Source organism: Tauraco erythrolophus, chromosome Z, assembly GCF_009769465.1.
Source record: "Tauraco erythrolophus isolate bTauEry1 chromosome Z, bTauEry1.pri, whole genome shotgun sequence".
NCBI lineage: Eukaryota > Metazoa > Chordata > Aves > Musophagiformes > Musophagidae > Tauraco > Tauraco erythrolophus.
The window spans coordinates 37,904,209-37,976,297 of NC_141496.1; the positions used below are offsets into that span (position 1 = coordinate 37,904,209).

General features: G+C 39.3%; 1 protein-coding gene across 2 annotated transcripts; it reads left to right on the top strand.

Moving 5' to 3' along the window:
* The first annotated feature begins 12,552 nt into the window (after positions 1-12,552).
* On the top strand, positions 12,553-59,075 carry TMEM161B (transmembrane protein 161B). Of its 2 annotated transcripts, XM_086629339.1 has the most exons (12): positions 12,553-12,561; positions 23,079-23,182; positions 29,750-29,830; positions 37,289-37,386; positions 39,112-39,268; positions 47,773-47,924; positions 48,466-48,526; positions 50,229-50,369; positions 53,626-53,739; positions 54,846-55,020; positions 57,187-57,283; positions 58,180-59,075. In XM_086629339.1, the coding sequence occupies exons 1-12, from the start codon at positions 12,559-12,561 to the stop codon at positions 58,455-58,457; spliced, it is 1,461 nt and encodes a 486-aa protein (XP_086485465.1). In that variant the 5' UTR covers positions 12,553-12,558; the 3' UTR covers positions 58,458-59,075. The 2 variants fall into 2 exon arrangements, with proteins under 2 accessions (XP_086485465.1, XP_086485466.1); XM_086629340.1 differs by lacking the exon at positions 50,229-50,369.
* The last annotated feature ends 13,014 nt before the right edge of the window (positions 59,076-72,089 follow it).

The window sequence follows — 72,089 nt, forward strand, 5'->3', positions numbered from 1 at the left end:
TGCTGTTTTCTCTGTTCTTCACAGGTGAGGGCATCGGATTTGAATCAAATGTTTCTTGACTTTCCAGTAACCTTCTTACAAACTTTTCAGAACTTAGTGAAAATAACAGTAAAAATTATTTTAAAAGATCTTTCCAACATAACCCGAGAGGTGTTTGGCTAACAGCTTTTCAGGACTAGTCAAAAGATTGCAAATTAGATAAATTCCTCTTCACTTAGGAAGACTAAAAGCTACCTTACACTCATTTGTACAAGCCTCTTGGTGGGCTTGATAAGCTTGTTGTAGCTTGAGCTAGCTTCCCATCTTTTTCCTGACCAGAGCAGGCGTAGAGATGCTAAACTGTTCCCACTTGTTTTGTATTGTCAGCTAAGGGTTTCTGACTTGTCCCACTGTAAGGGCCACATATTTCTTCCTCACTGAGGGAAAAATTGTGAGAGCGGTTCATACCCATTATAAACACATAAAAAAACTTCAAGAGCCTGCTGCTGATCAGTGACTGTCCTTGAAGAGGTTATTTAAGTACCTACTGTTAACTAAACCTATTTTAATGCAGCTCAGCCTTTGCTCACACTCTTAGAGCCACCCCTTGTAGGTGATTTTGCAGGAAAACACTCACTACGTTTTTTCTTATACTCCATGAGTTACCACAGCCATTACATTTTTCGTGTCAGGATGTCCATTCAAAACAGGTCAAACAAATAAACCAGGTAGGCGAATAAAAAAAGCAATGTAGCTCAAAAAAAGCTAATAATACAAGAAGATGATCTAATCTCGAAATGGCTCAGTGATACACACTAAACACACAACTTATAGATAACAATAGCATATTCCGTGGTAAGAGCCACAGTTTTGGTCAACGCAGGCTATTGAACTGACAGCACCTGGAGTGAAACTTTAGTCCGAAAGTTAAATCTAAGAACTCAGTCGCCATAGACAGAAATCGTACCAAACTCAGTTTTCCTTGTGGGTCAAGTGCAGAGAGGGATATATGCCAGGGCGCACACAAGAAAAGCTAAGCAAGACACAAGTTGCAAGATGGCAGGGAAGAGACAGAATGACTTGGGCTAGCAAACAAGTGAGGAACCTCCCAGCAGAGCTCGTGGGCATGAGTGTGTAAGAGGGGATGTAATGCCTGGTGCAAATTACTGCCTAAAAGTCCATGTGCATCAGTCCATCTCTCACCTTGTCACAGAAAATTCAGCCCTGTACAAAGCAAGAGGGAAAAAAAGAGATGCCAGAACATAACGTCATTTTAGGTACATGCCATAATCTTCAGCGCTTATAATTCCATCTTTATTCTGGATACCAACCTTAGTTTGAAAGCACAGCCATGACCCTTACACACTCACACAACTATTGCATGGTTCCAGGACAGGTTCTCTAGCATCTTGAATTTATCCCATGTGTACACCAAAATGCCTGAGCCAAAGTTCATATAAAACCAGGAAAATGATGATATAATTTTTTAAATGCCAACCCTGACCACTAAGGCAATACCAAAGATACTCTGCTGGCAAACAAAGAGGAATAATTTTTGCTGTGAGGGAGCAATGTGTCAAACCAGAGGTATCAAATCAGTTTAATTTTCCATTATTTCCCAATTTTCTGCTCTTTTATTGCACAGACAGCTAGCTAGTATTTAAATGAACACGGGAGGGTGGGGCTGGTTGTAACGTATTTACTCGAGTAAGTACTTGGGTGTAGTAATGAGTTTGTTTTAAAATATTCATATTATATAAATGTTAGTTGAAGTTGACAGTAAATATTGAACAGACATATCAAAAGGGCAGCATGTCATCTTCACTTCTCCTATTTTATCTAACATTCAGGCAGCTGTTTGCTTTGTTTGTATCCATTTTCTTACAGAAAATTAATTTTTAAAAATTCTACCAAAACGATGATTGAGTATGACAGCAGAAGAAAGAAGTAGGGAGTTTAAAGATTGTGCTGCCCATAAGAGATCATGACCAAATTCCCAGGTCTATTGATTTGTATCAATAATGAGTACTTGCTTACTAGTTCTCTTTTTCAGGACATTAGAATGAAAGACACACGGAAGAGTAAGTCTAAAGCTATTGTAATCTTTCAGCGCAAGGGAAGCATCAGAAAAGTGCTGTTACTAAAAACCACCAAACTTCCACCAGTTTTTTCTAACCGACGCACGACAAATAAGTGTTTCGTAAGTGTTCGCACAGATATGGCAAAGATCAAAAACACTCTTGAGACAGGGGCAGAAAGAAGAAAATAGGACTAAAACTGGTGTGAGAGAACGTCTCAGCTACGTGTTCCCTGTCGTGTCTAAAAGCAAAATGCTCCAATTCCCTCCCGTCTTTTACAATATGCTTTCTAAATATGAGAGCTGATACTGTTTACATCACTTTTAAGCGAAAAAGATTCTCCTACACCCAAAAAGCCTTAGCGTAAATGTCTCTGCAATGCGTATGCTCCTAAAGATGCCACATACGAGAGTCTGAAATGGAGGATGCGTCTACTGGACTCCGAATACTGCTTGTGTGACGCAAACAGAGACTTGAAGAGGGAAGACACAGTGCCATCTAACTTCTTGCTAATTTAATACTGGTATAATTCTGCCTGCTTACTTGGGGTTACTGGAGGCGAAGTTCACATTGCTCGTGTCCTCTACAACCCTTCAGAATTTATACGGGTAGATCATGTTAAGCATGTGTAAATGCAAACGTATTCACAATTACGTTTGTTTACTTTTACAACTAAAATACTTTTTGTTTGTCATTTGGGCTTGTTTGCACTTGTGTATAACTGATGTTACTATTTGCAAAGCACTTCTGAACTAATATCCCACTATGAATGCTTCCTTGTTCAGCAGCCAGGCTGAGTTCAAGCATTTTAGTAGGGAACTTAGTTTTTGTGGGTTTTTTTCTTTCTTTTTTCTCCATAGACAACCGAACCAAAATGCTTTGAAATATTTATAAAATGCTCACAAAGGGGGAAAAAAAGCCTGAAATGGTTGCAGTGAATAGAGAAGCATTTTGAAAGCCAAGGGGCTATTTAAGCATTGTCTTAGCTCTTCTTTTTCCCCTCTTAGTTAGCAAAGTCTTTCTACAGAGAAAAACCTAACAGAATCCTTCCCTGTTAAGCTGCCATGTGCAGTTTTGGCTACAGATTTGCTATTAACCTATTGTTTTCCAACAGTCTTACACCAACAGAGAATGTAGATGCCTATGAACATCGGGAAATGGAGACGCATGAAGCAAAAAATATTCTTCTTGGGAATTTCATGATTTTGAAGTCTCAGATTTAACTTATTTCTCATTTCACATAGTCTTTGGGCTCCAATTGAGAAAATACACTTTCTTTTGCAAGCCCTCTCATCCCACAGGCATGCTGGACTCATTTCTCCCAACTTATGTAAAGGTCCACTCCTCTGCTCACCTGGAACAGAGGGAAGGGGAGAGAAGGGAAGAACTTGCCTGATGCGGTCCTTCTGCCTGAAGACCAGTATTTGCACACAAGGTACACAGACTCATTTTGATAAATCCATTTTTGGTCACCTAAGTGGCTCTCTTTTCAAAGATTCAACTTAGCAGTGTTCACTGGAGTGTGCAAAGTGCAAAGTCCTAAATTGAGACATTCATTCTCAAAATTTTAACTAAGAAGGTGGTGAAGGCATTTTGTCTAGTTTTCTGTAAATACAAACATATAGAGCATATAGATGCACACATATGTGTGCATAAATACACATATGGGCATGTATCAGAGCTTTTCATCCATCCATCCATCCATACATACATATATACACGTATATACAGATAGTACTTCTCTCTCTATATATACATGTACTTCTGAGTATCTGCAAGGCCAGGTGCAGATATACCTTCAAGATTTGTGAGGAACACTTGACAGATCATTGCATAAAAGACAGTGCATAAATTCTAAAAAAAGACTTTCAAACAGGCAACTTTCCTTCCCAGGGTGCTATTAAAAATCAGACTCAAATTTGGCAGAGTACAAATATCACATTAGCAGCGGAGCTAATGAAGCCTGCTCTCCTTTGTATTTGTGTCTTGTGCTTGGATTTGTTAATGTCTGAATAAGATATGAGGGCCAGCTGATGCTCTGCCTGCATTTAGCGTGCTCTTCCATGTAGATTTTAACAAGGGGTGAGTTCACACCATAGTGCTCCCCTTGCTGGTACCAATAATGAGGGTCTCCTCTTCACTCCGGCTTCACCTTTTCATCAGACTTGTAAGAATTCAGTGTCTTTCAGGCAGTCTTGGTAGGAATTGGCCAACAAGTGTTCAAGTATACAGGTGAAATGATGATGAAACCGTCAAGCACATACTCCCACACAAACACAGAGCAATGAGAAACAGTTTAATTGCTTAGGAAACAGGGTGAAACGTTTGAGAATGAAAAACATGCTTAATTCCAGTATGTTTGAGTTTTCCTGTGCTCCATAGTATTGCAGGCTGTTAGATTAGAGGAGGTACCTCTATAGCAGAGAGTTTGCCAGCAGAACTATTTTTATCTTTTGTACATCTTTCTCAATTTTTATTTTACCATTCCCTTTTAATCTCAGAGAACTAAAAGGGCATGACTGAAAACATTCAGCTTCTTCAAACATCTCCCAAAACTCAAGGGTCCTGGCACTCAGAACCGTGTATTCCCGGTTAATACTGAAACACTGACTGTTGCAGCATCATTTACCTGAAGCCAGTTTATAAAACTCATTGATCTCTCCTCGGCATACTGGAAAACTAATGCTGGCTCTGCCTCTGTGACACTTCACATTACAGAAGTATGGCAGAGTTCTTCACATTTTTACCTCAAGGCTATGTTGGAATCACAATACGGCACACGAGGGCACAGTCGAAAGCACTCAACAGATGTGTTGCTCTGTTCCACTTTTTAATTTGAGCTTTACATCTCGACTACATTTAGTTTAGGCATTTTTGACCCAGATTCATCCCTAGCGTAGCTGCGGTGAAATAAATGGATTTACATCGGGGATTAATTTGGCCCGTTACACTAACATCTCAATTTCTTCATCATCGGCCTGTTTTTCAAGGTTTCCTTTATTTCAAACTGAGGGAGGAATTGCTCCTATAAATAACATCCTGATAGACTTAAGGGGAGAGAGAGGAAAGAGAGAAAAAAAATAAAGGGGTAAGTAAGTACAGACAACGAAACTCCTCCATGGCTTTTATTCTGTGATCACAGGGCATCATTTCCAGCCTATGCAACTGAAACAACACCAGACTTTACTATTGGGCATAAACAACACATCACAAGCATCTGTGGGACACTGGATAACTCCCATTAGCGAGGGAAGATCTTCGTAACTCACATGTTGGTTTACCACTCCATTTTATTAACTCTCACTCATCAGACGGCAGCAGTGCTTTCAGTCGTGACGACAGCCAACCTCTTCAGGGCCCACTATGTGACAGGTTTCCTGACCTTGGCCTTTTGGGGCTTTTTCCGAAGAGAGGACCGCACACGGGTGTTGTCGGAAAGGTAGCCGGAGCCGACAAATAAAAACAAAGGGCTGCTTGGTTTTCTGTGCACGCAGCCCTTGCCGCTCTGTACGCAGCTGACTGAGGCAGCCCTGTCTCCTCTGCGGACAGCACGGGGAAGCAGAAAATTCACCAGTGACCTTGATCTCCTTTTCTAGCAGAGGGACTGGGACGGGGGAAAACTTGTCTCCTGACCCTCATCTCCCCTTTGACAGCATGGGACTAGAACAAGAAAAAGTCACTGCTTGATCCCCACCCACGCACGGTCATTCATCGTGGGGCCCCTTTCACGGTTTGGAGCTCTACAGATCATCATTCTTGTAAGGAACGCAGAGGCATGTGCTCGGAGTATCAATAGGGGGTGGAGGAGGACTCCTGGTCCTGAGCCTTACAAACACTGCTTATTTAACCCGATTCACAGAAGTAAAGGAAAAGAATATTCTTGGAGTGTCAAGTTTTTGTTCACTTTTGGTTTTTTCTTTTTTTTTTTTTATTTTACAAAGAGAATCAGCGGAAGGTTTGTAATAACACTTGCAAGTGATTGGAATACATTTCTGGATGCCTGAGGAATTGAGACTCTGAGCAGAGGCCTGTGGCACTTTTGCCAAGCGTTTGAAGAATGCTCCTGTCAGGTTGTTAACTTGCTCCCAAGCCTCCAAACATACTGGAGTTGCTTTGCTCCTTACACTGCTTCGCCATGAAGTGGAGGATTGATTTTAGAATTCTCCTTCTGACCCGTAAGAGCTTCAGTGGTCCAGTTCCTGCAAACCGGCACGAGCTGCCTTCCCCACTTGCGCTGCAGATTTGAGTGTGCTGTTTATCATCTGCCGCTAGCTCTAGTACCAAAATACCAAAGAAATTCACCCTTTTTTTGCATTACGCATCTGCAATACCTTGCCAATTTGCAGTCCGCTCACTCTGGGTAAGATTTTCCGCACACGAATGCTACTCCGGGAAACTGTAGCATGTACTGGCCCGTAGCTGACATAATTACATTCCGATTGCTGCTGTTATGGCTTCATTTTCCGAACACTTTAGGGTGTATTAAAACAATCTAGATGAAGCTTTAAGGTACAACACAAAGAAGAAAACATCAAAACCACTCAGTACTTTTTAAAATTAAATACCACTAGCAGAGAAATCTGTTTTTAAATTCTTTTAACATGCGGTGGTTAAGTGAAGTCACAACACACCACAGGCCTTCCCAGCTCAGCTCTTCCAGCACTGCTCAGCAGGAAGGCACTTGCAGCTCAGCAACTTGATTTTTTAGGAAAAAAGGAAATGCGTGCTAACTATCACAATGTACATTTCAAGTTAGCTTAGTTGAACAGAACAGTGACCACTTCAGAAGTGACACAGAGTAAACAACACGGGAACTATCTTGTGGCAAATGTGGAGCCTACCGTTCCATTAGTCTGTCATGTTTTCATTTGTAAGAGTACGTGTTTTAGGTAATACAAGTTTTACATTTATACAAATATATATAAAAATTACATATATAGGTATGTGTGCGTGCGTATGTGGCATAGCTGTAGGAATCAATATATAGAAAGATGTACTTTCAAACATAGCTAAAATAATTTGCTCGTAATTTAAAGATATGATGCAGAGGTTGGGGATTAATATCCAGAAAGCTCAGGCCAGACCTAGGTCCTGTAAGGCTGCTTACTACACACACACACACACACAAAAAAAAAAACCAAAACCCCCTAGCCTATGTAGTCATAACATTCTGTCTTTCGGCATGAGGTGAAATAAACACATTGGTGGCACAAATACAAGTATTTTCTTTCCGGTCTGATTTTCTACGGAAATAGTGATATATGGTTTTGCAGTGCGGCTGTATGTCAATTCACATGTATGTGTGAATCTGCTTGTAGGCTGCTAAGTGATTTTCCATTCAGTTCGGAACCCATCAGCCTGAATCAAACACATTTGTAAAGTAAAATTCTCAATTATAATTATAGTGCCCGTGTGTAGGCCAGAGACATCATAAACGCCCCAAACAGAGATGCACTTTAAAAAGAAACTTGCATTTCTAATATATCAATTACAAGATACAAATCCAGAGGAAACCTAGCTTCATTAGCCCCACTGTTCACAGAACTAGCTTAAATAAGCTGAGCAGCCACCTGCCTAAGTCAAAAGAACAACAAGGTAAACCTCCTCTCATGTTGTATGCTAAGTGCCTAGGCTTTTATTTTAAAATGCTGGGAAATATTTTTATTTCACTCAGAAGATGTAGAATTATTCATCTAAATGGAAACTTTCCAGTCTGACACGTTGTCTTTCAAAAAAGAAACTAATGAGCCCTCTGTGGAACAGATTTTGATAGATTTGCCACCACTTTTCTCAATATCCTCCCGTGTTGAATTACCTTTTAAGTGAGCCTTTTAACAGTCTTCACCTCACAAAAATGGAAATTATCCCCAAAACCGGCAAGTTAAGAACAAACAGAACATATTGCAGTGACACGGGTTCTTGTTGTTCCTTTCCTAAATAACTCTGTACTGATACAGGGCTGTACATTTTCATAGGTTTACAGGTATCTATTCCCCCATCAAGAAACCCAGTGGTTTTAAAAGAACTTGACATAAAGGCCAGCCCTGGCATTATCTCAATTTCTGTTCAAAAAACAACAACTTCCCTTACCTGGTAGGTAAATTCTTAATGCCAAATATATGAGAGATCCCCACGCTATGGTAGTAGTAAGGGAGAGTAACACCTATTGGTGCATTCAGGGTCTTGACAGGGCCAGGGAAAATAAGGAAAAATTTTCAGGGGGCCAAAATCGCCCCCAAGTTTCAGTGGGTAAGTAGGGGGCAGACTGTCCGGTATCTGATTCAGATCTCTGAATGACTGCCAGAGACAGTTAAACCTCTTCAATAATCAGTCAGAGAGACTCAGGAGCTATTTAGGCCACCCAAATGTGAACCATAAAACTTACAGATGTACTGTAAGTGATAAACCTGTTCTTACATTTCATATCAACTTTTAGTTGATATGTCTTATAGATAGAAGTCTTATGATAGAAGTCTTAAAGCTGACTCTGCTTCACAACATGGAACAAATTATCCAGAGCAAGCAAAGATGCTCTTTAATTTTTCTCACAGATACAATGAGAGGCAGAACTTCCACAAATCTAGTAAAATGGACGGGAACACTGATTTCTTCAAGCAGTTCTTGTTCATCCTTTGTGGAATAACAATGATGCAGCTGGAGGAAGAGGTTCCTTAAATACGTCTTGCTACTTGATTCAGAAGAACACAGGTAATTTCTAGTACGTTTTATGTTTTGGCTTACGCTAGACAACTCAAATCCCAGCATATTGTAGGAAGTGGAACTCTTATTCTTTCCTGCAACTTCCTCTAAAATGTTGTTAAGTAACCGCATTCTGTTTGGTTTTTTTTTTTTTTTTTTAAATTTATTAGGTGAGTTGGCCTTTGTTGATCTAAGCTTACCTTCTGCTTACTATCCTGTCATCTAGGGACTGTAGATGGTAGTATAATAAAATAAATATTCTAATTTTTGTTTCAGGAGCTCTGTTGCTTGCTTTAACATTGCATTGCAGACTTCTCAAATGTCTGTAAGCATTTCTACTCCTTGCAGGCTCATTTTCCAGACGAAGATTTCTTGGGCTTTTTGCCATGTGGCAAGCTGTGAGATAAAATGCATCCTGAAAAACGTTTGTAACATTTTGTCACTTTCAAATGGTGAGGATCAGATGGAAGTCATTGAAACTCCCCAACTCCTGACAGCAAAGTACTGTCCAACAGATAACCATGAGATTACATCTCCTTAGCATTTGACGTGAAAAAACAGAATCTCCTTGACAGGAGTTTTCCTCCTGTCTGCTTCCTTGAGACTCTGCCTTTGCCTGGAACAAGACTGCTGCTGTATTAGAGACCGCAAAGGTATTTCATAACGTAGTTGTGTTGGAGAAACAATTGTGCCACAGACTTGTTAGGCTTCCTTTATAGCCCCAATGATGCAAAGATCTGCTGGATGCAAAAGTGAGGATGATCCTTGACAACACATTAACTGTGACATCACGAGAAGCTTTGAAGGCTGAGGACCCTGTTTAGATATTTTCTCACTAAATGCGATTAAGATGATGTTGTTTCTCTTGTCTTTTTGCTAGAAGTTATTACTCATGTGGCCATGGCAGCAGAATGAGACCATGGCACAGCCTCACTACAGTCACACACACTTCAATTGCTGATTAAACAGCTTGTCTCAAATCACAGCAGTGAAAAAAGCTCTTCACAAAGAAGGCGGGACAGTGATCAGCTCTGATACCAAGCTCAAGGAAGGAGCCCACAGAGATTGCAATGAAAACGTTCTCAGACCTCATCAGTGTTGCAAGTCCTGCTACTTCCTGCAGGCAGAAAATTTTTCTCAACTCCTAATGATGTGATGTCAGCATACATTCAGCAAAACTGGCATGCTTACATACACTTAGACCTGAAGTAGAGATTTAAGTCATGCCAGTTGCCATATAACATGTTGCATGTTACACAAAAAATTTATTTTTTTCCCATGGAGGTTAAAGAATACTTGGTATTGGGAGGAAATAGTAATTTGGAACAAAAAAGTTTAGTGACATGGAATAAAGAGAATGGACAGGCTACTGAGGCCATACTTGACAGTCTAGAAATGGCTAAGTATTTTTGGGGAGCCTTGCCTGTTTCCTGAAGCATACATGTTCCCCAGACTCCTATCCAGGTGGCACAGGCAGCAAGGCCGTGTCTGCTCTAATGAGTTTCTTAAAATTTGCCTGCTGTGCAAGACGAGAGGGTCTAGGAGAAAACTAGCAGAGGTGAGATGGTGTTTTTATTGGCGGCACTTAATAATGCATGGGACAATTTTCTTTACCTTGCTTGCTGCAAAGGTCCTACTCAGCTCATATAAATATTTTCAAAAAAACCCACATTTTTGCATAGTGATTACAACAACTATGGCCTCATTTTTGTGTGAATATAGATTTTGTTAAACACCCTTTAAGCAGTACTAGAATTAAAACACTAGGGCTGTAAACTCATGTTGGTCAGAGTTCAAGCCAACCAATACGTAATTCTTGTTCAGTTAATGAAATAGCTTTGCTTGTCATCGATTCCAATTGCATGTTTTTCATAAAATACCACCAAATTCTTGGCGACGAAATCTCATGCCAAAGAGCTCCATGAATAAGTTATACATTTCCTCCAAAAAGACACACACTTTTGAGACTTTTACATTCAGAAGTATTAAACGTGTCTCAAATCAGCTCCTCTCCAAATGCATCTGATCTCTTATTATTCCTACTCTAAGAAAAAGATTAATGTTTTTCAGTTGTAACTTTGCTTTTTAAAGAACTTACTCATTTTCTCTAGTATTCTCTGTATGCCAGGAACACACGATTAATGGTGTATGAGAATGGTGTATGAGAGAATGCCTTTAGAATTTACTTTCTTAAACTGACAGTGCTTTTCTCTACCATGCTACATTTGCTACAGATGTCATCAAAGTAACATTAGTAAATCGGGAAGCCCAAGATTTGTTGACTAAAATAACATCAACAGGTGGAAACCATCTTGTCTTTGTCCCTGATACTATAACCGCTGGTATCTGAGAGGATTTCTTTTGAAGTCTGTTTCTCTACTGTTTTATTATTGTGCAGTGGGTTTTGTTGGGTTTTCCTTTCAGCTGCCACGTATTTCAAAGGAGCAATTAAAAATGTCAGAAAGTCTGAGTTTGTAAGTCTTCATGACAGCTGTTAATTACCTTTTCCTATACATTTGTGTGTGGAGCAAGATCTAGATCCACTGTGAATCGCCCTCTTGGGATTCTCTGAAAGGCAAGTAAAGTTTGTCGAAACACCACCAGATGCAGATAAGTGTCTCCTATTAAAATACTATTTATCCATTCAGGCAGCATGCTTGCGCTTCAGATTCCAGCTCAGGCACGAGAGACCGCGGCGGTACATCTAACGCAGCAGCATTTACAAGAAAGCTGTTTTCTTATTTCAGTCAGAGATACAACAATTCGCCATCGCGGTTTTTTTTTTTTTTTTTTTTTTTGGACAGGCGGAGGGGGCTATCAAGCCGCGCCCTTGTATGAGAGGAACTACGCGGTAAGCAGACCAGAAACCCAAGGGCGAGTGCTGTTTTGTCCTGGAGGAGCTGCGGGAAGGCAGACACACAGCACGTTTTCCTCAGGTCAAACGACTCCGCGTCGTTTCTCACATCTGCAACACGCAGCCTGGCCCGTATGGGGGCCCACCCTGCGGGTGGGGAGAGCTTTTCAGAAGGCCTCGCTACGCCCTCATATCCCTCAGGGATGACCGTTTACCGCCGCTCCCGCCTCCAGTACCACGGCCACTACCAGAGAAAGCGCAGCCGCTCCCGCCCCAGCAGCACTTCCGGTTTCACCTTCCAGCTTTGCGCATGCGCTTTGGCGCCGCCAGCTCGGGGACGGGGCAGCGACCAAGGCGCATGCGCAGGTGCGCCACCGTACACCCCTTCCCCGTTGTCCCCCCCCCCCGTCCCCCAGTCCCCTCCCTTCGCACTGCGGCTGAGTCGCCCCCTGCTCCTCCGCCCCCGCTTCTCTCCCGGTGGACACCGACTCCGCCGCCGCCCCGCGAGACTCCCGTTTGCGGGGTCGAGCAGCGAAGTCAGCTCTCGGGGGCAACCTCCCGCGTCACGTGGCAGGGGTTGCGCCGGTGCCGGCTGCCCACGCGGCGCCTGACGGCCCTCGCGCAAGGAGACCGGCGGGTGGTGTGTCCCGCCGGGTGTCTCTCCTCTCCGCCTTTCTCTCCGCCTGCAGGGGCGGAATGGCTGCCGCGGGAGTGGCCAACGAGGCGCGATCTCGGCTCGCCGCTGCCCCGTCCGCGCAGGCGGTTGGTTAGACAGCTCAGGCGGGCCTCGGGTTGTCGGGGTCCTGGCGTGACCTCCGCCGGGCGGGAGCCGGCGCGGCGGGGCCTGAGGAGGCGGCGGGAGCGGCGCGGCGGATTTATGTGCTGGGAGCGGGGCCGGGCCGGGCGGCTGGAGCGGCGGCGGCGGCGGGTGGGGCCGGCTTGAGCACCATGGTGAGCGGCGCGGGGGGCTCGCGGTGGTGCGGGGCCAGACCGCGCTGAGCGTGGGGCGAGGGCTCCGCCGAGGTCCCGCCGCCCCCGGCCTGTGCGGGCTGCGCGAACGTCCGGGGGAACGTCTGGAGCAGGGGGCAGGCGCGGGGGGGGGGGGGGGGGCGGAGAGGGGCGGAAAGGCCACTGATCTCCGCTGTTCGTACTCGTTAGGGAAATACCGTGCCGTTCGCTTCCTCGCTGTGACTTTGCACCCGAACGGTTTTGCTTCCCAGTGGTTATTTCGCTATTTGCTGCTTTTCCGCTGAGAAGCAGCGTGAGCCCCTGCGTTTTATGATCGGTGTCACGTTTAAGGCATATTTTTATACATATTTGGAACCGTCTGTTCGCGTGTCCCGTAGGCCCCCTGTAAATATATCGTTAGGTCTTGCATGTCTCTAGAAACCTTCGCTAAACTCTTTGCTTTTCATTACTATTAGCTCATTTTCAGTGGTCTGCGCTACGTTGCAGCTGTAGCATATGCTGTGGCAGCACATAAATGCGTTGGCTTTATGAAAAATCCTGCCTCAGATTACTTTTCTTGACAGGTCTTTTAGCACAAACGAACCTATTGCACTATTACACAGTATATGAACTTGTAATATAGATAGTAGCAGAAAAGCAAAGTTTGGTTGGTGTAATTGCTGCTAACGGCATAAGCTTTTTGGATATATGTGGCTTAGGTAGTGGAGGCTGAGTATGTCATGAATGGACCTCTTTTGCTATAAGGATGTGCTGAATTTTGTATTTAGGTCTTAGTTACCATTTAAAATACTGGAGTTGATCAGTTCTGCTTTTAAAATACTTGTTTTACAAAAAAGAGTTATATGGAGCACTGTAGGGGTACATGAGTGCAGGTATAAAACCATACTTTGTGTGTGCCATTAATACATATATTTCTCTTCCATATGCATATAAATGTTGATGCGTCGTTTTAGCTATGATGAGAGCGTTTGTTGAAATGATGGAAGCCTTGCTTAGAGAATACACTTCAGAGCTAAACTTGGAGTAAAATCTGACCTTTAACTGCTCTAATACTTGAGCATTTAATCACCTCATTCTACTAAGGTATTTTTTTAAATTGTGTATATTTTGAGATCCAAAAAGAACTCTGTAGGGTTTTTTTTCTCATTATGTCTTTTCCTCCTTTCTCCATTTTTTTTTTTTTCTTTTCTGTAGGGATTACAATGTTTAATCAAAAGATCTTTAGAGACTCGTGTCCCTTGTTGAAGTGCATAGGTGCTGTCGTCTAGCTCTGTATTTGAAGCTACTTTTGGAAAGTTGCAAGAAAATACAGCTTTTCCTTTCAGTGTAGGTCCTTATTTAAATAAACCAAGTGCTTGCTTCTGTTGCCTGGTGGGGTTGAAAAATCAGGTCCAATGTTCTTTGCTAGTTGCTGGCAGTGTGGACAAATAATCTTTGTGCTTGATTCTGTGACGCAAGCAAAGTGAAAAGATGATAGTCCACTTTCATGCTGTTTGAAAGCTGTATTCTCCAGTTCCAAAGCAACAGGAGAATGAGACGTTCATCAGTTTCTTTTGCATTAAGAGGCTTATAAATCAAGTAATCAAAACAATTTACTGGCAGCACTCTGCCAACTTGGGACCGCCAGGACTCCTCGATGTAGTTGCAATGCCAGTTACACTCACAGCTTTAAACTCAGCACAAGTATCACAATACTACGTAAGGTCACGGTGTTTTAGACTGTTCAGCAGAGGCATTGAAGACTTTTCATTTTTTATACTTGGAGTGATTCCTGTAATGGCAAAGCCTGCTATTTAAAAAGCAAACGTTAGGAGAGTGAGAGCTTCTGTAGCTCCTACTTGTGTTAATTGGCGAAGTATGGGTAAACTAGATTTTTGAAATCTTCAAGCATTAGTAATAGACTATAACCTTTTTGTTTTCCTTTGTAGTTGATCAGTTCTCTGAACCAGTTTTACTTGTAGTTTAATAACATGTTGGATACGTATTGGTGTTCTGCACAACAGGTGCTCTGTATTGGCTTCTTCAGTGATAATGATAATTTTGCTATTTCATAAATGCCCTTGTTCCAGCCATGAGATTTCTATAGCAATAACTTGATTTGCCTAATGATCACTAGTTCTGCAATCTTTGTGCTTAAAGAGCCTCAGTGGAAAAAGAAGCAAGACTGTCCAGTAAAATACAGTTGTCTGACTGGAATGTAGTTTTAGTTTTAAACAAAACTCCTTGTTTCGAAGGGAGTCATGCTGCTGGTGGCTGCTTCCATCTAGCAGTTTATGGCTCTCCTTTGAATATGTGGAAAGACACAGATAAAGAGAGAAGTGACCTTTGAGTGGGAAAGACCTGCGAAGGTGAGCAGTTTGGTGGTAGTCCCGAATTCTTTGCCTGTTCTTCATGCTACTTCATGCATCTTTTATTCATCTCTACCGTGTTATCGATGGTGGTAGGTTTAGGAAAATACAAATTCAGGCCAAACTTGGCTGAAAGAAAAAACATCCAAATTTTGAAGAGGTTTCTTGGCATAGACTTCTTCTCTAAAATTAGCTTTTATGGATGTCTGATTTTTACAAGTCATGAGATTTGAACTGTCTCAGATTGCTGACTATACAAGATACCATTCTGACTATAGGTATTTTGTGGAAGTAGGTTTTTTCACAGGAAACTTTCATTTTAAGACGTTGCACAGTGAGCTCGCTTTTCTTTGGCCATCCCATATAACATTTTCTGCTGTTTAGCAAACAATTTTGAATTGCATTTATGTTTCAGAAGATAACTGTCTTGCTTTTGCAAGCTGCAGCTTGAGCATGGACGTATGCATATAGAGAAAATTTTGCATATGGAAAAGTCTTGTCTAATACCAAGAGCAATAATGTCTCATTGATTAAATGGCATTTCAAATAGGTTGTATTGATGTAACTTCTGGGCTTCACAAATACCATTGCACTTTCAGAATTGTGGAAGGTAAGGCTATTTGTTATGTTCTTCTAGAGATCTTGCTGGTTGCTACTAATATAAAAGCTTTTCCGTTTCTTACTTGAAAATGAACAACCTTGTTAGTATGTTTTATGTGCTGCCATTGAAAGATATTTATATGCCCTGAGTTAACATCTATAGGATACTCCAGTGCACCTGTGTAAAAAAATCTTGTTTTGACAAGACTTGCCAGTTCAGAAAGTAAGTAGGTGGTATTGCATTTCTGAAGGTGAAGTTGTAAATTGAGTTCTACGAGCTGCTTTTTCAGACATGGAGTTGTATTGCTGCTGCAGTCCTGCTGCATATGGCAGTTGGATTCAGCTCAAGGCTGTCGTCTTGCAATGGAGGAGATGGTTGTTGCTAGAGAACAAGTAGTCTCAAAGTCCCCTGTAAAGCTAGGTGTTTGAATTACTTGTAATATCTAGGTATGCAGTAAGGGGAAAAAAGAGGGAAAACCCTGACCTATTACTACAGGTGTGGGAGAATAACCTTTGCCAAGGTCAAAATGGAGTCAAGACTGGAGTGGTGTCTTGGCATAAAGCTATTAACCTTGGTTATCTTTGCTATGTGTGTTCTGTAAATCAATTCATGATGAAAAGAAAAATGTCCTTTAGGCAGGAGTCCTTTTTAAAGTTTGTTTTTCTTTGGTAACTGTTTTGAGATAGCTGTCCATGTATTATAAGTACACTTAATTTGCAGATAAGAGTATTGTATTTTATCTTAATTAGTTATTCTTACTTTTTTGTTCCCTGAATTATCAGGAATAGTATCTCCAGATATGTAGTATAAAAGGTAGAGACTGTGAAAAACAAAGTCAAGGTTATACTTTATTGAACCTTACACGGTTGCCTTTTGGACTTGTCATCTTTTTTTCACAATTTTAAGAAATCTAGCAATCTTCCTTTTAATGTAGCTGCTAACACTTTTCTTGTAGAGCACTTATGCATTCCCTGCTATGTTTTATTAAAAGCTTTCTTGTAAAACATGTGCTGTGTTGCAGAAGCAAGAGTAGGAATGCCACGCTTACTGAAGGACCTGGAACTGAACACAGCACTCAAGGCTTTTAAGATGCCTCTAACCAAAGACCCTCCTCTGTCACAGAAACACAGCCAGGCTGCATTGTACCAGACAGTGTAGTCCATACGTGGTTGTACTACTTCAACCTTGTCTTTGACCATGAGGTTGCCTGCCAGCCTCTATTTCGCAGAGAAACTGACTTGACTGTTTTAGATAGTTGTCTTTTCTTTGGGCCGATTGCTTCTTGGCATTACACGGTTTGACAGAAATGTCTCTGGCCAGCGAGATACTAATTTCTCTTGAATTTGGATTTCAAATTCTAAGCTGCAAAACTGGAGCATGATAGGGACATGAATATGTGTGAAAATCAGAGAATGATGAAGGTCTTATGAAATGGACTCAAATAAGGTCATTTTCCACAAACTGTTCTGAAACTGCAGACACTTTATTTAATCTGCACAGCAGTTCCTGATTTCTAAGAGGTGACTAATGCTTCTTTTACTTTTGAGTCAAGCCTGCTAATGATTGTGTTCTCAATTACTTTATCACAGATGACCTGGGTTGATGGGTTCCAGGTTTAGTTCACCAGAGGCCCTCAAAAACTCCGTGTTTGTGGACTTTGCCCTTGAGCATCTTCTTCCTCAAACACATATTCTACTCTTCTAAGCAGGGCTGGACTTTTTGTTTAAGTTGTGGATTTCTGGCTAAATTCTGAACTCTGTGTCCTCTAATTTAGGGCACGGTAAGTAGACAACATAAGATACTGGTGGGAACCAACACCTAATCTTCATTCATGTTCCTGAAATGAGTGGTTTTAAGTTTAAACTGGTATTAGTGGTAATGGAAAGACTTAGAACTGTGCGGGAGGCTTGCTCTGGACAGAGCCTGAACTGGAGCGAAGACTGTTTTGTGGTGTGGCGAGGGGCGGGATGGGGCAAGATGTGTTCTAATGTAGTCATGTGAGAGAGTTTGGGATGTTACAGATTTTTCCAGAGTGTATGAATAAACATGTAAGTAGTGTGTAACCATGTACAGGCAGAAGAGTAGAGTTGGCAAAATGTTGTGCTTTGCACATAGCGTGTTATTTTGAGTGAGTGTGTCACCTACTGTATTCCTGTGCCATGTATTCTTGGCTGATTGCAAGAAGATTAATGCATTGGAATTTTTTAATTTCCTGGGACAACTTTAATCTGTTAACATATTGCTCGTGGTTGGTTACTAACCTTCAGAAATCAAGAGAAAAATGCCCTAATCAAGTGAGTGGGTATAGACACATTTTAATTTTCTTGAAGTGTGGAAAAATACCAGAAGGATATTTCCACCACAAAATCAGATTTAGAATTAAGATTAGAAATACCATAGTTGTTTTTTTAGTATTTATTTTTTATGGCTTAAAACTTGTTGTTTTCAGTTGTATCTGAAATATTTTTGTGGGTATTTCTGTTTTTAAGAAACACAGCAGTAACCTTCATGGAAGTGTGTACAGTGAATTTCTACTGAAAGGGAGCGGGAAGGATGCAGAGAGACAGTTAGTGGCGTAAGGTAAAATAATCTTAAAGGGTTCAGTTACAACTTACAGCTTTGGTTTAGGTAAGGAAATGGGTTTCTGTAGGTGCACTTTTAAATAGTCTGTTAAATTTTAAGTATTTTAGCTCAGCTAGTGGACCTGCTACCCAGTGTAAAAAATAACTGCCTTGGTTTGCATCGTTTTCCCTCCTGTTATCTAGAGTTGAAAAGGCGTTTTCTTTCCCTTACACATAGGAAGCCCTAGGAGTAATTGAAGAGACACATTGGCACCTGATTAGGCAGTCCTCCTAGTAAAAACATTATTCTAGAGAAATACTAATGTAACTTTACATGGAGGTAGTGAATTCTGAAGGTCATGGCTTAGTAGGCAGGCTAGATGGGGGGACAGTGGTTTCTCACGTTGTGTGGAAGTGATTAGGCTTATTGTGAGGTGGTCAGAATAAACATTCAGTTTTAAAACGCATGATTTGTTTTGTCAAATTAGAGTACATACTTCCTGAGCAATTTAGTAATTTAAATATATCAAATCTATTATAAAGGCAGCATGTTTTAATAACGCGTCCTTTCATTTTAAGTACACTTCCCCTTAGCTAGGGAATTGGTTTGAGTGATCTTATGTGCAGGACTCCAAGATGGGAAGAATCCCTAATAAAGGTAGAGTGTTTAAAATCACATGTAGAGCTTTCAATCCTGATCTTGATCCCTGGTCTTGGTGAAGTGGAGCGTAAGCAAGAATGAGGTCTTACTTTTTGAGGTACTTCAAAGAATTGATGGCACAAACATAGAGGAGCAGTAGAAATTTCAAGGAGGGAGGAGAGATTAGCAAAGAGAGGCTTGAGTACTAGAGAAATTTAATGATACCTGGAAAAAAGCCCCAAAGGTATTATTTCAAGTTATTAAAAAGTAGCAAGTACTTCTAAATGATATTTCACACTTTGTTACAAGATGTGTAGTAACATGTTGAAAGTGTTTACAAAGGCTGAAAGGTAATTTATGCCATCTTAATCTCCCTCAATCGTGTTTTATTAAAGATGATACTGGGCATCACCTATAACATTTAATCTGCAGTATTGACACAATTTCTGATTTATTTAAATGGAAAAAAAAAAGCATTGAAGGGAGAAAAGAGAAGAATTTTCCTTAGTACAGTATTTAAGATCAATGAAGATACTGCTGGTGAGGAGGGGAAAGGTCGACAGAGTGGTGGACGCTGTAGGTTAACAGCTGGTTGCATTGCAGATGTTGACAGCAGGGACTTGGCTTGTAGACCATAGGACCCCGTCTGAGATTTAAGGACTGCTAGGAAGGGAGAGCATCTACCTGACCAAGTAGGGCAAAAGCCCTGTCTTTGCCAATAGGCTGACCAAACTGGTATGGAGAGCTTTAGACTAGAACTGAGAGAGGAGGGAGGTCATGACTCACAAACTGAGAGGAAAAAATGGTGGACTGGGCTGGGCAGCAAAGGGTGCAGGGTGATGTGGAGAGGACTCCTTGAAAACAACTGAACAGGGCAGAAAGGGGCCCACACAAGAATAAAACCACAAACAATTAAATACCTGTATACAGATAATAAGGCCAGCATTATAGGGGAGAAGCTCTCACATCTCTTCTGGGAAATTGGTACATTTGGGTGCATCTCTGACCTGCTTGTGCACTAGTGCATGCAGCACGAGGACAAAATGCGAAAATAGGGGGCTGTATGAAGTTGCCAAGCTACGATTTCATTGGAATAACAAAGCTGTGATGGGATAGCTCACATGACTGGAGTGCTGCCATGGATGGATGCAGGCCCTTTAGAAGGACTGGCTGGGACAGTGAGGAGGGGGACTTGCTCTTAAGTGAGAGAGTAGTGGGGATGCATGGAGGTCTGCCATGGGGTGGATATTGAACCATCTGAGAGCTTGTGGATAAGGAGTAGAGGGCAGAACAACATGAGCGATGTTGTTATAGATGTCTATTGTAGATAGCCTTAATCATGCAGAGGTAGAAGATCAGGCCTTCTTCAGGCAATGGGAAGAATCCTAAGGTTTCCAGGTGCTCTTCCTATAGCGTATTCAGCTACCCCAGTATCTTCTGAAGAGACAACACAGTAGGGCACAAACAACCCGGGAGATTTTTTTTGTGTGCTTTGATGCCAGTTTCCTTACACAGGTGATTGAGGAGCTGATGAAGAGAGGTGCTCTTGTGGACCTCAGGCTTGCAAACAAGGAAGAGCTGGTCAGTGATATGAAGGTTGTGCAGCCTTTGCTTCAGTGACCATCAGGTAGTAGAGTTCAGGATGCTGAGAGAAGGAAACGAGGCAAGTAGCAGGTTCACAATCCTAGACTTCAGGAGAGCAGACTTTGGCCTGATCAGGCCTTGCTGGGAAGAATCCTATGGAGAGAAGAGGGGTCTGGGAAAGCTGGTTGACTTTCAAAGATGACCTCCTCCAAGCTGAAGAATGATCCATCCTGATGTACCTGAATGAACACAGAGCTCATTACAAAGCTCAAACATAGAAAGGAAATATGCAAGAGGTGGAAGCAGGGTCAAGTTGCTGCAGAGGAATATGGAGAAACTGTCTGAGCATGCAGGGGTGGGATTAGGAAAGCTAAGGCCCACCTGGAATTGAGTTTGGCACGGAACATGCATGGCAACAGGGAGACCTTCTACAAGTCTATCAAAAACAAATGTATTATGAGGGAAAACACGGGCCTCACGCTGACTGGGGTAGGAGGCCCAATGGCAAACGATGTGAGTAAGACCAAGATACTAACACTGTCTTTGCCTTGGTCTTCACTGATAAAGTTTGTCTTCAGAAATCCCAGGCTCCTGAGACTGGTAGGAGAGTCTGGAGCAATGAAGGCTTATCCTCCATGGAAGACTATCATGCTAGGGAACATTTAAACAAATTGTAGATACACAAGTCCGTGGGTCCTGGTGGGATGCACCCACCAGTGCTGAGGGCCAGTGTTGTGAGGTCACTCTCTTTGGCCACCTTCACTCTATCTTTGAAAGGTCATGGCAATCAGGGGAGGGTGCTGAGGACCTTAGAAGTCAGGTGTTACTCCTGTCTTCAAGAAGTAAAAATATGGGAACTAAAGGCTGGCAGCCTCTCCTCCATCCCTGAGAAGGTAATAAAGCAAATAACCCTGGAAACTAAATCCAAATGTATTAAAGAAAAGATGGTTTCGGAGTAGTCAGCTTGAATTTATGAAGGGAGAGTTGTGCTTGACCAACTTGATAGCATTCTATGATGAAATGACTAGCTTGGAGGACAAGGGGAAGAGTGGATAATGTTTATCTTCACTTTAGCAAGGCTTTCAGCACTGTCTGCTGTAACATCCTCATAAACAAACTGATGAAGTATGGACTAGGACTTATGCTAGTAAGTGAGCAGCAAGGTGGACTGAAAACTGGCTGAGGTGCTGAGCTCAAAGTGGTACTGAGTCCGTCTGGAGGCTGGTCACTAGTGATGCGCCCCAGGAGTTGATACTGGTGCCAGTGTTATTTGGTGTCTTCATTAACGACGTTGAGGATGGCAGAGGGTGCACCCTCAGCAGGTTTGCGGATGGTGCAAAACTTGGAGTATCTGCTATGTCAGGTAGTTGTGTTGCCATTCAGAGGAACCTCTGCAGGCTGGAGGAACCTCCTGCAGCTCAGCAAAGAGAAATGCCGATATTCCTGAGGAGCAATAAGCCTATACGCTCGTACGTGCTGGGGGCTCTCCCCTGGAAAACAGTTTGGCAGAAAAGGACTTCCAGGTCCTGGAGATCCTTAAGTTGACCATAAGCCAGCAGTGAGCCCTGGGGGCAAAGAGGGCCGCCAGCAGCCTGGTCTGTGTTTTGCTGAGAATCAGTAGCAAGCTGACAAAGTTGCTTGTATCTGCTCAGCACTGCTGAGATACTGGAGTGCTGCATCTGGTGTTGGGTTCTCCAGTAGAAGAGAGACATGGGCTGCCTAGAGAGAGTCCAGTGCAGGGCTGAAAAGATGGTGAAGAGACTGGACCATCTGTCATACAAGGAGAGGCTGAGAGAGCTGGGGCTGTTGAGCCTGAGGAAGGTTCAGGAGGCATCTTATCTGTGCGTATAAATACCTGATGGGGAGCAATAAAGAAGGTGTAGCAAGACACTTCTCCGTGGTTTCTGGTGAAAGAGCAAGAGGCAATGAGTACAATACAGAATATTCCATTTAAGTGTGAGAAAGAAAGAAACTATTTAAGGTGAGGATGGTCAAACACTGGCACAGTTTGCCCAGAGAAGTGGAATCTCTGTCCTTGCAGATGTTCAAAACCTGACTGACCACACGGCTCTGAGCAACCTGTTCTTATCAGGGCAGGCTGAACTAGCTGATCTCCAGAGGTCCCTTCCAATCTCAACTGTTTCACCCTTCTGTAAGAATTGCACTTTTCCTTTCCCACATTACGTTTACATTGAGAGAAACTTCTGGTGAAAAAGTGTCGTTAAATTCACTCCACGTGAAGCTGTGCTGATTCCTGTATGCCCTCCCCTGCCTTCCCTACCTGTGCCTGGAGTTAAGTGAGGAGTAAATGGTCTGCACTAATCAAAGGCTGAAATTTCACCATGTGGATATTGTAAATTATTGTTCATTCCAAGGGGTTTGCGCAGTGTTAGCTGTTAAATTGTGTCAGAACTGAAGAGACCGCAGAAAGACTGTAGTGTAATCAGAGATGTAATTTTAAGGCATGATGTCTTGTGAAATTCCACATCCATGTGTGGCCTTACAGTCTGTGAAACAGGGGACGTATGTTACCTGCCTTGTGACCTGGCAATGCCTTTTCCCTTCAGCGAAGTGTGTAACTGGTTATAGCAAGTTCTGAGGGATTTTGTGAAAACTGATATGTTATGGTTTTTCCCCCTCTAGTTTAAAAAGAACCAAAAAAATGTTATCCCTACCATACAAGGTGTTTTTAATTTATTTTTTAAAGGTATTTTAGCACTTTTCTAAATCACATATTGACTTGTTATTAACTTATTCCTCTACAGGGTGTGATAGGTGTACAGTTGGTGGTTACCATGGTAATGGCTAGTGTCATACAGAAGATCATACCTCACTATTCTCTTGCTCGTTGGCTTCTCTGTAGTGGCAGGTAAGATAAGAAACAGTTGCTACACTGTGTGTGAATATGATAATGCAATTGTGCATTAGAGTAGTAACAGTACAACATACTAATTTAGGTCGTTTTATTGAAAAATAATTAATCTGCTGTTCTTAAATTTATTACCATAGCATTGTGACACCTGATTTACAAGCTCAAGGTGTAAAGACAATGTTGCTGTGAAAGAACGGACTTGTTTGTTGCAATTAATTGTATCAGTCGTAAAGTTAGCCATTGTCTGACTCTTGTATTATTAAAGGCACAAGCTACATACCTTAGTATTAGAAAGCTAAAGTGAATACAAGACATTGAAGAATGGAAGGATTTTTTTTCTCTGCTCTGCCTCAGTGTTCTTGATAATCCACTTGCTGGTTATCCTTGCATATAAAAAGTGCTTAGGTATTTATTAAAAATTCTATTTTTTTAATGCTTCATAGGTCAGGATTAGTATAAATTTCAGTACACTATTTCCTCGTAACAGTAGATCAAACAGACATGAAGAGTTGCAAGGGGAGCATTCCCTATGTGGCTGTATCTGTAATAACAATGAAAACCAGCAGCTGTTTTGAATATAAATCGGTATTTTAAATAGTAAAAGAATCATAGACAGTGTTTTTTCATTTGGGGAGAAAAACACTTTGTATGATTAGAAGGTAGTGTGCTATCTCTTGTAATTGTTAAAATTTTGAGAATGCCAAATCTCTACTCCTTGATTTCTGAAGGAGTATCCTTGAATAATAATGCACTCCATAGGAGTCTTAACCGGTCTCGTATAATTTTCCATTGCCTTTTTCCCCTCTGCATCTCAGAATTACCAGCTTTTTAATTTCAATTTTCCCTATTTCATCACCCGAAGAGTTGCTAGTGAAAAATGACTGTAGATGTTGCTTAGATGCGTGTTAGGTATCGCTGGTTAGGTATAATGGAAAACAGTAATTGCTAGATGAATAATATGAATAGGATCATACTTTTAATTGTTGTGTGGAGTTTCATTGTTGACCACTGTGCAGGATATTGATCACCTTTCTTGGGCTCTAAAAAGAATATTACGTTAATGAATATGAAACTGCATACCATTTATTTTTAAGGTGTGTTACTACCATAGAGTTTTTAATCAGCGATTCTTCACATGACATTTTCTACTTTTTGTGTCCTATTTAAAAGATTTATTTAAACTTTTATTTCAAAATGTAAGTATTTAATTGCTCTTTTTAAAGAATTACTCGATACTATGTCTGTGTTCTTCACTCTTGTGAAGTTTTCACTTTCTGTATCCTTGTGCTAAGGCATGCCTTGTGCCAATGATAGGGAGAGGTTTGCTGTTTAAATATTTTTTTATTATCCTTTTCTCCTTTTATCTTTCCACACTTGCAGATTGATAAATATATAAAGCAGGATTTCTTCACTTGTGCTTATGGAATTCTGCTCCCACTGAAATCGATGGGAGTCCTATTATTGCCTTTCATGTTAATAGCCTTGAAAATCTCATTGCTGCTTTTCACTATTCTCCTATTTCTCTGGTAACTATTTTAGTTCATTGTAATTTCAGTCATTGTGAATAACCTCCTTAATACAAGAATTATGTAAAGAGCCAGAAATAATTCTGTGTTCCAGAAATAAAAACAAGTCAGAGGCTTTACTGCAACAACAATCTGAATTTTAATGGCAGGAAGAAAACCAGTTGTCTTCTTAGTTTAGCTGACAAACTATCTTTTATGTTAACCCTTTTTCTTTAGTGCTGACTTTTTGCCAACAGTGTTTTCTTTGACAGACCTGTGTGGGTGGATTGTGCAGGGTTTTATACACACATAAATATACAGGCAGACACACTCTTAAGCAGTCCAGCTTTCAGAGGAAAAGTTACTGCCTACTCCTCCTTTTCTTTCTCAATATGTTTAAACTAGTCTTTGGTTCCCAAAACTAGTTTTTAGGTTATTTGGCTTAAGTGTCTTTCTTCCAAAGGATTGGGAGGCCTTTCTAAGCCAGATAGTCTGAAATGTCTACATAGTCCTTGTCAAATGAGACGGAGGATAAACACATTACTGGACAAGACAGGAACTCTAAAGTGACCAGCTGGTTTCAAGATGCCTCTATGTGTGCATTCAAAGTCCATTAAAAGGAAACATTGATGCTTCAAAATTTAAAAGAATTGTTAGGATAAATAGACACAAGAGAATTATTCATTGACGGTTGAAAATCAAATTTGTAAAGAAATACAAGTGTTTTCAATCATTGCTATTTTTGGAGCTTGAACAGAATTTGAATATTCATATTTATTGAAGTCAATGAATTGGCAGCCCAAGTACCTGCATAGGCATTTTTAACTAGTCCAAAATGTTGCTCAGCTATGTTTTATTTTCAGGCCACTTCAGGAAGACAGGAGAAAACGGATGTTTTGTTGTGCATTCATTAATGACCTTCATTCAAATTAACTGGGGCATATCTGTGCTGCTGTTGCTAGTCAGACTAACTTGGATATGTCAAAGCTACGGAGTAGTCAGTTGTGGGATCTCATATTTTAAACATATATGAGCTAAAGCAGATAAGAACTGCTTTTTTTTAGTTCTACTGTTATGAAAATCTTTGTTCAGATTATTTGGTTTTGAGATTTTAAATGCTAGATGTGCAGAGTTTTATTAACTTAAAAATCCCCACACTCTTTTATCCTATTAGTGGTAATAATGAATCACTTGCAACATAATTCTATAGTGTAATTAAGAGTAAATTCTGGTTTAAGTGTTTGATTTGTGTTAGTATGTTACACAGAACAAGAATTTTGTCTGTTCTGCTATATTAGGTACTATTTCATAGAATCATAGAATCATAGAATGGTTAGGGTTGGAAGGGACCTTAAAGATCATAGAATCATAGAATGGTTAGGGCTGGAAGGGACCTTCAAAGGTCATCTAGTCCAACCCCCCTGCAAGGAACAGGGACATCTCCAACTAGATCAGGTTGCTCAGGGCCTTGTCCAACCTGGCCTTGAACGTCTCCAGGGATGGAGCATCCACCACCTCTCTGGGCAACCTGTTCCAGTGTTCTACAACTCTCATGGTAAAAAATTTTTTCCTAATATCCAATCTGAATCTACCTCCCTCTATTTTAAAACCATTACCCCTTGTCCTATCACAACAGGCCCTCCTGAACAGCCTCTCCCCATCTTTCTTGTAGGCCCCCTTGAGGTACTGGAAGACCGCTATAAGGTCACCCCGGAGCCTCCTCTTCTCCAGGTTGAACAGCCCCAACTCTTTCAGCCTGTCCTCATAAGAAAGGTGCTCCAGCCCTCTTTATCATCTTCGTGGCCCTCCTCTGGACCCTCTCCAACTGGTCCATGTCCTTCTTATGTTGGGGGCTCCAGAACTGGACGCAATACTCCAGGTGAGGTCTCACGAGGGCAGAGTAGAGGGGGAGAATCACCTCCCTCGACCTGCTGGCCACGCTCCTCTTGATGCAGCCCAGGATGCGGTTGGCCTTCTGGGCCGCAAGAGCACATTGCTGGCTCATATTGAGCTTCTCGTCCACCAGCACTCCCAAGTCCTTCTCCTCAGGGCTGCTCTCGATCCATTCTCCACCCAGTCTGTATTTGTGCCTGGGATTGCCACGACCCAGATGTAGGACCTTGCATTTGGCCTGGTTGAACTTCATGAGGTTGACACGGGCCCACCTCTCCAGCCTGTCGAGGTCCCTCTGGATGGCGTCCCTCCCTTCCAGCGTGTCGACAGCACCACACAGCTTGGTGTCATAAGACAGATCGTCTAGATCATCTAGTTCCAACCTCCCTGCCATGGGCAGGGAAACCCTCCACTACACCTGGTTGCCCAAAGCCTCGTCCAACCTGGCCTTGAACACTGCCAGGGATGGGGCACCCACAACTTCTCTGGGCAACCTGTTCCAGTGCCTCACCACTCTCAGAGTGAAAAATGTCTTTCTTATATCTAACCTAAATCTGCCCCCTTTCAGTTTAAATCCATTGCCCATTGTCCTATCACTACACACCCTTGTAAAAAGTCCCTCTCCAGCTTTCCTGTAGGCCCCCTTTAGGTACTGGAAAGCTGCAATAAGATCACCCTGGAGCCTTCTCTTCTCCAGGCTGAACAGCCCCAACTCTCTCAGCCTGTCTTCATAGCAGAGGTGCTCCAGCCCTTGGATCATCTTCGTAAATTTTGAAGAAGATTTTGAAAAATTAGCTTTCCAACACAGGTAATTTTCATCATTATAGAACTACTTGTGGTTCTCTCAGTATGCCAGCTTCATATCTGGGAGATGGTGAGTGGCAAAGCAGAAGATTTCCTCTTCTCTGCTTTCTCCTACTTTCTCCACGTCATGTAAAAGATAGGAAGAAGTTAGTATCTCCAGTGTAGTTTGTCTTCTTGGATGAAAAGGTAGACCCTCTGGTTTCTGTGTGATTCTCAATCTTAACAAAGTTTCTTTTCCAGCAAAGTTTGCCAACAGCAAGTCTTTCGTCTGGGACCACATGTGATAAAAATAAATTAATGAAATAACTTTCACTCTTGCTGATGCCTTATAAAAAAACCCCACACAAACAGAATTCAGACCCTCTTCTTCCCCCAGAAAAGGTGTTGTTCTTTAAAAGTCTGTAGTAGTTGCCATTTTCAGTTTTTGAACTGACAGTGAATTTCATCAAGGGAAATTTGCAGCATGCAATAGTTTGGATCTCTGTGATGTATTATTGGCTGGTACTGAAGTTCTTGTCTCTTGAAGAAATCCCAGCATCAGCTGATGCTTTGGCCCAGCATTACCTGCTGACACAGGCTCGTGGAATCCCCTGTTAACTAGATTGTATTCTTTGTAACACTGCTGGCTTGAACTCTTATCCATCATACCAGCTTTTAAGTTATTTTAAGATGATGTCTGTGAGCTCTGTGCAGCTGCCTGTTTGATACTTCATTATACCAGCAATTAAAGTGCCAAAATTGGGAGCTCTTCCTGATATGTATTGTATTTTTGCCGTACCATTTTAATTCATTCCCACTTCCCTGTTGTCAGCCAGGTTTAGCGTAGTGTCAAGGACAATATCAGGACAGAGGGGCTATGTCTGCTGTTTAAGATCTGCCAGGCAGGCATATGCTCAGTGATACAAACATTTCGTGAAAATTGTACCTGTTCTTTCTCTTAGCCTTCATCCAGTGTGTCTTGCAATGTGCGTGCACACATGAAGTGTCCATGCCACTGTAAGGATGGTGGAAGGTGTATAGTATTGGTTGTTGTGGCTGCTTGCTTTTAGAACTGTTTCTGCTTTTAGCACAAGTCTCGTAGCAGTGGACCTCCGTCAGTATCTGTTGTGTAGACAATGTTCCATGAAGAATGACAAAACTCTTTATATGTACATGAAAGGCCATATTCCGCAACTATAAAAATAGATGGGCTAGACTTCCAGTTGGGACAGGAGCCCTTTCCAGAACAAAGCTGGGAATCAAGTGGCTTGAGGTTATTTAGGTTTGATGTTTATTTTCCAAATTTGCCTTGCTGTCTTTTTGAAATTGGATGTAATGTAATCTCTAATTCACCAATGTAGATTCGAGTCATCCTACTTGATGAGGTTTTCTTAACATGAGAAGTACTGATGGTTGTGGGTTCCATTATCTCTAACTATTGCCCCGTGTTAACCTGTGTCACCAGTTAGTGGCCTCCTACTCCAGAAAAGTACTTCCACATAAATACAGGTAAATTTCCCAAGTCTATTCCCGTTAATATTTGGGCTCCTTTGCCTCAGCGTTTCAGAATGGAGATCAGAGTGACATCCTTCCTGCATCTGGACAGCAATCTTCCCTTGTTGAATGTGGAAAAGGCCTTGTTTCAGTTACTAAGGTTCTTGGTGTGCTTAGAGATTAAGGTAAAATGTACCATCTTAGAAACTTAGCCGTTTCTGGTTTTCCTCTTCAGAACTTCCTTGCCACTACTTGCCTTTTAAATAAATGAGCAATGGATGGTACATTGACTTGTGAAAGTGGAAAAATTTGCAGCTCAGCTACAAGCTACTAATTAGTAATTTTTTTTCCATAGCACTTTTTCTAGTAGGAGTTGGAGATATCATTGAGGAGGTGTTTTGGAAAGGAATGTTGATGTTACAATCTGCTCTGCCTAAGAAAAAGACTGCTAATGGTTATTTGATACTAGCTGTTCTGGATTCTGGAAAATTAATGTTTTTTGAGAGGCATAATTACACTTTATAAAATCATTTAGAATATGGTCTTGATGATAATTGTAATGGTATAATTATTCTAGTGGACTTTTTCTGATATCAGAACAACCTTGTTTGCTGTATTTGATAACTTGCAAATCTGGTGTTTTGAGAAGTGAAGGGCTTTCACTTGAGTGACAAAGTGGCAAAGCTTTCTAATTACTCATAAGCATCTCATGCTGAAGAGAACTGAAGTTTAGCTGTGGTTGTTCAGTTCAGGCAGGGTTGGTACTTGCACACAAGGATATCTTGCTTAAATGTTGCAAATGACAGTGTCTTAATATGTATATAAATCTGTGTTGATATATAATTGCTAGTACTGATATTGTTTTACTTGAGATTTTCTTTTTCTTTAGTTTACGGTGGTATCAACATCCTACTGAAGAAGAACTACGGAGTCTTGCAGGGAAACAAAGAGGGAAGAGCAAAAAAGATAGGTAAATACTTGTTTTAAGCTTTCTTTTTTCCCCCCTTTTTTTCCAGCATGATCCATACAATAACTTTGCCAGCTAACTTTTTTCTTTGTGTGAGTTAAAAACTGGTAGTTGCGTATGACTGTCCTGCTTGCATGAATTATCGCAGCTCTGTACCAAACTCTGTTCTTTCAGTTTTAACAGAGTTGAATGTCCCAAAATTGTGCAGAACTGGATGATTTCCAGTCCACAAAATTGGTCTGTGAAATTGCTAATTTAGTTGGAAGGATTTTTTTTTTAGTGAATGTATTCATTTGGATGAAAACTGAGGAAAGCAAATCTTCTGTAGGATTGAAGGTCTTTGTCTTGAAGCAAGAGACAAAAGATTTGAATATATTAGTTCAACATAAGATTACTATGAGCCACCGCTCTTACACAGCTGTAAAAAGGTAAATGTGCTCCTAGGATGTATTAGGTGAGGTATTTCTAATAGAAGAGATAGGGAAATATTAATCCTCTTGGACAAGGCACAGGTGTAGAACTTTATCTGGATTACTGTGTAAAGTTCTGATCACTCATGTTCAAGAAAAACGAATGTGTACGTGAATGGGTGAACAGAGGGCTCCTAGGATCATCCAGGAAACAGAAAGTCTGTCTTGCAAGAGGAGGCTAAAAGAGCTTGGCTTGTTTAACCTAGCAAAAAGACGACTGAGAGGGATGGAATAGCTGTCCATCAGGTTGAGGAGGAAACAGATTTCTGACATTCAGGCATGAAGTTCTGGAAGAGCCTTCCAGAAGTACAACTGTGTCAAGAATCAAGACATCTGGAGAAGATGGTGGAGCTGCTATGTTGATGCACGATTTCTGGTTTGGCTACGTTTCAAACCAACCAACCCCTCTGGCTTTCTTTTTTGCTGACATAAGAAATTTCCTTTAGTCCTTTTTCTTTTATTCCAGTATGAACTCTCTTATAGTCTGCAAACTGCACATATAATCTCTTCATTGTAATGTGATTTGTTTTTTTTTTCTTTTCTGTTTCATAGTTCTTAAGCTACATGGTTAGCAACCTTATTTACCACACTTTGGGGTAAAGAATTAAGTTGTTCCTTTAATACTAAATAACTCTAACTGCATGTTTGTTGCAATATTCTTTCAAATTCAGAAACTCATTTTATATAAGTTTTTGTAACAAATTGAGGCAAAATACTTGGAAATAGCATTACACTTTATAACTGTCCATTTAACCAGTAATGTTTATTCATATATAAAATTAACTTTAATTGTGTAACTAACTTTTAAGACCACCCATAGGAGCCTTAAACAGAAAAACACAATCTCATTGCCAAATAATAACTGTACGTTGGTCTTACTGCTTTTCCTCAGTCTTGGCAGTCTTTTGCCATCCAAAATGTGTGTGTTCTCACTTTCACCAGAGCAATTACATGCTCTCAGCTGAGTGGAAGAGTGGCATGTTAATGTGTACTCACATACAAGTTTAAATTTTGTCGTCTTTGGAAAATTTACTTTGGAAATTTAGTAGGAACCTGTATTACAAGTCACCTGTATATGTATCAAGTCCTTTTACAGTTACCAAACTGCTACATTTAATGTTTAAAATGCGATGCTGTGTTGTCATGTCTGCACAGTCAAATTTTGTTGGTGTGATTTAGTTATTATAAGGTTGATATAAATATTTTACTATATTAACATGTAACCAAGAGAATACAATTGTAATAGTTGTAGGTAGTTGTTTGTACGAGGATAAATGTAAATCATAGGGTGATTTTGAAGCTTCAAAGAAACCAGAGTCGTAATGCGGGGGCTTAAGTGATGCTTTCTTTGCTTTGCAGTTGTAACAACAAAATGAATAATAAACTTACTTTTTAATCAATAAATACACCTCTGTGTCCTCTAAGGAAGTGGCTGTTGTTGGAGAAGAACCATTGTTGAAATTAGGAATTGTTCCTGTTGAGTTGGTTTGGATGTTCTGGTTTGGGTTGCACAAAGTGGAATGCAGTGCTCCTTTGAGCCAAGGAGATGTGAGAAGATGGTGTAGGAGAAATAAGGATGCATCTATTTGATTTTCCCCATGTCTTTTAAAGATAAAGAATTTGCTTTTCAAGCCCATAGTCTTGCAAAATGTAGTACCTGCTCCTTACTTAGATATTTTCCCGACTTGAACTAATTAAAAGAGAAATGATGAAAAGAGAGCCAAGGAACTTGCTTAAAAATTGGCTTTAGAAACAGCTGTAGTGTGAACTTGTAGTCCGTTTTATTCAATGCGTATTAGACTTCAGTATATTATGCTATAGGTTTTAACAGCACATGAATATTAGGCGGATTTTCTATTTCAGAATCATTTGTGTTGTATTAAATTGTTAGGGTAATGAAAAGGTCCATAGCTACTATGAATTACTTTAAATTAATGCTGTCAGTGATCCTGGGTATGTTCTGACTGTGTCTGTTGGATTATGGTTCCCCTGCGTTAACGTGTAGGAACACCCAAGTTTATTGAGCTGAAACGGCTTCAGTTATCAAAATGCTCGTCTCACTGAAGACGATGATACTTTTGGGTGCTCGCAGTAGGAAAACATCAGAGTACAACTGGGGCAGGGAGGCACAAAGAAGCTTGCAGCTAGTCAAGTGGCTGGACAGTGTTTGAGACTTCTTGTTTAGGCCTGAGGACCTTAATTCTTTGGGTAATGCTTTAGATTCCTATCCTCAGTTTTCAGTTTGTCCATTGAAATTCTTATGCTTTGGATGATTCTAAATGTTAATATCACTTGACAAAAATACTATTTATTAATGCTTTCTACTTGTATTCTCATCTCGCACATTAGCTGAGAGGACATCATTCCTTAAGTTCACGATTGATAAAATTTCTGTTTAATGCTTATGTCCCAGTAACATCTTTCTATGGAAAATCCACCTCTCCTTTTCTAATTTCAGAGATGCTGTTGTCAACTCTGGCAGAGTTTACTGTTTCTTTCTAGCCATTTAGGTGTTTTAAGTATTGGTCTTTGTTTGTTTTTAACCTAACAAAACATTTTCTAATCTACTTTAATGATTTTTTTTTTGTTTTTTTTAATGATAAGGCAAGTTTTACCCTAGTTAGTAATGGTAATTACTGGTAATTAATGGTAATCTGTCAGCCCTATTTCATGTAAGTTGACTTTGTTCAGATTCTTTTAAGAGCATCCCGTTTTCTTCAATTTAAAGTCTAGTAGTGTGACGTTTTCAGGAAAATGAAGATCATATTGGTAGAGTTTCAGAGCTCCAGATGAAAATGTGCCTTTTGCACTAAATATGTTATCTTTTATGGTCTTTACTTGTATCTCTGCTGTGAAAAATGATTCCTAAAAGATGTGTTAGTTCTAACCCAACAATTTGGAAAACACAGTCTAACTCCATATTATACTCCATATATTTTTTTTTTGAGCAGAAGCGGCAAAAGAGCCAAAGTGCAAAAAGCCCTTCTTTCCAGCTGCCCCTCACCTTTATACTGGGCATGACGCTGCATGATATGGAATACTAATTGGCCAGTTTGGCCCTCAATCTGAAGTTCTACCACAAATCACAAGGGGAATTGTGGCCCCCTTGTCCCGGCTATGCTCCCCCCTTATCCCGCCGTGCTTCTGCAGTCCGGCCAGGACATGACACACTGAAAAGTCCTTGGCCAACTACAAACATCAGCGTGCTATCAACATTCTTCTCAGAGCGAGCCTCTGAGTAAAACCAAAACACAGAGCTCTTCTAGCTGCTAAAAAGAAGAGCTAACTCTGTCCCAGCTAAACCCAGGACAGTATAAGACATACTTTTGTTTATACCTTATTTCAAAGATGATTCAGTACAAGTGGAAAAGGGGAGCAATGGTGGCTAGAAGAAAGGCTTCCAAACAAGGAGAAGTGTAAGACTTACTAGTCTGGAAAGTGGCTGAGGGAAGGTTTGGCAACAGGAACGTATCTAGTGTGTGCAGAGGGTGGATAGGGTGTAGTAAACTTACTACTATGTTGTACAAGGAGGCACTAAATAACTTTAGTAGATTTAAGACTTCTCAATTTGGGACACGCATTGTGGAACTTGGTGCCACAAGATGATACCCAGCCTAACAAATTTTGGACTGGTTTAGAAAGGGATTAGGCAAGTTTGTGTAAGTTTTTCAAAACAATGGTTTCAGAAGATGCCATCTTTCGCACAGGTTATCCCCAAGTTGCTTAATGCTGGAAGCCAGGAAGGGTTTAGCAGTGTAGGGATCAGCCTTTGGTTGCCTTGTTTCTTCCATTTGTATAAGCAAGTAGCCACCTCTATGATAAGAGCAAACGAATCTGTGTGTTACCCTTTATGAAGCCCCTGTGTATCGCTGTCATGCTCTGCACCAGTGGCTAAAACCTGAACACAGCTTTGAGCCTTGGGGCTGTATTATGATGAACTTAGTCAGTCTCCTCAAAAAGAGCACGAAGGGTTATTTCTTTTCAAGTTTTACTGGATCTCTAGGATTGCTAATCATGCTGTGATAGATATTTTTTTTTCTGGGGTGCTTATTTTCATAAGCAGGGTGTGAATTGAAGCACGTCTCTAGTGTTTCTACATGTGCCCTTTTAGATTAGGAAACGATCTTAAAATTGCCTTTGCTTGATGACTAGTACGGTAGATCTTTCAAGGATCTAGGTTAGCACAGCCCACTTAACGTACTTGCTAAGCACCCTGTTGTGACAGAAATGCCTAATGCTTTCTTGGGAAATCTGTATCTTACTTTTTTCTTTACCAACTGCCTTCCAAGGTGGTTGACTGCTTGTTGTTATTGCCAATAAACGGTCAATTAATTAACACTGCCAAGTCTGTCTGTCTTTTTTACTTACTTTCAATCCAAAGCCTTTAACATTCCTGTCTTTCAGCATCTTGGTCTAGACTTTGATTAAAAAGGTCTTAGTTTAGCTTTGATTTTCTTCAGGGTGTTTGTATGGCAGGGTGGATATATCTTGCTCTGTAGCTGTACTCATACCGCTAACCTTTTGAGACTAGGAACTCGGTAGAACACCATGTAGCTCCCTGAACAGAAGGTCAGTGGTCTGAAGTAAATACTGGCCACTGGATCAGTGGGACGAGGGGCCCAGGAAAGTTGGTCCACATTCAAGGAGCACCTCCTCCAAGCTCAGCAGAGGTGCATCCCGATGAAGAACAAGTCGGGCAAAAAGACCAGGAGGCCTGCGTGGATGAGCAAGGAGCTCCTGGACCAACTGAAAATGAAGAGGTTAGCCTACAGAGGGTGGAAGTGGAGACAGATAGCCTGGGAGGAATACAGAGAAGCTGTACGAGTGACCAGGGATCAAGTGAGGAAGGGTAAAGCCCTGAAGGAATTGAATTTGGCAAGGGATATAAAAAGCAATACGAAAAGCTTCTATAGGTATGTAGGGGATAAAAGGAAGTCCAAGGAGAACGTAGGCCCCCTCTGGAAGGATACTGGTGCTCTGGTCACCCGGGACATAGAGAAGGCTGAGGTACTCAATGAATTTTTTGCCTCAGTCTTCACTCATAAAGCCTCTTGTCTTACCACCCAAGCTGTGGAAAGAACTAGCAGGGACTGTAAGGATGAACCACCACCCACTGTACTTGAAGAGCAGGTTCGGGAACATCTGAGGAACTTGAAGGTGCACAAGTCCATGGGACCTGATGAGATCCATCCGCGGGTCCTGAAGGAACTGGCGGATGAAGTTGCCAAGCCACTGGCCATTGTATTTGAGAAGTCGTGGCAGTCTGGCGAGGTCCCCGATGACTGGAAGAGAGGGAACATAACCCCCATTTTTAAAAAGGGGAACAAGGAGGACCCGGGCAACTACAGGCTGGTCAGCCTCACCTCTGTGCCTGGCAAGGTCATGGAGCAGATTCTCCTGGGAACCATGCTAAGGCACATGGAGAGCAAGGAGGTGGTGGGTAACAGCCAACATGGCTTCACCAAAGGCAGATCGTGCCTGACCAACTTGGTGGCCTTTTATGATGGGGTGACAACATCAGTGGACAAGGGTCGACCAACGGATGTCATCTACCTGGACTTGTGCAAAGCTTTTGACACTGTCCCGCACGACATTCTTCTCTCTAAACTAGAGAGGCAGGGGTTTGATGGATGGACCACTCGGTGGATAAGGAATTGGCTCAATGGCCGTACTCAGAGAGTAGTGGTCAACGGCTCGATGTCCATGTGGAGACCGGTCACGAGTGGCGTCCCTCAGGGGTCCGTGTTGGGCCCAGCCCTCTTCAACATCTTTGTCGGTGACGTGGACAGTGGCATGGAGTGCACCCTCAGCAAGTTCGCCGATGACACCAAGCTGTGTGGTGCCGTCGACACGCTGGAAGGGAGGGATGCCATCCAGAGGGACCTCGACAGGCTGGAGAGGTGGGCCCGTACCAACCTCATGAAGTTTAACCAGGCCAAGTGCAAGGTCCTACATCTGGGTCATGGCAGTCCCAGGCACAAATACAGACTGGGCGGAGAATGGATCGAGAGCAGCCCTGAGGAGAAGGACTTGGGAGTACTGGTGGACGAGAAGCTCAATATGAGCCGGCAATGTGCTCTTGTGGCCCAGAAGGCCAACCGCGTCCTGGGCTGCATCAAGAGGAGCGTGGCCAGCAGGTCGAGGGAGGTGATTCTCCCCCTCTACTCTGCCCTCGTGAGACCTCACTTGGAGTATTGCGTCCAGTTCTGGAGCCCCCAACATAAGAAGGACATGGACCAGTTGGAGAGGGTCCAGAGGAGGGCCACGAAGATGATAAGAGGGCTGGAGCACCTTTCCTATGAGGACAGGCTGAAAGAGTTGGGGCTGTTCAGCCTGGAGAAGAGGAGGCTCCGGGGTGACCTTATAGCGGCCTTCCAGTACCTCAAGGGGGCCTACAAGAAAGATGGGGAGAGGCTGTTCAGGAGGGCCAGTTGTGATAGGACAAGGGGTAATGGTTTTAAAATAGAGGGAGGTAGATTCAGGTTGGATATTAGGAAAAAATTTTTTACCATGAGAGTTGTAGAACACTGGAACAGGTTGCCCAGAGAGGTGGTGGATGCTCCATCCCTGGAGACGTTCAAGGCCCGGTTGGATGAGGCCCTGAGCAACCTGATCTAGTTGGAGATGTCCCTGTTCCTTGCAGGGGGGTTGGACTAGATGACCTTTGAAGGTCCCTTCCAGCCCTAACCATTCTATGATTCTATGATCTTGCCCTAATACCTGCTCAGGATGCAGCATATAGAAAGCCATTTAAACCCACACTACAGTAAGTATGTCAGAGCCTTTCAAGGTAAAGTTAGGAAGCATTGACATACCTGGTTATTTCTTAAGATTTGAACTTTAATTAATGCTTTTAACTAGCTAGATAAAAATGTTTCTATTTGGCAAAAAAATGGTCTGCACTTTACTTAAATTTGAAATACCGTTATATACTGAAGAAGTTTATTTTGTCATATCCATGTGCGTATTATCTCTTTATTTATTTTTACAGAAAATATAATGGTCATATTGAAAACAAACCCTTAACCATTCCAAAAGACATTGATCTTCATCTGGAAACAAAGTCTGTCACTGAAAGGGACACTATCGGTAAGAATAAGTGGATGCAGACAATAATATATTATTTCAACTATATGCTGATTCTTTCTATTAAGTGTTTATTTGTGAAGAGTGCTGGAAAGTCTTTTTTTATAGGCAATGAATGAATAGAAGAACAACTGATAGTAAAGTTAAACGAGAAGACAAGAATTAGGGCTAAGTCTCCTTTGCTGTTCCATGGGTGACATCTTAATAGCAGTGTTATGGAAAAGAATGAGTAGGTGAAATCCAGTCTAAAGCACATCTATTGTTGTATCAGACATCCTAGCAATATGAGACAACACTGAAAGGATCATATCATAGTCTATTTGAAATGGAGATCATAGCTTTGCACAAGAAAATGACAACTGGCAGATGTGGAAACATATACTTTCTGCTCATCTAAAATAGGAAATGTGCTTTAGCATTGAAACCTAGACCTTTCAACCACACGTCTGAAATATTGAGGTAAAATACTTAGTGACAGTACAGAAATAAGCAGCATTAAGTGTTTCGGAAGTTGCTATTTTTTTAAACAGTAATTTTTGATTCCTTGATTGTAACCAGTCATTCTGTTATGGAAAACTTGTTTATGGATATGCATGTATGTGTGATACATATTTTCTTCCTATCTGCATTTTTATATGCATGTGTTCTATACGTTTAGAAGAAAAGAAAGAAAACGTAGTCCTATGCAGGAGATTTCTTAGCTTAAATGATCAGAGACAGTGTGCCTTCAATAGAAATGCAGAATCTTTTGAAGCTGGCACATGAATAAACAAAGCATTCACAAGTTTCTATTAGTGTTATTTGCTTGAAATTATTCCATGTGTCTCCCTAAGTATTTATAAATACTGATATGGTGTAGGGTTTAACTATCTTTAAAAAGTTGTGTATACAAACTTTTGCTAAATCTAACCAGATGGTTGTTTCAAAACAAGTATAGGACTTGAAAATGCCTGAATTTGGACAGTTGCATGTGTTTGACATCAGGTAGCCTGTAGTCAAGAGACAAATGCTCAGTAATGTTTTGTGACTTTTTAACCCCGTAGATGTAAGGAGGGGTGTTTGGGAGGGACAGGCTGCACTTCATTGTCACAAATTGTTCTTTGCGGTTCCCAGCACCTATGGCAGCTTTCTCTTCGTAAATCACGCAGCCTACATGCCACACACTATGATCTCCAAAATTTTTATGGTGGAATTAGCACAAGGATTTATTGCTGTACAGGAGATACTAACAAAATCTTGAAGAACAAACCATCAGTACCTTATATGATTTTTTGTTTTTTTTAAAGGAAAAGAGGAAGCAATTATATGTAGTAGTTTAAATGATTGCCAGTGAGCTTTCAGTCTTTAACAGAGTCAGAACTCTTACCTGGAATTGCAGCTACACTCAGTGGGAGAACCATTTTCTGTTGTGATGTTGAGATCTAAATTAATTATGCTTTTTGAATTTAGGATGTTAATATATAACAGCTGAGATGATGAAATAGTAAAATCTTGTACTCTTTTAAATTTGAGTAGTAATCAAGTATGGAATAACAGAAGTGAAGAGTGAAGTTCAGGTTGTTGAGTGGAAAAAACGTGGCTTTTCTGCTGTTGTTGCTCTTTATTTGGATGATCCGAGTCTATCTAGACCTTAGTTAATTGAAAACATTTGTCACTCCATTCTATATATATGTCAGTAACTGCCTTAAAATATCACATCTTTAACGTTTGTAAACATGTATTTTTCAGCATTGCATTATTTTCCGGAATATCAGTGGTTGGTGGATTTCACTGTTGCAGCTACAATTGTGTATGTGGTGACGGAAGCCTACTACACTATTGTGAAGCCCTCACAAGAAATGAATATCAGTGTAGTGTGGTGTCTGCTTGTCTTGGCTTTTGCAGTGTATCCTTTTCTGTTTTCTTAAATCACTCCGTCTGTTCCAAATAGTTTACATCATTCTGCAGTTCATGTAAAGCTCTGTATTGTTGATTGGCAGGATACACAAATATTTAGTGTTTGGAAAAAGGATCGTGTAAGCTAGTGCCATTGTTGGGTAGTGTATGTGCTGTACATACTCTTTGTACATGCTGATATCAATAGCTTGTTAACATTAATACCAAACCATTTGTGAAAAAAAATACATGTATGTGAACATACAGTTAGTGCTCATCAGTAGTATGTAGTGATTCTAAACTAATTTGGTTTTGCCTGGTTTGTCAGTTAGAAATAAATTTCTGTACAGAAAGTATTTACAACTGTTGAAGTATGCAATTTACTGCACACTTTCTCAGTATCTGATACTTCCTGAAAAAAATAGTACAGTGATTTAAATTAGAGCAAATTAATTTTAGTGTATAATTAATTTAGTGTATTCATTAGTGTATACTAATTTATTGCAAAGATACATGCATGAATTAATAATTTGGTAATACATTCAAGACACTGATACAAAGTTTACGGAAAAGAAAATGTGTAGACAGTTGTAGGAGCTGAGGTGGTACGTTTTCAAAGCTAAGTGAAAACCTGAACTCCCCTCTGAAACTGAAGGGAACAAAAGCAGAGTATGTCAAACCATAAAAAGAAGCAGCTGTTATGTTTGTTTTTACGGGAGTAGGCAGTATCAGACATGGATGCTTGCACGGTAATTAACTACTTTCCACTCACCAATCCAGATGTACACTTTAGGGAGGAAAGTTGCCTTTTAAAGACGTGATAGGTGATAAAGCAGTAGAATTGAATAAGAGCTCAGGTTATGGAAAGGTGAGTTAGAAAATGAATTTCTGCAACTCCTCTGCATGCTCAACAACTGACAACCAAATAAAGTGCCAAGTTAGGGTCGATACAGCACTTGAATATTCAAAATTGATTCCTGTTCTTCTATAGAGATTCTTACTGTGTTGTATGATTTGTTGTTGTGTTTTTTTTTTTTTTGTTTTGTTTTTTTTTTAATTTGGTGTTACCAATAGCTGGTGGTGTTATGTAAAACCCTTGGACTCTAATATTTGGTTATATTTAGCTAACAGATCTGGATATGCTTAATGCTTGTCTGTGCTTGATAATTATGAAAATGTGTGCTGCCTTTACAGTAAGGACAGGAATTCTTTTTCTAAGTAGCCTAAAGTTTAACTGATATCCAGAATTTTCCTTGTAATAAGGAAGGACTTGCTAGAAGAGGGAATAGACTCACATGAGGAAAGAATAGACTGTAAGTAGCTGGCTTCCAGACCAGGTATTTCTCTTTGACTTGTCAGTGAACAGATCTGCAGTCTAAAAGGTGTTTTTTTCTAGTCTACTAGATAGTGACAGGAAAGTCGGTGTCTGGCTCTTGTGCATCTTATAATCATATTATAGTTATATTATAGCTAATATATACCTGTTATTGCACAGCCTTTGTTTTATTTCTTTGGGTGAAGTCAGGAATTCTAGTTTAATCTTGGCAGAGGGAAGGAGAGAGAGAGGCAGCTACTGCTTAAGAAATCAGAAGTGAAAGCCAACACCTTTGACCCCCATTTTGAGGATGCGGGGGAGGTGAACAGAACTAATGGAAAAACAAGCTTCAAATACCAAAGCCACAGTGTGCTCTTAAATTTATTGGTGGCAACGCCCCATTTGCTTCATCTTTCAAATTGTGGGTGTAGCCAACTTAATACTACTGTGACTGCAACTCCAGGGGAAACAGAGCTGTGAATTATATATTGTAGGGAAATCCACTGCAATAATTCTTTCTTACAGTGGTATTTAAATACAGTCCTAACCACTGCTTTCACTTGGTCATCAGTTCAGGGCAAAACCAATCGCAGAAATTAAAAAAGATTAAGTTGCCTGGTAGTGCAAACTTTCTGTCTCAGTAGTGTGAACATGCAGGTAGCTATTAGGGTCTTGTTTTGATTGTTTCTTTCTCACCTGCCATTTTTATGTGAATTGAGCCTAAACCAACATTTCCAGTTTTACCTTGAGATCTAATTGCACATTTGGACCTAAAGGAGACTGAAACAGATCTAGTATTTCCTCCATGTTAGAAGAACATCAGCTATATTTTCTCACTGACTGAAAGGGAAGTAAGATCAGACAGAATAGTGTGAAAAGCAAAAGATCGAGTGCCAAAAGCTAGATTTTATGTAACAAACTGTGAACAGTTAATTGCATACTTGAGGATAACTAGGCATATTTTATCTAAGGGACCAATATTGTTTTGAGTTTTTGGTAATGGACAGTGTACTTCAGAGAGACAATTCTTAAGGACTTCTATCAGTTTGTTGGGCTGAGAGAAAGGTTAGACAATTTAAAGTTTAAAATTCATGTGGCATTTCTAAAAACATACGTGTTTGGGAAAGCCTAGAGGAGAATGGCCTGACATATAGCGGACCAAGTCTTCAGAAATAAATGCTGGGAAATAAGAATAATGTATATAAGTATAACCTTGTACCAGTATAATTACTTATCCAGTACTAGGTATCTGAGTAGTCATTTATTAATTACAGAAAGGAAACAAATGGTCAGATCCAGTTTTCTGTCACTTTGTACAACTTTTATTTACCTTTTTTTACCTATGGAGTTAAATTGACCTTGTTTTTATTGGAGGCTTCTGCGTAGAGTAGGTGATTTTGTAGAAAATCTTGTGAAGTCATTGCTTTCAAATATTGAATAGGTCTTTGCTTAATTACCTGTCTGGTTCCTGGACTGAGGGGATGGAGTGGTGTGATCCTGTGCAGTCTGAGGGATTAATGGCAATGCAGAAGGCTGCAGTACCAGGGAGCACACTTGAGACTTTATATTAGAGCTAACATATCTGTAAATATGTTAGCATAACTTATTCCGGGCACTACAGCTTTTTGGGTGAAGAAGATGATGCAAAGAGTCATTTATAGAGATACTGGTAGCAATCCTTGTGATCACTGGAACCTAGGCAGGTGAAAGGAGATTTCAGAAGAAAACTACTTGGTTCACGTGTTGTGACATCAAGCTTCTGGGATGCTGAGAATACTTCAGAACTTACCCAACTACTTACTAATTCAGTATGTTAAGACGAGGAATGATTCATCATAATTTCTTAGAAAAATTTGGTTGCCTCTGTTTTCAACTGAAAGCAGTCAATGTGATATGTCAAGAATTAATTCTGGAACAATTTTGTGTGTTGACAAGAGGTGTTTCTTCTGCTTCATGGCTCTGTGTTAAGAGGTGATAGGTTGTACTAAGAATTTGGCTGACAGAATGACCAATAAAAGCTTAAGAGAAGTTGAAAGTGATGACTGGAATTTTCTTTAGCCATGTCTTCCAGAAGTGGATATTTTGATTCAGTGCAGGAGCCTGTTAGCATTTTTTAATGTTCCTAGTGTAGATATTCAGAAAAATTCCAGAAGCAAATCTACTTTATGTATCTGTGTTTTAACAGAAGTTTAGTTTAAAAGGAGTAGTACATAAATATAGCATTTGAGTTCCAGTGTTGGAGTATGTTGGCGTTACATTGATGGTAGTTGTGCCTAGCACAACTAAGCTAGCTTTAAACATGTTCCATGTGCTGAAATGTTTGTGTAGCTTCATTAACAGGTACCTCAGTGAAAGATGCCAGACCCCGCTGCTGTCTGTCCCTGGGTAGATGCTCAAGTGGCAGCTCATGCTCAGCTTATCCACTGTAAGTCTGGGACAGGAATGTCTGCCTGTCTCCCTCGTTCTGCTGGGCGGCAGTGTGATCAATACCAACCTCACAGGTGGTCGTGTGGATACGTTCCAGGATAGGAGTATCTCTTATTTTTAGCAGAACAGAAAAATAAATCTTTAAATGTCTAGATAGTTTCAGGAAAACTCAAAGATGTTTCTTGGAGGCAACATTTAGAAGACCTGCTGACCGACCTACTCAGTGTTTAATATTTTCGAAAGGCTATAGGATATTCTGTTGGCTGATTGCTTTTCATGCTGATAGCCTGTGCTCGCTGAACGGTTTCCAGTACCTGAAGAGGAGTAACAAAAGATCTTGCAAAACAAAGATGTTGAATTTTTTTTAAGACAGATTATTGGTCATGACCTACTCATTGTGAATTTTGGCTTGAAAATTAATTTTGCAATGTTTCTTGCAAGAGTAGATTAATGTTTGTGAAAACTCATTATGGTGTAGGCCATAATGCTTGAATTACAATTTTTTGTTCTTATTTACAGTTTTTTTTTTTCCAATAGTAACTGTTCACAGATGAGTGATTTCTGTTCTTTTGAAATTTGGAAAGGTGGCTTCTGTGAGAACAAACTGTCAAAATTAGCTAACTGAATTATTGATCACAATTTTAAATGTAGCAGTTGCAGCCAGCTTACTTGCAAAGGATTGGGTTTGTAAAATAACAAAACGTGTTATTGGTGGGGGGAAGAATGTACATGTTGTGGTTTAACCTGGCAGGCAACTGAACACCACACAGCCATGTGCTTGCTCCCCACACAGTGGGATGGGAGAGAGAACTGGGGGAAAAAGAAAAAAAAGGTAAAACTTGTGGGTTGAGATAAAGACAGATTAATAGTATAGAAGAGGAAGGAGTAATAATAATAGTGATGATAAAAGAGTATATAAAACAAGTGATGCACAATGCAGGTACTCACTACCTGCTGACTGATGCCCAGCCAGTTCCTGAGCAGTGCTGCTGCCCCCTGCCAGCTTCCCCCAGTTTTATTCAGCAGGACGTCATATAGTGTGGAATATCCCTTTGGTCAGTTGGGGTCAGGTGTCCCAGCTGTGTCCCCTCCCAACTTCTTGCACACCCCCAGCCTCCTCACGGGAAGAGCAGTCTGAGAAGCTGAAAAGTCCTTGACTTGGCATAAGCACTGCTCAGCGACAACGAAAAGATCAGTGTGTTATCAACATAGTTCTCATCCCAGATCCAAAACACAGCACTATAACAACTACTAGGAAGAAAATTAACTCTATCCTGCCCGAAAACAGGACAGTGCATGAGGATGGAGTAAGATGGACAACACTGAAAGATGATTCATCTTAATAGTAGCATGTGCTCAATTTAAATTATTATACTTATACAGCTGTTTAAAATTCATCACTGAGAACAACTGAGTAAGTCAGGTTACTTAACTTTTGGTTACTTAACTTTAAACAGTGTTGTACACAGTAGTTTCTGTTGCAAAAGCAAGGTATTTAGGAAATTAATGTGGTATAGCAGAAGTGAGGTGTTTCTCAGCTGGTAAGCTGTCTGTTATCTGAAAAGGTTTAAGTAACTTTGATTTCATTTGTAAGTTAGTAAACTAGCTACTTTTGGAAAATGTATGGATGGCATAACAAAGGAAAGTGGCAGTCTTTTCTTAGCTTAACTGAAGGTTGATCTAAGGAAAGTCAGTCATCAAATACATTAAAATAACCTCTAAGCCCTAAACTATTATCTTTTTTTTTCTACATATATGCAATTAGAAATAATATAGAGAGGTTTATTTGATTTTCAATTGTGAATCCGAAAGTTTTGTGTATTTTAGTAGAAGCAGAAGATGGATCTTTTTGTCTTCAACCATGTGCATTAATGCCAGTGGACTATCATTCAAAAATTCCATAATTGCCACAACTTAAAAGATAAAATTATTTTTGTAGACGTGCATACAATAAATTCCACAGGCATATCACCTTTTGTGACAAAAAAAAAAAAAAAAAAGTAATGAAAGGTGGGGTGGGAGGGGTGGAGAGTCTATTAACTTAGCACTATAGACTCCCAAATCATTTCTTTAGTAGATCCTGAAACGTAGGTCAAGCAGTGAAAGGAAGTGCTGAAGCGAGCCATAATGCTTTGATTTTCTCCATCCCTAAAATAGGTAGCAGAGATGATTATTCAACTAACAGAGGGTTTCAGTCATGTATAATTATTAATTTGTATACTTGGTTCGGAATCTGCACTGTAATTGGAATTTACTGTCAGTATGCTTTCTTTTTCCCTGGTTGCATTTTCCATATCCTTTAGGCACAGTCCATAGTTGAAGACATGAAGTATCTAGGGGGTTACAAATCTGTTTATAGGTTAGAACTATTGATCACAAACTGTTACAAAATCCTTTGTATAACTTCCAGATTTGAAATTGATGTGATTTCAATTCGTGATCGATGTCTCTAGCTGTAAAAAGACACTGGTTTAGGAATGTATTATTAGAGAAACAGAGCTTTCCAGAACACAGTCTATATGACCTATTATGTACCTCTTTTTAGGATGAGGTAAGTCTACCTTTAGAATACCAGTTCTTTCTGTGGAGTATGAAGGGAGCTTAAGTTGATTACTGTCAACTTAGAGTTATTAGATGCTGTGCTTAGGGCACTTTATTGTGTGCATATGAGTACCTCTCTGCATGTGCATGAAATACAGTGATGTGTATTTTAAATATGTGCTGCCAAACAAAGTGAGATACTACATAATCATATAGTTTCTTCAGAGATTAACTGATGAATGTTCGAGTGTTTTACTGAATAGATAACTCTAAAATATGTTTTCATGTAATCTCCACCTTAAGATACTACCAGTATTAAAAAAGTGAACATACGAATAAGTATGTTGTCATAGTGTGGGGGGGAAAAAAAAGAATACAGTTTACCCTTAAAATCTTTTTCCTTCTTCTCTTTTTTTTTTTTTTCCCCAAAGCAGGTAATGTCGGGAGTGATCTCCAAGTACTTTATTTAAATAGGGACTGGATATTGCCTGCTATTTGTTTTTAAAAAATCAATTACAATGGGCTGCAGTTCATAGTAATCAGAGTTGACAATGTGTCATGAAAAATTTATCCTAATCTACTATTTAACTTTGGAGCTAATTATGTTTAGAAATGTGTTAAAAAGGAGAATACTCAATAAACCTTTTAAAAACACCTTGATAATAGGGCAAGTGATGTCTTGGATGTTCACGTTTGTGGCATTGGGATTACATGAAAAGACTTAATATATCATATGAGACTATACAGGGTTTTTTAAGGTTTGTTTTTTTTTCCCCCAAGATGAGCGTGGGATGGATTTTTCTTTCCTAGATAGTACTAAATGTGCTGTTGTTTTAACATCTTTGATAGCTGAGAAATCTCAAACCATGTACATGTGAAAGTAGGGAAATGTAAGTTTCATCTTTTGGTAGGTTTTGTTTGGTACACAGTCACATAACAATCCAAGCAACAATCCCATGCCATTTGTCACAGTTTCTTGTAAGGCAGGCTTACACTCCCTGTGAGCAGAAATTCTCATAGTAGAGAAATTTTATCCCATTATTGACAGCAGCCCTTGTTGGAGCATCCTGTTCTTGCTGTTTGTATATATACCTTAGGGTTGTGCATCCAGGAAGAACACGTATGGCTGCTGTTTGTGGTTTCACCTCAGCTGGAAGCTCAGCCCCATCCAGCAGTCTGCTCACTCCTCTGCAGTGGGATGGGAGAGAGGATTGAAAGGGTAAAGGTGAGAAAGCTCGTGGGTTGAGATAGAGATGGTTTAATAGGGAAAGCAAAAGTTGTACACACAAGCAAAGGAAAACAAGGAATTCCTTTGCTCCTTCGCATGGGCAGGTGGGTGTTCAGCCATCCCCAGGAAAGCAGGGTTCCGTCACACGTAACGGTGACTTTGGAAGACAAATGCCATCACTCCTGACATCCTCTCCCTTCCTCTGCCTTTCCTCCAGCTTTATATGCTAAGCATGACGTCATATGGTGTGGAATATCCCTTTGGTCAGTTGGGGTCAGCTGTCCCAGCTGGGTCCCCTCCCCAACTTCTTGCACACCCCCAGCCTCCTTGCTGGTGGCGTGAGGAGCAGAAAAGGCCTTGGCTCTGTGTGAGCACTGTCCAGCAGTTGCTAAAACATCCCTGTGTCATCAACGCTGTTTCCAGCACAAATCCAAAACACAGCCTCATACTAGCTACTATGATTTAGCTCTATCCCAGCCAAAACCAGCATGCTCCTCTGTGGTTAAAAATGTACTTATTCCTTTCCCTGCCTTCGCAGTTGTTGCATTCAAAAGTAATATTTTGTATTTTGAAATGGAAATACATTAAATCTTGAGTTATGTAGTTTGATAGAATATTTTTCATTTAGCTTGGTATTTTGCATTGAGGATACAATTGTCTTATTTTTTTTGCTTGATGTGACTTATGATTATGTAATCATTTATATTTAAATTGTGGTTTAAGTCTCCTAGGTTGATAGTGAATATTGCTGCAATTGACTATAAGTAAGCCTAAATCAAAACTGTGCTCCAGAGTAGTGTATTCCTGGCTTCCCAGTATTTGATTATTATGTGTTACAGTATTCTGTAATTTTAACCTGAAGTTCACTGAACGCATATTACTTTTTTTAAAAAAATTGCGCATCATAGAACAGCCCTAGTGTAGATGACCAAAATACAGCTTTATAATACTTAAGTATAGTTGCTTTACAAACTTGATTTTCCTTGACCTTTTTCTTGTGTAGTAAGGTACTGTTTTCATTGACTACCCATTATTTCAAAGTAGAGGATGGAGGTGAAAGATCAGTCTGTGTCACCTTTGGTTTTTTCTTCTTCGTGAAAGCAATGGCAATTCTCATTGTGACAGAAAACTATCTAGAGTTCGGACTGGAATCAGGTAACTCCTTTCTTTAGTGTTTGCAACAGCCCTAGTGATTGCATGACCTGAAGAACTTACTTCCAGTCTTTTAGGTGTTTTTGAGAATGTCCGTGTTAAAATGAACTCTCTCTGTCATACACTTCTAAGAAATTTTGCTTTGGAATGCAGAGTCTGAAGGTTATCCTGTATATTTTCTCTGCTTTCTTTTAAATAGTGTAATATTTGCCTAAGTTGTTTGTTTTGTTAATTACATTTGCCTTCCAGTTTTACTTTTAACCCATTTTGCCTTTCGTCGTAATGTTAAGCACCTTTACTGAAAAAAAGATACTTGCGTTTCTAAAAAAACAATGTTAATTTTATTCATGTTCCTAAAGTGCATGAATATCGGAGATGTTAATAATCAAGTTTTATTGCATTGTGGCATACCAATTAGCATGTGAAAGAGCTATGCTGGACATACGAAAATTTGTTTAAAAGATGACCTGTTACCTAGCATTTTATTTCAAAAAAGGGATTCTGCATTTTTACTATAATAAAATACATATATGTGTCTCTACAGGATTCTCAAATTTCTCAGAAAGTGCTATGAAGTTTCTTGAAAAGCAGGGTTTGGAATCCCAGTAAGTTTCTGGAAATAGATTTGTCTGTTTTATGTGTGCATTTATAACTGAACCACTTGGATTTTCTTAGCAAGCATTTGTGTTGCATGTTTTGCTCTTGTACATGCTTATAATCTCTATAATAATGTGAAGAGGTGGGTTAACGAAAATAATTTACCAGTACTCATAAGTTAAGCTGCATTTGTATTTTTTTTTTTTAAATTTGGAGATAGTGTCTACCCTGGCACTTTGATTGTAGTTCATAAAATACAGTTCAAAACCATCTTTTTTTTTTTTTTCTGTAGTAATTCCCTTCAGCTTTGCAGGATTGCTTAAAACAAGTGATAGATATTTTTTGCCATTCCTGTGGTATTCAAGAGGATGAGTGCGCAAAGCTATACTGGTGATAAAGTTGGTGTTAGGAGTAAATTTTGGCATTCAGTCCTGTTTTTAGGTTGTAAGAGTGTTTTCCTATTATGCAAAAACATCTGCTTGCTACAGGATATCCAAGTTTTGTACAGACTGTCAAGGGAACATGCCATAGCTTGTGATGTTAAATAAATATACAATCCCTGTCGCAGACAGCCTTTGTATATTGTAAAATGGATTTATGTTGCAATTCTTTCCTTACACATATGCTCGAAAATGCATTTATGGTGTGTGTCATCACTGTAGGAGCACAACTTCAAATTTCTTGCTTGGAAGTTCTCAAGTATTATGCGGAAGCTATAGAATCTCTTTGGTTTTGAGGATCAGAAGTTTCCTGAAACTAGATTAGTGGGTTGTTTATGAATAAACTCATGGGGAACTCTTAACTGAATCCCATGTGTTTCTTAGCCTTTCTTCATTCTGCTTTTTGTAAGCTATTGCCAGTTTGCTGACTTCTGTATGAATTTTCCTTTGAAGTGTTTATTTATTTTTGAACTTTTGCAATGCTTTGGCTGTTTACAGCAGCAGTTGAGTTGATGATGGTGTCTCTCGGTAGTTCATGTGACGTAGATTAAGAGAGAATTTGAAGCTTGTGTGGATAACTAGATTTGGTTTTGTTCCTCTTTAATCTGTGTTAGTTACATGTCACTTGTTTTGTTTTTTTTTTTTTCAAAATCCAGGGTTTGTTAATTCTGTAATCCAGTTGATCCTGGATATTTTTTTTATGTACTCCATTAAAATGAACTATATTAAGTCACTTGGAAGAGACACGTTAATTGGCCATGTGTATGTTTTAGATAAATCTGTGGAAAAACTGCAGTAATAAGTTTGATAGAGCTTTTTAATGGATAAAGGTAGAATGTAAGTAGTACAACTTAAATATCCATTTTGTCTTTGACTGGTTAAACTTATGATGCATCTCTTTCTCTCTTAAAAACATCATCATTAAATTCATTCTATTAGCTATTTCTGTTATATAATTTGTTGTTAATCACCATGTAAAAATTAATTTTTTTGTTCTTCTCTACTAACAAACTTAACATCTTATAGGCAGTAGCTTAAGTTTTTCATTTTTCTAGGAAATAGGTGACTTGTTTTTCTTTTTAAAATTTTAACTCCTGATTGGTTTGTAATAATGCTGCTATTCCAGAGTGAAACTATAGAATACTGTTTGCTTTTTTTATTAAATGTTAGATGCTGTTGAGTTGAAAGTAGTCTTTGATGCCCAACCCCAACCCCCCCACCCCCCAACTTCCTCTCCAAGAAAATGCTTATTTCCTTTCTTCTCTTTTAGGGGTCCTGTGTCTAAACTAACCTTCAAATTGTTCCTGGCTGTTCTGTGTTCACTTATTGGTGCTTTTTTGACATTCCCTGGCTTGCGACTGGCTCAAATGCATCTGGATGCTCTGAATTTAGCAACAGAAAAAATAACACAGTAAGAGAAAATATATGCACATAGGTATATGCTACTCAGTCTTAAATCTTTAATGTCTGAATATAAACAAAGCAAACTATTTCGATAAGAAGGTAGTGACCAAGACTTCTGTTGCTGCCTGCTTTTCGTATCTTGAGCAGACTTGCCACCTGCCTCTTTCTGCTCAACCTGTGCTCTGCCAGCCTGTTACATTCTTTGCCTTGTAATTAGAGTCTCAATTAAAGGAATTTTCCTTCCCTTCTGCAAGAGCTCCACCATGAATGTTTCTGCTTACTGCTTACTTTTCCCTCGTCATATCTTTTTGGGAGTTAAGATAAGATAACTTTCAAGAAGTAGAGGTACAACCACAGTGTTTTGTTTTTTTTTTTTTATATTATTTCCTCCACCCCCACCTCCAGGTGGGCATCACGCCTTTAATAAGTTTAGGATAAGATACAAAGAAAAGATGACCCAGTTTAAAGGAATATTTTCATTTTCAGTTGTTCTTAAGTTTGGTACTAAAATGTTTTCTCTAATTTAACTATTTCTCTTCAGCATTCTCTGGTTGAGGAAGAAACTCCAAATGTCTTTTATAGATATTTAATACAAGTTAATGACAGATTCTGCAGCATAGGCCATTGTGATCATTTAGTCTGGTCACTTTCTAAGACAACCATATTTTCTGATACAAAAATTATGTTCAAACTGCAATTTTTCTTCTCTTCCCCCAGAAACACCCAGCTTAAAAATTAGTCTGTTTTTAAAGTGGGTCCTTCACTCTTGGTAAATTTATAACCAAGTACTCTGTGTTACTGTATTTGTTGTAGTTGAATGCATCCAGGTTACAGCTGCAAGGTGTTGGCTTGTTGTATATGCTGTTAAGTTTATGTCGATGTGTAGATTGTGACTGAGTCACTTCCTAAGCTGTTCTTTTCAGCTAAATAAACTGGCTAGTTTTTTATGGTTCTCAAATTTTAAAAATTTCTTGTACCTTTTCTGTAAGTATCCTCTAATTTTCCACTATCTTCCTTGATCTGTGGACATGAGATCCTAGGCAGAAATAGAACATCTCTGAAACAAGTTCATAATCAAGAACTAAAAGGGTAATTAATATCCTAGAATGGGGTTATGAAAAATAAATCTTCTCTAACTTAATGTTTAGAGGATATTTGAACTGGTTGGAAGTGGATTAAAACTTGGTCAGATATCAAGGTAATTATGTAATGCAATTATGAACAGAGAATTATGGTCAAGTGATAGGTTCTAATTGGCCTGGAGAGATGGGTGTTTGCCCTTAGTGATGTTTTTATCAATGAGTAGATCATTATTGACTATTTGCAGTTGTTTGACAGTGACTAAAGGGAAGTAGTAAATGAGGATGACCTGTCACTGATACAAAGCTCTCTAAATTGGGTGCAGGAAGACAATGCCTTTCTCTGCAGTCAAATACATCATCTACTTTTGGAAAACAAAACAAAACCCGAAACAACAAACAACAAAAAACCCACCAAAAGCCCAAACCAAAACAAAACCCTGCAAATCCCCAAAGCTGCCCAAAAAACCCACCAGCCCCTAAGTGCCACCAAGATCCCCCAAAAAACAACTGAAAAAAAAAAACCCCAAAACCACCACCACAACAAAAAGAAAATAAAAAAAACACCACTGAAGAGGATAAGTTCCCTTTCCCATTGCATTACAGAATGGGAGACTTAGCTGACCAAAAAAGAAGAAAAAGAAATAATGGTTAGTGATTAGCTACCACTTCACTAATATGTTTGAAATGATTAATGTGATTCTTTTATGTACTTAGGGAATAAGGTTTGCTTTTTTTTTTATTAGGGAGGTAAACAGAATAAAAATAATCTGGTGTCCCTTTTGGTTGTGATGGCTGTTTTGATTTTTTTTTTTTTTTTTTTCTTCAGCAGCAGTATCCTTCCCTGCATATATTTTGGAGTCTTCTTAACTATTTTTTACCATTTTTGAACATATTCCCTCATTTTCCAGAGCCTGCTTCAAGAGTCTTTCAGCCTTTCTCCCTTTACTCAAATAAACAGAAAGGGATTCTTGCCACCCTTTGGCACATTCCAGTCCATTAACTCAGTAGGATGTCTTAAATAAGCAGAAGCTCAGGTAAAATGCTTTCACAAGTTACTGAAATGCTTTGGACTGTTCTTTGATGCTGTCATGTTCCCTAGCGACACAGTGCTGATTTCTTCATCTGAAACCAATGATTTAAATGTGTGTGTGATGACGTCTTCTGAAATATACAAACATTTTAATGGTTTTAGGAAGCTTGATGGTTTGAAATCACGGTTTAAATTCTTGTGTTCTTTAGAATAACTTTGGATTATCTCATTTTTTCTGTAGTGTAGAGAGGCAGGCTGGTTGGAGATGGAATTATAGACAATCTGATTCTGCTAGTGATGAAGCATTGCACTAGCAGAACCACCAGATCTACATCACTGAAGTCTTCAACTGTTTTTGTTTCATTTTAGTAATGAAAACATTGGAATAGGGCATTCAGAAATTAAGATGGATGTCAATTTCAGGAAAAATTCCAGAAAACCATCTCTTCTTTTTAAATTCTGCTGTCTGTTTTGTACTGAAAGATTATGAAAGAGTACTACTTTTACATTAACTGTGCTGTTTTGTGCAATGCTTTTACAATGGAATAGGTGTGCTGGCTTTTTTTTTTTTGTCAGAGTATCTTTAATTGAATATAAGTACCAACTTTCATTTAGTCAAGGTTCCTAAGTAAATATCTTTATTAAACTGGAAAGTCTGACCTCTGAGAACTATTTCCCCTGGTTCATATAGAAAATGGAAATTAATCTGAGTACATTTTTAATAAAGCAAAAAAATAGTCAAATAGCAGGATATTTCCCATAATTATCCGAGATGCTGACTGTCTCAATTAAAACTGTAATAGCTAGTTCAGTTTGGTGTTATGCCATCGTATGGAAATTTTCAACAGCTGTCTTTTACTGTAGTGTTCAGGTTTCTTCTTTGGTTTGATTGTTTGGAATAAATCAAGTTTTCAGATATTCTAAGCACTTTTTTTAAGCCACAATCAGTGTGATTTCAGAGTATGTAATACTTCTGTTTTGTTGAAACATAAGTCATATGTATAAAATAGGGAAGTAATTTTCTTATTTACTTTTTGTCCCGACTGTTTTAAAATTTGGATTTCTCCTTTTGAATCTGTAACCCCAGTTTCAACAGTATGGTAATTATTTGTATTTAATAACTTCCCCCATATTTTTTTTTCTTCTTTCAGAACATTGCTACATATAAACTTCTTGGCACCTTTATTTATGGTTCTACTGTGGGTAAAACCAATCACTAAGGACTACATTATGAATCCACCTTTGGGCAAAGAGAGCGTCCCTCTGTAAGATTCCCTTAAAAAATTCTTTCTGGGGTATTGATAACAAAACATAAGTCTAAGAAGTGCCCTGTGAAAGTCGTAAAGAACTGAAAGACTTAAAATTTAGAGGTATTGTGGAAGTTGCAGCTGAGCTCTAAAGAGCTTCTGTTATTTTGGAAGAACAAGAATTAGTTGCAGAGTGTTGAATGTTATGGTGGTGGTTCCCAAAAAGCTGCTATTTTCTGACATCTCCTTGGCAGTGATGGCTTATTCTTCCTAGGGATGGAATACCACCTCACTGTCACCTCCTGGAACCTTATATCTTACATATTGGTGTAGGAGAAGAGTGGTTTCACTGCAGACGGTAGAGATACATTGGCATGAGAACTGACCTAAGCGATTTGTCTGAAGATCTATGTATAAATGAAGTGTATATGGAATCAATAGCTAAAATATTTATAACATAAGAAGGGAAAGAATTTTCAGGAAGAGTGGTGTCTGAAGTAAATGTTGTTTGAGTAGCATAGGTAGGTGATTGTGTCATTGTCACTATTAGTCTAGATAATTCAAAATAGCATTCAAGCAGACTTAAACCAGATATGATTGGCTGACACTTTATTGCTTTCTAGGCTTAAGATATGCTTCTAAGGTGGTTCTGTGACCACTGAACTAGTACATAAAGCACTGCTAATACACATACTTTGTGCTTCTATTTTGTTCCTCAGTTTATTTTACAAGGGAGGTTGTGCTGTAACAGGGTATCTAAGGCAACTGAAGTACATTTTTGCTATCTAGAACTGTGTGTCTCAAAACCTGTGATGATGAGCGAGCTTGTTCTTTAATGTCCTCTCTTCGTTACTTGGAATTTAAGCATTGAAGAGCTGGTTTTGTTTACAGACAAATGGATACTAATTTGGATCCAATGCTGTAATAGGGCTTCTAAGAAGTAGCGTTAGAGAGAGAAGCAGAGGGCAAAAGTAAATATTACTTGGACTTGAACTTCATAACTGTAGATTGTGAGTTAAATGTTTTGACAATATGCTTCAAGGTTTCTTTACAGATGGTACAAACAACTCTGTAGCAGTAGGTGACTTTTGGAAAACAGCATTACCTTTTTTTTTAATCCACAGAATGTCGGAAGATACATTTGACACCATGAGATTGTGGATTATAATCCTGTTATGTGCTTTACGGTTGGCTATGATGCGTCATCATTTACAGGCCTATCTGAATTTAGCCCAGAAGAGTGTGGATCAGATGAAGAAGGAAGCTGGCAGAATAAGTATGGTTGATTTACAGAAAATGGTAAGTATGGTGGCACTGAAGTTGTGTATTTGGAGTGCCCTGTACAAATGCTTTTTTTCTAGTTTATGTCTTTTGTGGTACTCGAGCCAAAATCCAAATGAAGCTTCCTGTACCATATTTCCTATAAAAATAGCACCATGACAGAAAAATTCTGCAAACCAAAATATGCAGAGACGTATCATCCATCTTATGCAGATGACTTGTCTGAAATTACTTGCAAGTTGTTATAAAAGATCCCATCATTAATTGTTCTTTACAAATATGTACAAATATGATGTGTTTCTGTTCAGTGTGCATAGGTCTTAGGGAGTGCACAGGGTGAGTAGTGATCTGTAGCTACAACATGGGGAAAGAAAGGACGAATTTAGATAGAAGGGTAAAATACTGGTACTTAATGATTTTTAATTTGATGTAAAATTTGAGATAAGGTGATTGTATTTTGGAATAAAATGAGACATGTTTAATTCTGTCAGACTACTCTCAAGTGCACTAGCCTAGTTACAAACTGTCTGCCTTTATTTTTACTCTGGCAAAGGAAAAATTTCTTTGATTTTTTTTTTTTAAGGAAAAGTAATAAAACATACCATCAACAAACTGAGTTAAAAATTCAAATTGGTTAAAAATTCAGAAGCTTGTAGAATGGCATTCGTGTTGCCTGCAAAATAAACTTGCATTTCTAGTGTTGCATGCTAGTGCTGCTTGATGATCTTGCTGAGTTGGAGTGTATTGCAAGAGGAATATTGAAGTATGCCATAAGACAACGATTCCTCCCTTAGGATTTTTACTGTTGCTTTTAATCTTGTCCTTGGCTCCACTGGGTATCTGAAGGTCATAAGTGAACTATGCAGTAGTTATTTACAAAAAGGGGGGCTAGCAATTATCTTCAGGGAAACAGTTAGGAAATACAGGTAGCAGCAACTGGTTAGGACAGAACTGTGCTGATTGCTGTGAATGGGTAATTTTAGTTCTGGGAGCTTTCATCCTGTCTATAAAATAATAACCTCTTCTCTATATGGTGTTTCCTAAATCTGTTTATCCAGTGTTTCCATATTTTCTCTTTGAGAAGGCCATAGCCACTAAATGAAATACTGTCTTGTTTTACTAGCCATGTCTACTTTATCTTCTTCTGGAACTTGTGCCAGTAAAGTCTTTCTTATTTGTCATCCTACAGTGATCATTACTTTTAAATTTGTTCTTTTTATCATATTCCGTCAATTATCTTACAACATTTTTTGCCTCATGGTCTTTCTTCTGTCAGTGTTTTACTACTTTTTCTTCTCGTGTTAGTTTTTTGATGCTTGCTCGTCAGGAAGCCCTTTGAGATTATAGAAGTATTGCCAAAAACGTCATGTCTTCCTTCATTTTTTTTTTGTCACTTTGTATTCTGTTCTTTTCTAAAATCCAGTTAGCTTTATTTCATTGCTTGCTTGCTATTGATTTTATGACTTTTTTTCTTTCTTTGTTTGGTCTAGTCTTTTAGGTCAATAGCTTATATAAAATACGTAATGTAACAATCATGAGAAAGATGGAACAGATTGGGAGCAAGGGGAGGGATAAATCTGAGTGGATTTCAGTGAACCCTGATGTGTACCTGGACTGTTTAAATGCTATTATTGGTCAACTACTATTGAAAAAACATCTTGTTTTTAAAATACTGGTGTTTTACAGTTGGAAATCTTAAAAATATCTTAATTTTGAAAAGGGACTGCAATATTAACCAAACTTTCATTTACTTTTTATGAGGCTTTGGACTGTGATTACTAATTCATTTTTGAAATGGGATTTAGCTTGTAAATCACTGGGAACTTTAAAAAATTAAACGTATATTTAGCTTTAATTCTGGTGTATTGAAATAAGAATCTCTGAATGATGACATGCAGTTTGCAGAAGCAAAATTGATTCTGTTTGTTTTAACAGAACTGATACTTCTATTCAGTGCTTCCTCTCAGGTTTTTAAGTGTCCTGAAACTAGAGTTCATTATAGGGGTTTTTTATTAGGTCTTTTGAAGACAATGTCATATGCCAAGATGTGCTAGAAAACTTTTAAAACAGCCTTAATGCATAAGTATTGTTTTTTTAATAAATTGCTTGTTTTTCCTAGACATGTTCATAAAGCTTTGCTTTGATCAGCCAGAACTCATGAATTACTCTCTTCTGTTTTCCCAGGTGGCTCGGGTATTCTATTATCTTTGTGTAATTGCACTGCAGTATGTTGCACCATTGGTAATGCTCCTTCACACAACTCTGCTCTTGAAAACACTAGGTAGGCAAAATTGGATCAACAAAAATCTGTTCTGTTCTACACAAAGCTTTTATATTCTCAGCTTACTGAAGAGAATTAGAATGTCCAGGTACTTGCAATAGAGAAATACATTGTAGTTTTCTGATATTTAAAACATAGTAATGTGCAGCTTCTAAGCTGAACTCTTCTATTGCTGCTTTTGACATCTTTCAATTATATGCTAATTGGTTTGATTTATTTCTGAGAAATTGTGTAATACAACAAATTAAGCTGTTTACTTCTGTTGAAATATTTGTCTTTTTACAAGTATTTTAAAAATGAGTTGCATAAAGCATTGTTGATTTAACCTTATAAGCATCTTGTTGAAGGAATTTTTTTTCAGCTTTTCAATCTTCAGTGGGCATTTTGACCAGAAATTGTGAGATATGGGATTCATTTCAGTATTGGGAAATCTGATTCCACTCTGTGTTGGTTTTGTGTTTTTTTTTGTTTTTTTTTTTTTTTTCTTTTCTTTCTTGTGAAAGATGTCTTTCACAGCCTGCTATGCAGTTGTGGCATTCTTTTTGCAAAATGTCAAAGGAAAGAGATAGGCTTTATTAGGCTGTTACTCATGCCATTCTGGAGTAGACATCTACAACTGGTGTGATGAATCGCAACCAGCGATGACAGGGGGCGCAAGGCAACTATATCACATGTAGATGTTAGGATGTCAAAAGGTAAGATGAATCCTACCCTGATAGCTTACCAGTATCATCAGGAAGCCATTAAGATGAATACAGTTAATATTTACCAAGTTATAAAAATGTCAAATTTTTTGGGGAGTATGTGAAGAATATCTAAGATGATCTATAAAGCGATAGAGAAGCAGTACTTGAGTTTGATTCTACAAAAATCTGTTAATGGTTTCTTTTTAACAGGTAATTATTCTTGGGGCATCTACCCGGAATTGAGTTCTGACACTCCAGTAGAAAACAGTCTGCTTCCCAGCTCTGTTTATTCTGAGTCTCCACCTGCTGATGGAAAGATGAAAGTATCAGTAGTACAAATAACAATGGCTTTGGGAAGCCTAAAGAATATTTTCACTCCTCTCCTGTTCCGGGGACTCCTGTCTTTCCTCACCTGGTGGATTGCTGCTTGCCTCTTTTCTACAAGTCTTTTCGGGCTTTTCTATCACCAGTACCTGACTGTGGCGTGAACAAGTCAACTGACAAAGCACGTGTGAGATCAAATACTAGATACAAACCCAGGTACCCAAGAGGAGATGAATAGAAAAGAAGAAAACTATATGTGAAGAGAAAACATATCAGAATTTTTTTTAAACACTTCCTCTGTGTTCTCAGGGTGAATATTCTTAACAATGTTTAAAATTGCAACTGGGTTTGTTATTTTTGTTACCCAAATGGTAGGTAACTAATTGGATTATAGTATCGGGACTGACTGACGTTGTTGTGTGGCAGGTGGTGGTGAGCGTGCTGGAAAGATACAACCTCTGAGTATCTTGATTTCCATAAACAGCAAGCCAACCTCAAAACTTTGTGTTTTAAGCATCAACAGTCAGTGACTGAACTGTGTTAGAAGGGTACTGGTTGTAGTGGTGGTGGCTGCCTATCGATTAAATCTTGAAACTGAGCCATACAATGAAAGGAGAGAGGGGATTTAAAAAAAAATTTCTGTTGGATAGCTATCAATCACTTTTCTCCACGAAAAATGAAATAATCCAACAGGACAAAAGAAATACTGTATATTACAGTAAGAAAAGTTGTATAAAATTTAAATTTAACGGGAATAGATGTATGGACCTGACAGGTATTGCTGCCTAAATATTTTGCAGGAATGCTTGTGCAGTAAGAGGAGAATTAGAAAAAATATATTATTTCAGTCCCTGCAGTCATTTTGAAGTAATGGCCATCTGTATTGGTGCTAATATTGATCCACAGATTCCATTTGGATCTTTTAAATTTATTCTTTTCAGGTAATAGTTAAATTCCATTGAATTCACAAAATGATAGAAGTAGATTAGTGACACCAATCAAACATTTCAAAACAAAACAGTTTAATCCTGCTGACTGAGAGTGTATGTATCTGTGTAATGTACATATAAATATATATTATATATTAAATATATAATATATATGAAGTTATAAAGTATGGAAACTTTATTTTAAATTACTGAATGTATCTTACAGGGCCGTGGGAGAAGGGGATGTATGTGTATCTAGTAATTTCAAGCTCCCTTTTGAAATGAAAATTAAATTTCTTTGAAAGTTCAGTCGAAAGGGCTATTTGTTTTTGGTGCCTCTTCAAAGGTACTTAGCTATACTAAAGAACTTAAGCTCTTTTGGAAGAAAAGATCTACTTAAACTGTTAATCTTGAAATTTCTGCTCTGTCAGATCATCATCTTTTGCCACTCTAATCTGTATTAACTTGGCCATGTAGTAACAACTAATATCTCTTGGCTTCAGAAACAGATTTTCTGTGTAATAACACAGCTATAGTAAGGAGGAGCAAAGCATTAACTTTTGAGTTTTGCATAAAACCATTGCAAAACGAAGCAGAATGACAGTTTTTCAGATGTTTTGTGTAATTGAAAAACAGGAATGGGAATTTGTAGCAGTAGCATTTTTAAAAAGTTAATATTACACTTTGCAGAGGTCAGTGGGTTTTTTAACTAATACTAGCTGTTTTTATGTTACTGTTCTTTTTCTCTTGAATTTGTGTACAGCTTTGGCGTATAATAAGCATTTATAAATGGAAAAGCTTAACTAAATATTTAATATGTAGCAAACCTACCATATGGGAAAACGAACTGTTAATGAATGCAGCAAATCAAGAATTTAAGTTGGTGATAAACTGTCTTACTATGTTGAATGCCTTTTAAGTTATTTATTAGTTTATTAAATTGCATTTACTGATACGAGGGAAAGATTTATGTATGTCAGCTAGTACCTTCCGCATGCATTTGGGTTGTTTGAGGACACCTTGCATGACTATACCAGTTTCATTGCAGTATAGTATTTCAGTGCTACTGGTGCTGCACGCTTTGTTTTTTCACAGCAACTTTTCATAACTAATGGGGATAAAGACTTAACTGTGTGAATTTGCCTAAAGAAAAATATTTGACTTCATAGATTCAGATCTCGAAACATTCCTCAGAAAAGTCTTTCAGATGAATAGAATGACAAAATATGACAGGTCCAGCAATACTGGACCCACTTTATATTAGTTTGGGATGTATCATTACTAACAGAATTAATAGAGCCAGCTTTTAAGTTATAGTTAAGCATCCAATGTTAATGTTTTATTCAGGAAAATAAAACAATATAGTCCAGTTCGATTCTGATGGTGAACTTGGCCAAAACAGCTCACTCTATAGGAGTTGTAACCTATTGCAATCTGAAGGATAGGAATAAACTTTGGATACTGGAGAAGACTTCAAAATAATGTTAAGTAACAGAATTTCTGTTGGCATAGGTGTTTGTTCTGAAAGCTTGCAAGTAAAAGTGAACTGTAGTTATGTAATACTGCATTCAGCAAAGGTGACTGATTGCGTGTGAAGCTGAGCTTCACAGAGCTTTTGGTGAGAGCTCACTCTGTTGTATTCTTCAGACACCACACCGATCACAGTGAAAAAGAGGCACCTGGATGTCGCTAACATTAAGATCAACACTTCTGGCTGTTGCTGTTTCATTGTTCTGCGAAACTGAGTGGTTAAGCTTCTGGTCAGCAGTCTGCTTAGAGTGGGAGATGGGTCCATTTAATCCTTACATGAGTCTAGGAGACTTATTAAAAACTAAAATACAGCAATAAATGCCTTTGAAATGTGAGATGACAGTGAAACTAGAGGGAGCATATTGCTATGATTGTGAGCAGTGCTTCCTACAACTACCTTATATGCTCAAAAGTGACTTTTAAAGTAAAATAGCAACCCTGATAGTCCTGACTTCCATACTTGTTTAGTAAGTTCTTTTAAAACAGTAGCTGGGAAATGCCTTTTTTTTTTTTTTTTTTTCTTCCCTTGTCCTTCTTCTTCATAGAGACCTGTATCAGCACCTGGGGTGGGGGCAAAAGCATCTTACAGAAATGGAAAAGCAGGTAAAATGTGGCTGAGAGATTAGTAGATTTTATTCTGGATTCTTGAACACCTTGTCTTGCTTTTCACCCACTACCTACTTAATTTCTGAGAGATTTTAGAAGGAAAGGTGCCTTTGAGAAAGATATTTCTTACTCCCTTCCTTCCTCAGTTCAGATCTCCCTTTCTCACTCCAGTGATGTGACTTGTTAGCTTGACTCCTTTTTCCTACCCACAGCTTTTTCCCTACATTCCTTACACAGGACTCACTGAGTTAAATTAGTTCAGGGTTGTATTTTTTTTTTGTTTAAATTAATCTATTTTTGAAGGATTACTTCCTAAGAATAGTTTAAGTAACTTTGAATTCTAGCTGAAATGTGAATAAACTTGTTAACAATTGCTTAAACGCTGCACTTTGATTATGGAAGTCTCTTTAGACAAAGATAGTGATAAATCCAAGTCTTCCAGCAAGTTCAGAGAAGTCCAAGCATAACACTTTGGCTGTTTCTGAGCGAAAAGAAGTTGATTAGGAAAAGGAGAATGGATGATAACAAGCCTGTTCTTCCACTTTGTAGGTGATGTTCTCAGGCAGCACTTATCCTCTTTTGATACCTTCTCAAGCTATAGGGTTTGCCGGGTTTTGAGGTATTTTTAGCTGCGCAGTTTTTCTGCTTCCAGACTTCTCTTGCTTAAGAATCAACAGGTAAAGAGACAGGGGAAAACGAGGTAGCATCAGTACAAGTTGTACATCATTGTACAGAAGGATGTGCTTTAGAAAATTCATTTCTATGGCAGCTGTTCTTCACCTTTTTTGAGTCGCGAGTATTGGAAGACGTGTGAACAGAGATGCGTGCTTACTGAGGTTGAAAAGTCAAACTCGCCGATGAACAAGAATGCCAGCGAGATACATCAGCACAACGGTTAGGTAACATAACCCCAGTGTATAAAATGGTTAGCGAATGTGGACACTTCGACTAACCTCAAAGGAACAATTTAAAGTTTTGTGTTTTGTCACAGTAGCTACAGCTAAATGGTAGTAGAGGTCTTGAATTTACTGCAAAGAAAATTTCAAGTGTCTACTCTTAAAGCTGTTAGAAAGCTCTACAAGGTAAAAGGCCTTATGCCTCTTTATTCTTGAAGACCTCTGTTTTCTCTTTGAACATTACCTTGTTTCTCCAGAGAAGATTTTGGACAGTTTTAAAATGTTATGCTTCATGCTTTGTCATATGACACAATTTGCACATTCCTTTATTAGCCACAAAACCCCCAGACTTAACCCCACAGTTCATTTTGTTACTACAGAGTTACTAGAATGTTTTAGTTGAGATTCAAGAATTGAGTGCACAGTGAAAATGGAAGTGTTGAATGAAAATGAGGACAAAGAAAATTGTTTGTTCTCTTAGAGAAACCTTTCTTTTATGGCTGAGCAGAATCTTTATAAAGGAAAGCAACAGCAGGTTACGTGTATCCTAAATCAAATATTAAATGTGAATGTTTGCCATTACAAGTAAATAAGACTGTTATTTTCAGCATTTGCAGCCTAAGTCCTAAACCCCAAATGGTAAATTAAGAGCAATGTTTTGACCTCGCTGATACTTACTCTAAAGAGCATCTAGACAACAAATATTGAAGCCACGTGTCTGATCTAGTTAAGCAAGCAGACGCAGAGAGGTCAGTCTGTGCTTCGGAGTGGTTTTTGTGCAAGTTCTTCTTCAGGACGGTCTGCCATGCTTTGTGGCCTTGGCAGCACATGCACTGAAATGGATGGCATGTCTAATCTCCACTCCTAATACTAGACTGAAAGGCTTTCCTCCTCTCTGGGAGAGATTGTGGGGAGAGATTGTGAGGCCAAGATGTTGTTTTAAGGCTGCTTTCCTGACTTCTGTACTTGCTGCACTTAACTTTTTCACGTCTCTCACTGTGGACTTGCAGGAGAGTAATTCTGCACTGGACATTGTTTTGCACACCAGTGTATATGTATTTTTATAACTTTGATTTCAATGACTTTTTAGTGGAAATTAAATCCTGATACCATCAATCATATTTTCATTTTTTAAAGTGTCAGTGCCTACAACTAGAAGTCAAAGACTTCTACACTAATTTTTTTTTAAAAAAACTTGATGTCCAGACTGAAGTATAAACAAGTATGCAGTTTTATATTGAAGTGTGAAATTCACCTGTAAATACCAAACTCTTTCCATATGCGATCACACATCAGTCAGGAATCCATATTTGGATTTGCAGCATTTCTCTCAACAACATGCTATCCATATGACTCTGCTATTTATAAGACAAACAAGCACCTTAGTAGAGTATTGAGAGTAGCTTTTTACAAACTCCTTAGTAGTAGGCCATTTCTATTTATTTTGCAATGCTGCTAAGTATTTTTTAAAACCTGGCTTAAAACATCTTGTGCTTAAAGTCAACCTTGTTGTCTTTTCTTCTGTTCGTTTTAATTCTGCTTCCCGTGTATGTTCTGAGCCTCAAGAATGCATATTTATAGTATTTTTTGATAAAAACCTAGGACAAAGAAAAATCCACCAAAAATTTTATTTCATAAGTACAGTTCATAACGCATGTGATGACGTGCCAACAAACAGTTTTTATTTTTCCTATCTTCAATCATTCCTTTCTTCCATTGTTAACAATTTTGCACGTTTTCAGTATGTAAAGTTTTCTAGGAAGAATACATGTGGGGAAGTAACTCTGTAAAAGCAATCACAGGAAACTTTGTCTAATGTTTCAGTCTTCCCATTTATGTGAGCAAATATTAATGGAAAGATGCTATTAAATAATTTAAGCCTAAAATTTCTCCTAAGGTAGACTTGTTAGAAATTGCACAGGGAACATCCTCCAAGTTGTAAATATTTTGCTTTAAATATGTCTCTGTTGCTGGGATCACACATAAATTCAGTGTTGTTGTTCTGTTAATAGTCCTTTTTTTGTCTTTTTAAGTGAAAAGCACATAATACTTCTCTAGAACAAACCTAAGAACAACAGGCTCCCTCTCTGTATATTTACCAAACGGGAAAGACTCTGTTATTTATGTAAATTCCTGCTTCCTCTTACTGCTAAAATACAATTTTTATAGTTACAGTTTTACAAGTATTAAGACTGTCATGCTTCACAGAGAAGATAGTGTCAAATGGTTGTTGCATTATATTGGCCTGTCCTGGCTGGTGTTTGCATTACCTGCTGTTTCAAAACAAATTGTCTTGTTTGCTTTATGCTGGAGGGGTTTATGGGGATCTGTGAACAGGAAAGCACAGCACGTGTTGGAAAAGCTGGGGAGTTGCTCTATGTTGGGTTGGGGTTTTGTGGGCATTTGGTTGTGGGTTTTTTTTGTTGTTGTTGCTTTTCTTTTTTTGTTTTAATTTTATTTTCAATTGGTGTGGATAATGCTTAAGTACAATTACTACAAATAATAAACAACCTACAGTAACATTGCATTCTTTTTGTACACTGTAGACTAAAGTGCCTAAACGTGGATGGTCTCTGGAAGACATGCTTTAAATTCCTTTCATGTAGCTTTGTAGTTTTGCTACATAACAGAAGGTTAACTTTTGGAAAGAAAATGCAAGGACTGCTAGCCCTTAAAATGTGTTTTGCTGTAAAATTATTGTTTCCATACAGTTTTTGGCATATAGGATGCCCATGTACGTTTATGGGTTATTACGCTTTAGAGGCAAAGAAGATTTTGAAGAAATCTTTTTTCTGTTCTTGTTAGCTTAATGATAATCTAACAGCTTTGCCCACTGAGTAGTAATATAACACCCCACTACCACCTGTGCATCCAATATTTTTTTTTTGTGACTGAAGGAAAGGACTTAACACAATTATGAAAGAGTTGACTTTAACGAAGTTTTGTAGTGACACCCTGGGTGTTACTTACGCCCCAGGTGCGCAGGCATGTGAGTGACTTCAGCCAGGTAAGTGGTTCTGCTTGAGCTCAGGAAGGTTGCACTGAAGTTCACCATATCCATATGGATTTGGGGCACAAACAGTACGAAAGAGCTGGTTTGTAACATGGCTGGCTGGCACCAAGCAAAGTGGCTCCAAAAGAAAAGGCATAATTACACCTTGTACCGATTTTGTAGAACGCTGTGAGGGTACTGAACAGCGAAACCACCCTTACTTTCCGACTCCAAGAATGGCAAGAGCTGAAGGTGAAACCTGCCTGGTCTAGTTCAGCAGGGAAATTAAAAAAAAGTGAGGAAACAGCAGGTGCCTACTCTTGAGTTAATTATGCATTCTAAATGCAAAGTGCTTGTAAGTTGAGATGGTGTTGCTGATTCAAATCTACCAAAGGAAGCCTTCCTCCGAGGAAGGCTTATAAAAGCGTTTTGAGCTTTTAGCTCTAAAAAGTGGCTGTAGCAATCTGTACTGTATATAGTACACTGTTGGGGAAAACTTGCTCCAGTAAGCTTACTAAACATTTCGTTACACTATGTGTAAGAAATTACATGGCTTTTTTTTACTGTAGAGCATTTAAGAAGCTGGTTTTGTCTTGTTTAATGTTACCGTGTATCAGGCAGCATTTTATTAATGTGAAAATAGAATTGGTTTGTTGTCTAAACGCCTAAATTCCTTTAACATCAGTAAATTTTGCCAAGTGAAGCAAGGTTATGCTTTCTTATTCCCCATATATTCTGTTGAAATGTTATAATTTAACTTTGTTTTTATAATGCACGCATTATTAAATTCATGTCTATTAGTTGCTAATGGTAATACCGCAGCAAATCTAAGAGAAACTGTGATAACTGCTGTTACATCAACTGCCCCATCAGCCTGCTTGCCTTTGTAAAGTGTTGATGCGTGTTAGACATTTAATGTCTGCTGCAGTGATGCTTATGTAGTATTTTAGTGTCCCTACATGTACTCTGCATGCCTCGCATTTGTGCACTGTAAAAGGAGATAGACTGTTTTACAGTACTTACTCTAGGTTTAAAAAAACCTTCCATTATTTTATATAGTATTTCCCATATTCAAAATAGGACAATTTCTAAAGCCAAAGATCAATAAATGTTTAATGTCTATCAGTGTGATTTTTAATTTTTTCCCCGCTATTTTGTATGATACTTCCCACTTGTTATCAACTTGTGCAAAATCTCCAGGTTTGCAAAGAACGTGCAAAGAAGAATTAAAATTTGTGAACAGTTTAACTTCCTAGGCAAAATATCGACTGTACACCATGGTGAGTGGAGGAAATTGTGAGTTTCCCAGTATGCTCATAGGATTTATCACTTTTGTTGACTGTCACCCTTCCTGATAGGAAACCACTTAAAAAGGAGTTGTATTTGCTGTCTTAAAGAGAATTAATTTGTTTAAAAACACATTACATCGTCCCTTCTATTTGTTTCATCTTAAGAGCACTAAGAAGAAATATACTTAAAGTAATAACGTTATAACCTTTGTATTTTGTTTGTTTTTTTTAAAATTTAATTTTTGGAATATCAGATTTGGTTATGCATGGATTTTCTCTCCATGTGTGCAACACATACAGATGAGTGGTACCAAAACTGCTCCGATAGTTCTGCAGTGGTAAAAAAAAAAAATCCTTGAGAAAGCAGCTGCCTTTAACTTACAACCAAAGTGGTACCAAAGACCCCCTCAGTTGTAAAGGACAGTCCTGTTGCAGAGAGGAATAGTGCCCCACAGTCCCTAGGTAAAGCCAGCCTTGATTTTTGGGGTGGGAATTTGAAAGCATATGAGGCAAGTGGGACCCCCACCTGAAAGTTATCAGCCTGTCTCAGGTAGTAGGGTGAGTTTAAAATCATGGTTAGGAGGAAGGTAACGAAGGATGGTGGGAGATTTGTTTGTGTTTCAGAAGCTGTGTCAGCCTTCTGCTTTCTCCATGCAACCTGAAGCTTGAGACTGCCTTGAGACTCTACATTCCCCAAGACATTGCAGTAGAATGGGTGTTTAGCCTGGCATGTTCTTCTCAACAGTTTCATAGTCCATGTGTCTACTTTAGATGATGTGTTGGTGCTAGTTTGCTACTTCAAGTTAATCAGCGGATGCCAACACAGTGTAGGTGCTCCTCAAGACTTTTTCTAGGCCAGGTTTCTGTGGTCTATAAAGTTTGTAGTGTGTAACCTTCAAAAGGACTTCAGCTGGGGCCATATCGAACACAATCAGGTTATTTGGGCTGTTGCTTCTACAGAATCTTTTCTACCTGTGAAGTGTTCAAGTGCTGCAAAGCTCAAGACAGTCAAGCAGTTGCCTGGAAAAAGCTTCCATCCCTCTGCTAGCCACAGCCCTGGTTGCCACGAAGATGCGTGCTCTAGTCTTCCCGCTCTTCTCGTTCATCTGCTCTGCACCAAGAAGCTGCTGTGGAAGCCCTGGCAGCATGCTCCTGGAATGGAAGTGAGCCTTTGATCTCAAGGGTTATGTGAAGTCTTGCTTTTGAACCCATCAGGCTTACACTCTAAAGCCCCACTGATTTAAAAGGTCTTCAGTGAGGAAAGAAAACAAAGCTGACCTCTGCGGTCAACTGAAGCTTGCGTGATTCAGTGTGATAGCCTAGGGACTATCCAGCTTTTAAAAATGCTAATTTTAGCAGGGTATGGTCTGTGGTAGAGGAAGTGTACTCCAGCCAAGAGGGCAAGCATTTGGTGCTTGTCCTGTGCTAGCTGGTCTGGATGGGGCTGAGAAAATAATGATGTTGCTGTTTTGATTCAGATTTTATGAAGAATTTTCAAAGAAGATACAATACAATTATTATTGCTTGCCTGCTTAATAGACAGGCTGTTAACTGGTGAACTGCAGAAAGGATGCAGTAGAGACGGGGAGATCACTTTTTACGCAGAATATTCTGTTTCTCTCTAAATCAACATTAAAAAATAGTAATTTTTTATACTTGTTTTGGAGTCGGTCCTGCAATATTTTTGGCTTCTCATAAGATCTGAGTGTTTAAAGACCTCTCCGAAGGTCTCTAACCCTGTTGAGGGTTAGCATTTTGCTCTCTCAGGGTTTCTGATGGGTCTGGGGGAAAGGCAGGTTCTCAGTTCGTGAAGTGTAGAGCCACTTTGGAGCCACTTTGTAATTCTCTCTCTCTTGAAAGCTGGAAGGAAAATAAAGAATCCTTCTCTCTTGAGTTAGGAGATTTGCAAGTTACTTCCAGTGATTCTGAATAACCAATCCTTGCCCGTATTCTTCCCACGTGTCACATTTGAAAGTTTTTCAGTGAGCGTAGAACTTGCGTGATTTCCCAAAATGCTCATTTCTGTAGATATATGGGGTATAGTGGGAAGCAGTGGTGCATATGTCAGAAATGAACAGAGGCTCTTAGTTAGAGTTAAATGTATCTGATCGTTTAGGATCACAATCTCCAGTTGCTTCCTGTTCATTTGGGTCATATTTGGAATAGGACATACCTGCAAGTTTTGGTACAGTAATCCACTTTTCTTTCTTGTGTGAGCATATGCTATTCCACTCCTGTTTTTTTGGTGTCAGCCTGATTAGAAGAGTAAAATATAAAAAACTTCAGGCCCAAACATTTGTGTCTTGTCCAGATTGCCAGTTTGCCTGTCCTCTTGCTCAAGGAGTGGGATTAAGGTGTTACTGTCATCTCCCAGGCAGCACGAGCTCCCTGAAGTGGGGAAGGGGACATATATAAAGGAATTTGGGCTGCAGTTTACAGGTCGAAAGATACAGAAAGCAGTTGATCTGGGCAGGGTTTTGTTGGCCACTGGAAAGGACCACGTGGTGATTCGATGCAGTTCAATGTACGCTGCTAAAAACTGTCTGGGAGGTGGGGAGTGAATGTGGGTCAGATTAAAAAAGAAAAGGGGTGAGTTGGAGATGATGTTGTGTAGCGCAGGAGAAGTGGGGCCGATGCCATAGAAGTGCAGGGTGAGGTGTCGTGTGTTGTTTTTCACTTGAAAACCTGGGAAAGTGTGGAGGATTTAAGGACTGGAAAAACTGACATTTAGTGAGAAATGTAAAAAGAACTCTGTGGAGTATCAAGGGAAGATCCAGCGGTTAAAGTAGCTTAATGTGAAATAACAACTGCATATGGAAGAACTCTAATCTTAGAGGAAGACAGAACAGGAACCAGAGACTGGAACCTGACAGTAGATAAATTACAATAGTAGAAAATGAGGTTTTAACAGACAGAGCCACTAATTGCATTACAATCTGAACTGGTGAATTCTCCACTGGGTTGTCTTCAGACATCCTCTCTATAAGCTGTTGCGGATGACCAAGTTACTGCTTTCAGTGCAAAGATAATCAACAAAAAGTTGAAGGAACCAGGGGACAAACAGCTAAGCCACTGTTTAATTCAATTTTATTCTAAAGATTGGAATTTTGGAACTTTTGGATTGGCACTGCTGTGGCTGGATTGCCACATGACTAGCAGGAAATGCACGAACTTTATTTCTTTAACCCAGACTACGTGTAGCCATTTTTATATTGCATAGGTTTTAATGCCTTTGAAAAGTTTTAAGTGGTGAAAGATTTTTTAAAATAGGGTTTTGCCGATACCGAGGAAAAGGTAATGTAAATGTGAAAATAAAAGAAATACAAAGTAAGGAAATATAAATGTTGCATTCTGTCTAGAGGCATAATGATAAAAAGCGCCCTCTGGAAATTCTCTTTCTAAAAGATGCCAAATTGAACTCTTTGTCAAGAGTGGAGTCAGAACATTACTTATACAAAGTTAGAAGTGTATGTCTTCAACACTTGAACTTTTCATTCTGATGCTACAATTTCAGGACTCTCACTTCTCAGCTAAAAGTAGAGCAGATGAGTTCTGTAGGTAAGCAGCCAGATGAGACATCGAGAACTGCCACTTAGATTTTTATTCAGGTTTTGCCTTTCCAAGCAGCAGAAGTTGTTAGCAGGAGGAAACTTACTGTTGCGCTCACTGACTTCAAGTCTGTGCTGGCAATTTGAAGTCCCACTTCTCTTAAATGCCTGGAGGTAAGAACGGTTTTGTCTTTTCCTCTATGTATTATTATTATTAATCTTTTGGTGGCTATATTATTGAGACTTTTGTGCTACTGCCAAGAAACTCTACTTTGGAGATGTATCGTCCCCCTTCCCCTTGCAACTCCCATCTTTTCAAGATCGTCGTTCAAGCAAGCTGTTGGGGTTGGTTTAGGATGTTCAGTAGGAATTCAGAGGTTCCTTGTTATCAAACTCTTCGTAAGCTTGATTGGAGACTTTCTCCCTTAGTAGATCTATATTCTGTTAATTTTTTTTTGTCATACATTATTTTTTTTCTTTCATATCTTAAATAGGACAAGCGTGATGGCTTTAAACTGAAAAAGGACAGATTTAGATGAGTGATAAGGAAGAAATTCTTCCCTCTGAGGGTGATGAGGTGCTGGACCAGGTTGCCCAGAGAAGCTGTGGCTGCCCCATCCCTGGAAGTGTTCACGGCCAGGTTGAATGAGGCTTTGGGCAACCTGGTGTAGTGGAGGGTGTCTCTGCCCCTGGCAGGGGGGTTGGAACTAGATAATCTTTGAGATCCCTTCCAACCCAAACCATTTTGTGATTCTTAGTTTTCACTGTGGATTCTGCTCTCTGGATCACAGTTTTCAGCTGGGGTGGGGGGGCATTCCCAGCAGAGCAGCTTCCTCAGGTGCCCGCTGTGTCCCCAGCTGGGTCTTTCACCTCCAGCCAGCCGAGGCACACACTTACCATCTCTCTCTGCATCTTGTACCTGTGTCTCCTCCTCGCCCACAAAGAGGGACACCAGTCACCTGCACTCCCCCATATGTCTGTAGTTACAGATTTAGCCAATTACTACTCACCCTTTATTTACTCCCACAGAGTACTGCTGTGTTCCTGCTTTCTTCTTCCCGCCCTTGAATGCAAGCCCAGTTCTTTCAACCCTCTCAGATGATCACCTCCCAAAATAAGACAGCCCTATTAATGTATCTCACAATTAACTCTGCCTCTTGTTTTGCAAGAACTTTGCAACACTGTTTTTTATCTGGATATTTGATAATTCCCAGATCCTTTTGTGCAGTATTGTTGCAAGACAATTGCTTTTTTCTTTTTTTTTCTGAAGAGTAATACTTGGAACCTTGTTGTGTTTCTTTTTTTTTTTTTTTTAAAAAAAACCCGTTATTTTAGACCATTTCTCCAATATATCGAAGTTACCTTAAGTTCGAAGTAATTGTAACTTGAATCCATTAGATTTAGTATGTGTGTTCTATGGTAACATACGAAGATCATAGAATTATGGAATAGCCTGCGTGGGAAGGGACCTTTAAAGGTCACCTAGTCCAACCTCCAAGATGCTAAGGAAAATATTTAAATGTATTGTCCTTGTAGGAGTACATGCACACATGCGTTGTATACGTGTTTACATGTGTGTGGTTTTAGATATAAACACCACCCCATTATATACTCCCTGTCTAACAGTGAAATGCTCATAGTAGCTTTTCTGTGTCATGTCCTAGCTGGCATCTACGTGCTTCATACTCTTAATCCATATATTCTAGTCGTCTTATGAAAATTTCCTGCTGGACTTCCTAAAGACCTTAATAAAGGCAGGACAGACTGCATCTCGTACTTTCCCCTTCCCCATCAGGCCAGTTGTGTGAAAGAAGGAAATTAGATTGGTTTGACTTGGTCTGTCCTTGGCAGGTCTGTGTTGGCTTTCGTTATCGCTTCACCCTCTCAGAGTTTACAAATTGATTATTAATCTGTCTGGGTTTTTTGTCTGGGTGTTGAAGTAAGGTTGAGTTGTTTAATCACCTCAGTTACCCTACCCTTTCTATAGGTGGATGCTGTATTTCCCT

Bases quoted from the DNA above. Each gene is read 5' to 3' on its own strand.
- TMEM161B (XM_086629339.1), top strand. The intron at 23,183-29,749 runs GTAAGATAAGAA...CTTTTTCTTTAG, and splicing joins TGGCTTCTCTGTAGTGGCAG to TTTACGGTGGTATCAACATC. The intron at 29,831-37,288 runs GTAAATACTTGT...TTATTTTTACAG, and splicing joins GGGAAGAGCAAAAAAGATAG to AAAATATAATGGTCATATTG.